The following is a 72,089-nucleotide window of genomic DNA, read 5'->3' as shown; positions in this document are numbered from 1 at the left end:
TTTTGGTTAGATTCTTACAGATATGGAAACTAAGTTGTCTAACCGTGGGTCCTAGAAACTTACATTGTGTACATTAAATGATAGTCGGTCATGAATGCTCATGAAAAGATGTAAAACTATTGCATAATGATTAAATTAAGTTTCTAAGAACAAGTCCTAATTCTGATGCTAGGGTGAGATTTCTAAATAATTTTCATCATAAAAAGGGAAACGAGAATTTGTCACTAAATACGTTTATTTAGATATCAAGTAAACTATATACAACTATGCATGCCTAATTTTTGCGAAAGGTTCCCACCACCACCAAACAGTCGGACGCTGTGTCCTCAAAGTGTTTAGAGGAAGAAAGAGTATACCTGAGAGGCTTTGAGCAAAAATATAGCTAACATCTTCCACAGAAATTTATTATAACACACTATATATATCATAAAAGTAGAAGCACATTGTTAGAGTAGCACAATGTTAGGTTATTTATTTATTTCACATCAAAATGTAAAACAAATATGTACATGCATTAACTCACATTGCCCCAACCTTGAACTGGGGGATAGTCCATCCTTGCCTCGTCCCTGTAGAAATGTCATTCCTTTGCATCCCGCCAATCTATCATAGCTTTCCAGACTTCACTCCACTTCCTCTTCTTTGCATTGTCTAGATGAGCTATCATTTTATCATCATTAGGGAAAGAACAAACTTTCTTAAGATACCTTGCAGGGCGTCGCCATGTCCGAAATCGCAAAAAATGAATTATCTTGTTTGTTGGACACATAGAGTCGACCTTTACCCAGTCCTGAAAGGTGGCCGCAAACTAAGGGAAGTACGCCCCTCACTATCCCGCATTTCAGAATCGGGGTGATATAGTGTTGCCGAAAAGACCGAGCCTTCTTAAGATTCTCAATTACTAGGTCTGTAATGTCGAAGGCGGTATGTTGCTGGGCCAATGCATGGAATGTCTTACACGCTGACTTTGATGCAGTGGAAAAATGCCAATCCCCCATCATGTTTAGAAGAATAAATAACATGGCAGTTCCAACATTCATGGTCATACTGGCTAGTGGAATAGTGAAGTCCGGCCATCGGCCAGCTTTGGCACGAAAAATGCTATCCAATTGTATGAGTCATCCTCAAAGGTCACAAGAGTTTTTGAAAAGAAGGAGGGTGTTTTATTTATAAACCAAGATTTTATTTATATACAAAGGAGATAAACATGAAGAACACTGGATGTCCAAAAGAGTCACCATCTATAATCATAGACAACTGTCATGTCGGCTCGAGCTTAACCCAATTCAGCCGGATCGTGGCTTCGACCCTTTATGTATTATGGGGTTAGGGGCGGATCGGCACTATCCCCGACCGCGGCGCTGCTTCGGTCTAATAAAATTGCCCTTATTACATATGGCTATCCTCAAACCGCCCTAAGGGAACTCAAAGTAACCAATTCTAGGGTTGGTCTGGTGGAATCCATTGCCCGTTTATGTTCCAAGTATGCGACATCCGAGGTTGGACACGAATCTCATGTGCAAAACTTAATGCAAAGGGAAAAGGCAACAATATAAACATATCTACAAGATGAGTCTTTTAACGTCAGATCCTCAAGACGAATCGAAGTCTTTTAACGCCGATCCTCAAGACGAATCCCAACCTCGTGGGAGAAACGGCGCTTAATTTTAAGATTATCCCGCATACCGGTGTGTCATACAAAAGTATACCTTAAACCGGGCTAGTATCGGATAGGAAGTTAGGGCCTAGACGTAAGGGTGTTTGACAATGCATACACCAGCCCGTCATCCTTCCGCGTCGCCGCTTACGAAAAAAAGAACTACGACCATTCCCTATTCGTGATGAGTGAGACTTACACCAAATGATTAGTGAAGTTTGCGAGGCGAGAGTAGAAAAGGAAAGAGAAGGAAGGAGGTGAAATTTTAGGTACCCATCGCTTACGAAAGGCACGCTTTCTCGTGTTGCGAGAAGACATTTATACTCGGTTCTGAAAAGAGTTTTCGTGGACTAAGGTTCCGCACTTGCAACCACACACTTCAAAGAACTTTGGAGATCATAAGATAGAAGATGGCCCGGCTACTAAAATGGTGTACCCTCTATAGAAACAAGATTGAGTACGCCAAACGAAACATCTAGTTTGTGTATACTGGATCCTGAAGAAGAAGAGTCCGCTTTCAACATCGGTGAGCGTAATTCGTGGTAATGTTTTAGGCGTTGTCCATTGACTTGAAATTCGCTGTTATCTTTTGGATTAAGCAAAGAGATTGCCCCATAATGTTTCACAGCTGACACAATGAAAGGACCAGACCATCGTGTTTTCAATTTACCAGGAAAGATGTGTAATCCGAGTTGTACAAGAAAACTTTTTGCCAATTTTGAAATCCTTATGCAAAATGTGCTTGTCGTGCACTCTTTTCATATTAGCTTTGTAGGATTTCGAGAGATCATAAGCATCACTCCGAATCTCCTCCAGCTCATTTAATTGCAGTTTTCGCTTCTCGCCTGCCTCGATGATATTGTAATTGAGGCTATTTGATATTAGCTTTTTCTATGTATTTATAGATTTGATTCTCTAATTTGATGCAAAAGCAAACTCAAAGTTCCTTACTCACGATTTTCGCGTTCGTAAAGTGGAAGTAAGGATCGAACCAACCTAAAGGTTAGGACAACTACAACTTGGTTGCTACTCTTAGGGAACTAGTGAGTAAGTTTATATTAATACTAGGTTTCTTTCCTACACAAACATTAAAGAAAAACATTAAGATTTGAAATCATGCACTTAATACAAAATACAAATTACTAAAGAAAAGGTGGAGAGCTAATCCTCCTCATGTGAAGATAACATTTAGTTGTTGATTTGAAAAGATTTATTTGATTCTTCCTAGACTCATAGACAAGCCCTAATGGAAGAAAACTTGATCCCTAACATGTATGGCTCATTAACGAGCTCATACATGCTAGCAAGTGGAACCTAGTAATAACTTATCTCTAAGCTTATTACTTTGATTCCTAACTAGACACTACACCAACTATCATTTTGGGACATGATGTAGGTCTAGTTGTTCTTCCTAACAACCTACCAAGCCAACAACAAATATTTTCCCTCACATGAGTTGGATTAACTCCCCAAAAGGGAAGTTAGCTCATGATCCTTGGGACAAGGAATTACAAACTAGAAGAACAAAACAAAAGAGAAAGAGGAAGAAGAAAAAACAATTAAACTCACTTGTTTTTTATTTTCTAGAAGAAAACTAAGGTTTCCTCCATTAAAAACTATTACAAGCTTTTCTTAAAAAACTAAAACTAAATAATAAGAATGACTAAGGAACTAAAATAATACAAGGTAAGGAAAAGAAGTCAAGGGAGTAAATGGAGTGTCCCCCCCTTGTTTTGTTTTCTTCTTCATTTGTGAGACATCTCATTTTCTCCCATGTGAAACATCAAACCACATTTACTTTATTTTTATCCACCACATTAAAACAAAGTGACACCTTGCATTTTTTTCACTATTAATACCTAATCTAATTAATTACATGCAAGGTGTCAACTTTGCACCAATAATTTGTCATTTTTGTCTTGACATGCTCCATGATTGATGACTCATCCAATCTTGCGGGCCTGTATAGTGGGTTCTATGTGCAGTCCAGTGGCGGTCCGGTCTTTGGGCAATTTTACAACTTCCCGCCTATGCATATAGTTCATCGCCCTGATTGTTTGAGCAGCTCACTTGTCGCATTCGGAGTCTTGGTTCAAGAGGTAGGAGCTTCGGAAGTTTGATGCTTCTGTGCGGATTTGGAAGAATTCATATACATGTCGTTCCTCGTGCTTTATTGCAGGTTTAAACTATATTTCCATGTTTACTGCGAATACCTGCAAAAGTATAAAAACATATTTATTTCATGATTATTAAACACATAGTTAACCAAATTTATGTCTCAACGGGGGTTTCATAATACACTTTTGGGTGCTTATCACTATTGATGGCCCAAAGGGCACGATGCTCAAGTTCAACTGGCAGATGACAAGGTTTTCCAAAAATAATGCGGTAAGGAGACATCCCTATAGGTGTCTTAAATGCTGTTCGGTATGCCCACAAGGCATCCAATAAGCGGAGAGACCAGTCCTTTCTTGATGGGTTGACAGTTTTCTCCAGAATAGACTTTATCTCTCTGTTGGAGACTTCCACTTGGCCACTCGTTTGTGGGTGGTATGGAGTAGCAACCTTGTGAGTAACTCCATATTTCTTCATTAAAAACCCAAAAATTTTGTTACAAAAATGTGTACCCCCATCACTGATGATAGCTTTGGGAACACCAAAACGAGAGAAAATGTTTTCTTTTACAAATCTCACGGCAGTCTTATGGTCATTTGAGCTTACATGCGAGTGCCTCAATCCATTTGGACACATAGTCTACAAAATGACTAAAAATTTATAGAAAACCTTGAGAAATAGGAAAGGGTCCCATAAAATCAATGCCCCAAACATCAAAAATTTCCACAATCAAGATAGGATTTAGGGGCATCATATTTTGTTTGGTAATTCGACCTAGGTGCTGACAACGAATGCAAGCTATGCAATGTTCATGTGCATCGCGAAAAAAGGGTAGGCCAAGAAAACCACATTGTAACACCTTGGCCGCAGTTTCTTTCCACCGAAATGACCTCCGCAAGATTGTTCATGGCAAAGGATAATACGCCGGTGTGTTCCCGGGAATGCAGCGGCGAAGTTGGTCGAAACAATACTTAAAGAGGTAGGGTTCATCCCGAAAATAATATTTCACGCGATGGATAAGAACTTTTATGATCGGGGCGTGACCAAAAGGAGGGACTTCCTCAAGAACTAGATAGTTAACGATATCCGCACACCATGGAGATGAGAAAATAGAGTACAAGTATTCGTGCGAAGCAATCACCGATAGCTTCCCGGAATCACTATCGATGTCACCAACCAGCCTTGATAAATGGTCGGCTACTTACATTTTCGGTTCCTTTCTTATCTTTGATTTCCGGGTGAATTCTTGTAAGAGAAGGATCCAAATGAACAATCGTTGTTTTAAGTCCCTTTTCACGCAGTAAGTACCAAATCAAGGCATGGTCAAGATATACGATGGTCGATGTTCCAACTAGGTAGGGGCGAAACTTATCCAAAGCATAGACAACAGCTAGAAATTCTTTCTCAGTTGTGGTATAATTACGTTGAGCGTCGTTAAGAGTTTTACTAGCGTAGTAAATGACAATGGGTTTATCGTCACGACGTTGGCCTAGTACGGCGCCAATAGCAAAGTCGCTAGCGTCACACATCAGTTCGAATGGTTGAGACCAATCAGGGGGTTGAATGATAGGAGCGGTAGTCAGAGCGGTTTTTAGAGTATCAAAAGCTTGTTTGCAATTGAAATTGAAGTCGAATACTGCATCCTTAAGCAGAAGATTGGTTAAGGGTTGAGCAACTTTAGAAAAATCCTGAATGAATCTCCTGTAAAACCCAGCGTAGTCTAAAAAGGCACGGATATCACAAACTATACGTGGGAAAGGTAGCGAAGCAATTTTAAATTTTTTAGCTTTATCGACCTCTATCCTATTCTTCGAAACAATATGACCTAGAACAAGTCCCTTGGTAACCATGAAATGACACTTCTCCCAATTGAGTACCAGATTTTTCTCTTCGCAACACGTTAATACTTTAGAAAGGTTGGATAAGCAGTCGTCAAAGGAATTTCCGTAAATGGAAAAGTCGTCCATGAAGACTTCCATATAACGTTCCACCATATCACTAAAAATGTGAAGCATGCAGCGTTGGAAAGTGTCTGGGGCATTACAAAGACCAAAAGGCATTCGTTTGTATGCAAAGGTTCCAAAGGGACATGTGAAAGTTGTCTTTTCTTGATCGGCTGGATTGATGACAATTTGGAAGTATCCGGAATAGCCATCAAGAAAATAGTAGTAAGCATGACCGGCTAAACGTTCTAGCATCTGGTCAATGAATGGGAGAGGGAAGTGATCTTTACGGGTTCTGGCATTAAGTTTGCGATAGTCAATGCAAATTCTCCATTTCAAAGGAATGCGAGTGGAGATGCACTCACCATTTTCATTTTGTACAACTTGAATGCCGGACTTTTTGGGAACAACGTGGACAGGACTAACCCACTCATTATCAGAGATAGGGTATATGATACCCGCATCAAGTAAACGTAAAACTTTCTCTCTCACTACTTCCTTCATGGCGGGATTAAGGCGGCGTTGTGGTTTTCACGATGTCTTTGTGCCGTCATCAAGATGTATACGTTGCGTGCATATGCTAGGGTCTATTCCCTTGATATCATCTAAGGACCATCCGATAGTGGAGTGGTGTTTACGAATGACATGAATCAAACGTGCCTCTTCGTCGGTAGTCAAGTGAGCAGATATTATGATAGAGTGACTACCATCGAGATCGAGATGCACGTACTTCAAATCAGAGGGTAGAGGTTTTAAATCCGGAGTTGGAGGATTGGGGATCAAGGATTCGTGAGGGATCATCTCTTCAATGGAAAAGAGCTTAATCCGGTTCTTCAATCAGTTTACAACGCAAAGATTAGGGTCAAATAGTGGTAATCCGACTCTAATAATGCATGGACATCCTTTATGTACGAAGTCATCGTCAAACTCCGGATTATCAAAAAAGAAATTGGTGTATCTCGCCCGGGGAAAAGAGTTTGTGAAATAATCATGTTCCGACTATCAACCAAGCTAATCTCGCCCCATTATAGGATCGAAACTGTTTTCATTAATTTGAACACGCTCACCGGGACGAAAGGTTCCCGAAAGACAATGTCATTGAACCGTCCCGACAATTTATGAGAGCGTTGGCAGTTGCAAGAAAAGGACGTCCCAAGATGATAGGGATGGAGTCACAGGCTACTTCAGTATCTAGAATGACAAAATCAACTGGGTAGTAAAAATCTTGGACCTTTACTATAACATTCTCTACTATGCCCTTTGGGTACTTGATAGAGCGATCCGCGAGTTGCAGAGTCATATTGGTAGGTTTTAATTCATGAAGACCTAACTGCTTAAATAAGTAGTAGGAAAGTAGGTTAACACTGTAGGTTTAAAAGTGCGGTAGCGGTATACTTGTCGCCCAACGTGCATGGTACAGTTGGTCGACCTAGGTCTTTGTACTTTACCACCCCATTGGTAGTGGTAATAGAGGGAAATTGCTCAGTGAGGAACGCTTGTTGAGGAACATTCGTACGTATTTTGGTGGTGCACATGTCCTTCAAAAACTTGGCATGCTTGGGCAAATGCTTTAGCGCATCTAGGAAAGGTAAGTTTATGGTCAAATTTTTGAAGGTTTCACGGATCTTATCAAAATGTTCGTCATGTTTGTTCTTTACCAAACGGGCAGGGAACAGAGCTTTTGGGCGAATCGCGATAAGGATCGATGGTATCTTTCCTAGGGACGGGGTGTAGATTTGGAAGGTACAACTTCGCCCTGCTATAGGTTGCGGGTAGGAGTTGGAAGGACGTTAGTCGTGGCTTCCGTCGATTCCTCGTCCGCATAATGATATTATTGTCGATGGTTCGCCGAGCGAAGAGTGGTAATGGCATTTACCTCACCCCGGCTTGGATTACTAGATCCCCGTGCATTGTTGAGTTCAAAGGCGTTTTTGTAGGCTTAGGGTTTGGAACCGCTTGCCCGTGGAACACGCCTTTGACTTTTATCCCGAGCTAACAACAAAGAGACCGTTGGATAGAAGCTAGGATTTGATTCTCGTTGATTCATGTATGTCGGGGAAAGTTTCACCGCTTTTATCGGGGTGTGGATTGTACCGAGAGGAGCAAGCAGAACTAGTTCCCGGTTATTATTCACGGGTTGATTTTGGTAGCCATATCCTTGATTAGTGGGAACAAGTTTGCGATTGTTTTGGTACCCTATATTTGCGTTGTTGGGAAAATTACTTTGCCTTTGCTGGAATTGTGGAGGATTTCCTTGACGATAGGAATTGTAGTTCGCGGGTGGTCGTACAGGAACGTTGTTGACACCTGGAGGAGGTTGTTGTTGGACAGGGGGTGCCCAAGCTAAATTTGGATGTTGTCGCCAAGGTGTATTAGGGATGTTGAAAGCACAAGCCTCTTCAGAAGATTGGGGAGGGCACTCGTATACCAAAGGACAATAAGAATCGGCGCTTTCGGGACTTAAGCAAAGAGGGCATGGGGAAGCGTTGGCGGCCATGACCGTTTGGGTTTTTGTTCATTTACTTGTACCGAAAAGAGCATCGACCTTTTGTTTAGGGACTTGATTAGAGTTTTAATTCGGATCGGGTTTGACCTCGAACATAGACGCAACTTTGGCGGAGTGTCTTTAGAAGATCTAGAAGAATCGGAGTTTTCCCAATGGGTGCTTCGGAAGCCCGCTTCTCAAGAAAAGTGTATGCTTCAAGAATGGCGCCTGTCCATAAAACAACCGCCGCTCATGATATCTAATGTTTCCTTTTGATGGTCGAGAGACCATTAAAAAATGAACGGACTAATACAAATGTGTCGAAAGTTGATGATGGGGACATTCGAGAAGCGGTCAAGAATCTGCTCCATGCTTTCGAAAAGGATTCCCGGGGTGTTGGCGAAAGAATTGAATCTTTTGAAGTATTTCAGAAGTTTTTGAGTATAGAACTTTATCATGAATGCTTGTACGAAGTTTGGCCCATGTGTCAATGGATTGCGGGCGCTTGTCCGGCGAGCCAAACCGAAGCTTTATCGCCTAAGGTGAAGGGAAACAACCTAAGCAAGACTTGTTCGTTATAACCGCCGGATGGCGGAAAGTGGTGACTACTTGTTGCATCCGACGAAGATGATTGTATCGGGTTTTCATGGTCTAAACCATGGTAAATAGGTAACAAACCAAAAATGTTTGGCGGAATGCTAAAAATCACCTACAATCGCGATCGAAGTTTAATGCAGAAGCGTGTCCTTCCCAGTAAGGCAAGATAGAAATCCGAAGGGGTTTCTTGATCGTGAGATTTTCCTCGACCATAATTAAAGGAGATAATGGCAATGGAGATGTTTGACGAGGTTGATTTACGGAGGAGGAACTATGTCTAGGAGATAACATAAACAGTTGTTTCTTGTATTTTCGACGACGATATGTAAGTTCTAATTCCTTATGTTTACCAGACCGTAGTCTCATACAAATATAAATTTTAATTTAAGGTTCATAAGGAACGAATAATGACTGGAGGTTTTAGAATTTAGGAAGGAGGGAGGTGAAGCACGTCTTCCTGAGCTGTTGCTAACTCGAGCAGGTAAGCTAGGATAACGTGTGAATATTCCAGCAGCCAGGTCACCTGAGAGGATTGAGGGAGGTTGTCCGTGCTAGCACGTTCCTTAATTAGGCAACCTCAATTTTTTTTTTCAAGTTTCCTAGGCACTGATGGAATATGATGATGATTTATGATGGTGTATTATGCGGGGTGTTATTAAGATGATTTAGATGAAATTAATCACTATGATAATTTTTTAATTTTTTTTAATTTTTAATTTTTAATTTTTTAATTTTTTTAATTTACGTAATTAATGTATTATGGAGACGTGATTACGAAATATGCAATTAAAAACGATAGATGCCCAAATAGAAACTAACTAACATATACTAGTTTACGTAGAAAGTCTACACATGCAATCTATATTACTTATACGTGCAACTATATGTAAGTTATATGTGAGCTAGGGGGATGTCGAGAACGAACTCATGCAATTGAATATCACGTACGTGAATTGATGTAACATACACATACAAAAATATTCTAAGCAAGTGGTTTGAAGCTACGCATATATCCAAATATATTCGAATAATATTAATTGTGTTAACGTGAATATGTAATGACGAACCACCTTTACATGCAAGGAGTTCTCATGCCAACATACAAATATATGAGGTAAAACAGGTTATAGCAAATAATATCCTCGACAAAGTTTGAGGAGTTTAAGAGTTTGAAACCTGGCGTTCCGCGATTCCTCGTATAGCGATCGACTAACTCCCGAGCTTATGCTTACTAGAAAAACAGGACCGAGAGTCCAAAAAGAGAATCGAAAAGGAAAGTGGCCTCAGACTGAAAACCGGTGTTGATACTCCGTGTTAGTTTTATGCTACTAATTCAGCCTCATCCGAGACTCTTTTGTCTCTGCTCAAGATTTCAAATTCCTACGGAATACTTAGATCGTGGCTAATGAAAATAAACAAAACTTGGTTCACAGATATTTGTTAGTAGAAAAAAAAAGTTAGGGTAAAGAGTTAGGGTAAAGAGTTACGTAACTCGTTAGTATTGTAACAGAAATGAAAATTAAAAAGATGAGGAGGTAGGGGAGGGGGTTTTTATGGATGTATTATAGTTATTACGTTAAGTCCAGAGTCCTTCCCCGGCAGCGGCGCCATTTGATTACCACGCATTTTATTTCACGTTTATTGGTTTTCTTGATTAATTAAGTCCGAAGTCCACAAATCAAGTCCAAGTCCAAAGACCAAAGTTCCAAGTCCAAAGTCCGTATAGTCGACGCGTTTTAGTCAAATTACCTTACTCACGTGGGTTTGGTAGGATAGGTCGAAAGGGATCGCCCAAAACCTTAGGGCTCGGAAAAAGGTTCACAACCGAATTACAACTTTTGGTGAGTAGGATTTTTAGGTTTTTTTAGTTGGTTTAATTAATTTTACAAGAATGCAATTAATGTAAATTACTACGCGATTTTGATGTAGGTAAACAAAGATGGAGAAACAGGGAGAGAGTTAATCATGCTCATGCAAGAATCATTTTTCAACAAGATACTACCACATCACTACATCCGTAATTGCCTTGTGTTCGGAGACGACGCCGAAAGTATTGATCCCTAGCGATGCCCACATCTCTAGGTCGCATTGCACTAAGCATAAGGAGTTTAACTAATATCTCATCTCTCGTATATTATTTCAGCTCCCCGCTCGATTTCACATCACCGGACAAATTGGAGAGTCACCGACACTGCAGAGTCGCTACGAGACATTTTGGATCGCAAGACGAGACCGTTTCGAGCATCAACACTCCAAATTGGTACGCCTCGGCCATTTTGGGGACCGGATGTCTAATCTATGCCTAAATCTTAAGTAGTGATTCTAGAATATTAACGAGTCAATCCGATTTTCACAGAGAAAAGAACCCCCCCCGGGGGATTAGCTCATGGTCATAGAAGGAATAATAAAACTTGTCAGATACATTAAGTAAATAAATGCAGGAAAGGAATTAAACTAGAAAAGAAATTATCATTATTAAGGGTAAAATAACTTACAGTATTTAAGCTGCTTTGGAATGAAAATGACAGAATGTAAGTACTGAAAGAAAACGAACTAAAGCTAAGCGGATGCTAAAACATGAAAATGCTGAAGGAAGATATATGAAGGATACCCCCTCATATATATAGGCTGGAGACTGGAGATGGTTTTAATTTAGTTTTGGCCTTTTGTTGAATTGAGAGAATCAAAACCTTGAAATACAAAGTTTTGGTTTTACCCGGTTTAATTTAGCTTTGTCCTTTTCTTTATAAGATTTTGTCTTTTTATGTTTTGTTTTCGTCTTTTAGCCCAATTCAATTCAAACATTGAATTGGTACGTGTCTTTCCTCTTGCAAAGTGGCACCAAATTGAACTCATCACTTGCCACCTGCCTATATGCTGACTCGTCATGCCTTTGGGTCCGCAGAGTGGGTCCACTTAGTGTGTCCAGTGGCGGCGTCGATTTTGGCCTTTTACTTTACTTTCTCGGCCCTTCCTAGAAGTTCGTCAGCCGTAGCTATGGCAGCTTCACTAGCCAACGCCGGCATCTAGATTTATCCGATTTGAGCTTCAAAGTTTGTCGCTTCTTTATATGTGGACCCGCTTCAGACCGGTTTTGTTCTTTTTGAAAACTTCGCTTTAGTCGGGCTTTGTTGGGCTTCACGGGGTTGAGTGGGAAACTTCAAATATTCCAAAGATTCCCGCATTTTGATGCATGTTTTATCATTATATTCATTTTAATTGCGGAAACCCGCAAAAGTACGAAAATATAATTATTACATGATTATTAAACACATAATCGACCAAAATGCTATGTCTCTCGGGGTTTAATATTACAGTTTTGGGTGCTTATCAACACCCCACCCCCAAACAAATTTTATAGAACAGAGTTTAGAAAATTTGTTTAAACGTGGGTCTTTTAAAGTCAGATTCCCCTAGACTTAATATAGGGTCGTTTTAAGTCGATTCCTAGACTCGGTAATACACCCTTAAACAAGCAAAAAACTGGGGTGGCACAAAATAGATGATGCGTGGTCAACTATAAACTAATAGTTGAAAAAGTTGGGGGTCTAGCCATAAAAACATGATACTAAATGCGCCTCCAAACAGAATGAAGTTGTGTAATTGGAAGCAATCATGTAGACGAATGAAAGAAAACTTATGCAACCCATCAAAGAATATATGCAAACCATCATGTTGTAGCTACGTTAAAAGTTGGAATGACCCAAAAGATAAATTAGCGATACTTTAGGTGAGAAAGTAATGAAGTATGGATCCTGATGTCTTTCATGAGGCTCAGATGAGAAAAAATAAGACAAAGTATGTTTCTCACTACACTCGGTCAAAGCTTGGCTCTCAACTATAGGAATGATGCACTCATGGGATTGTGTGCTAGGCAAACACTCTTCACCGTAAGGGTTGAAAAAATTATAGAGTGTCTCTGAGGCAATAGGTTCAAGTGCAAATTCGAGGTTCCTCTAAAATGGTGGGTGAATTGATAGTTTAGTTGTGATAGATGGTTGGATTTTAGGAGGTGGTAACTCAGGTGGATGGTGGGTGGTTGGTGGTTCATTAGTTGGTGGATCCTCACACGCTCTTAAGAAATAATTGAAGTCTTCATCTAGCTTAGTTGAATCTATAAAGTTGTGGTTCGTGGCTTTATCTTTAAGAAATTCATCAATTTTTTCCATTGTTATTTCCTCAGCTGCCAAACTAAATTAAGATTCACATTGCGATAAAGAAGTTACTTCCTTTAATTCCTGCACATGACCTTGTTCATGCCTTATATTAGAATTGTTAATCTCTATTTCCTCACCCTCTTCCTCTAAAACACTTAAAGTATCCTCAATGGTATCATTTGAATGTGTCAAGGAATCATCCAGCCGAGTGCGGTTAGCAACCTCAAAGGCTTGGACATGCTCAACAGGAGGGTCCATATTAAGAGAATGCCAATAGTTATCAACTTCTTCCTCCGTCACATCTTTATAATTATCTTCTAATGTGTCATTCTTATATTCATCTTCAGATGGATCAATGGGAGGTTCCTCGGTGGCATCTCTTAATTTGGAGTGGTCATCCAACACATGTCCTAAAGAGTCGTCTTCAAGAATTTCCTCATCCAGGTGGGGTGTGGAGTCAACATAATGGTTAATGGGAGGGTCATGGGAAGGTAATGATTAATGAAATTCAGGGTATGTCTTAACTAGGTTGAATGGTGTGGTTATGGGAATAGGTTGTTCTAGTTGTGTGTCGATCTCTGGCAAGGTTGAAAGTTCTTTGTTAGGTGAGGAGATCATGGAAATCATCTGGGCTATGTTCTGAAGCATAGTTAGGCTATGAAGCATAGTTTGAGAAATTTGGTTTGGGAAGGGTGACGAACTAGATGGGTGGGTGATTTCTGGCATGGTGGAAGGGTCTGGCTGGTATGGTGTGTGATAGTCATAGTTATTGGTGTTGGAGTGACTCTGGTTGATCTCGTACTGTGATGGGTTATGTTGAGGCTGAATAAATATGGGACATGAATGGGCGGTGTGGTCTAGATCTGAACAAATTGTGCACGGAAAAGTGTTTGGTTCGTTGTACACACTCATCACAGAACTAGAAGTAGACGACACTGGTTGACTCCCTGTATGGTTTGGATGACTAGAAAACTCTTGATTGTATGGGTCACTATAAAAATTTGAAAATTGAGGTTCATAATTATTATTATATCCTATAGTAGGCTTAAACTCTTGATATGATGGGCAATGAGAAGTCCAATGGTCAGGACTACCACAACATGAACATGGTGAAGGGTTTTCATAATAATTACATGATTGCTCTTGATATGATGGGCAATGAGAAGCCCAATGGTAAGGACTACCACAGCATGAACATGGTGAAGGGTTTGCATAAGAATCACATGATTGTTTGTCAACATATTGATATGCCATATTGGTTTTACAAATATATTATAGGACAATTAACATGCAAACAAAACTCTAACTACAAATTTCTAGATAGGCATGTACGTTAACGTTTACGATAAACAAGCCTGATTATACTAGAATTGAAACTCCTCTGACAGAAGAGGCGAGGAGTGGAAGAAGGAGTACCTGAATGCCTCATTGCTACGCGTATGAAGAAGTTAGAAATACCGAATAACTTGAAGAAATGGAAGTTTGGACTGACTTGTGAAAATTGGGCTGCTCCAGAAGAGAGCGTGTGGTGCGCTCAGAATTTGCCTGTGAAGGGCGTAGGTCGCGCTCGTTCCTGAGGCAATTTTCAGTGAGTTGAGCGCAGGGGTGCCTTCGGGATTTGCTCGTGGAAGGGCTGGTCGCGCCGGTGGAACTCGAGAAGTTGATGTTTTGAGCCAAGCAGTCGCGCTCAACCTTTGCTTTGTATGGGCGCGAGTTGCGCTCTCCAAAAAATTTGAAATTTTTACAGTAGTTTGCTAAGACGTCTATCAAGTAGCCTGTAAAATTTTAGATCAATCGGAGCTATGAAAGTTCTTCTACTGCCCTTCAAAGTTTGTGAAACAGTTTTCGGACACAATACAAACAACGGAATGGTTAGCCAATCAAACCAGAGACAAAAATAGCCAAAATTTTATTGGAGACTCCTGACAGATCATGGGTATTCCTGTAAAATATTTAGAGAAATTGGAGTTCTACAAACCCTTCTTATTGGCTGTTGTTCCAGAAATTAAGTGTTTGCAAAACTGCAGAAACATACTGGAAACACTCCACTAGTTAGGAGGTCAAAACAAATAAAAAACTCGTCAAATATTTACTGAAAACTCCTAACTTAGGATAGATACTCCTGTAAAAAGTTTAGAATTTTTGGAACTGTCTAAGTAACCTTACTCATTTGCTTTTCAATAACTTACGGTTTGAAAACTGAAATTTAGCACTGTAAAGATCGTATTTTTTCACAAGGTAAAACAATTAGGAAAATTCTGAAAATATTCCAGTAAATCAATAACACCTTATATATTATATCTGAAAATTTTCAGAATTTTCGGAAATTTAAAAATACCTTTATCACAGTATTCTTCGCTGTGATTCCACAGACATAAGGGAGGGCGGGCGCGCTCTGAACAAGGCAAAAGGGATGGCGGATTAAAACAGTGAATTTCAAGCATGAACAGTAACGAAAATATGAGAAACAAGAAAGAAAAATTAAAAGGGTGGGTGGGTAGAGAATGGGGGATTTCCCCTTGGATTCAAGCAATTGAATTCTTGTCCTGAAAGACTTTAAGATGGCAGCGACGACATTTGATAACCCGTAAAAACTCAATTAGATTGCTCTAACCTTATTCTTATGGAATCAATTATTTATTTCCAATTCTTACATATAGATTTATGCAATATATAGAATACAGAATCGTTCCACTCCTAAACTACTAAGACATAAAGAAATCAATTAATCAACACAAAGGAACAATGGTGAGAGTAATATTTATAGAGGTGAATTTATACTATGAAACTAAATATATGAATTTAACTTAAACTAATTTAACTAAGCAATTGAATATGAATTGAATAAAATACAGAGAAGAATATGGAGAAGAGATTAAGGAGATTTGATTTCACTTAAATAAATTCCTAATATGCTAGTGTAGATTATTGCAATCATAATCAATTAAGATTAATTTTGATCCCTAATTATTCATGACAATCTCTGCCAACTAATAATTAGCATGTGAGGAAGTTCAACTCATTCTTATGGCGAATCAACTAACATACTAGAGTGAACTCTTAAATGCAATAATTCTAACTAACACATCAAGTCTTCATCCAAGCTTCATCAAATCCCTCTAATCGAGGTTTAGCTAGAATTCATTAGACTATCATTAACATATGAATAATAAGACAACATAATGAAGAACAATAACTTGGCTTTTATTAATCTAATGAAAAATTATCAATGATTCAATAACTAAATTAAAAACAGTGTAATAAAACTAATTAATGGAGTCTAAATTAAAACAATGTAATTAAAACTAATAAAACTAATTATCTTTATCATTCACTAATTAAAAACTAACTAAAACTAATTAACTAAGTAAAAACTAAGTTCTAAAGTATATTAATGGAGTCTAACTAATTTATTTTCTAATCTAGGTCTAACTAATGAGTCTGCCTCTTTTCTTCCCTTGAAGAAGAGAAAGAGATCCCCAATTTCGTGCATGGGCCTGGAGCCATGTTTTGGGCCGAAAAATCGAGCCCAAAACCCAATTTGTTGAATTCAAGACTTCCAATTCTGGTCATGTTACTGTAGTATGAGGTTTCATCAACTTATACTACTCTGATCGAGTCAAGGTCTGGACAATTGGAAAGAACTTTCTGAGCCAGTCATTTTGATATAAAATAGGCCCAAATCCGAGGTCTGAGCCCAAAGATATGACCTTTTGAAGTTCTATTGACTTTTCTTCAGCTTCCTAATCCGGTTTGACTTTCACTTAACAGCTTGACTTGGGCTTTTTAAGGGCTTTTTCTCCATGAAACTTGGGCTTTCTTCATAGAACTTTCATAGCAATCACTTTAGCTCCTTTTAGCGCCTAATTAGTAACAAATTTACATTTATTCAACTCCGAAGCCTGAAATACTCAAAAGCACGTAATTAGTGATAAACCTATATTATTAATCACATAATTGGTCTAACAACTATATTGTTAAGGGGGTTAAAACTACAGTTTTGGGCTCTTATCAAACCACCCTCAAACAGTATTTTGCTTGTCCTCAAGCAAATATGAGAAATTAGAATAAGTGACCAAAAATGGAGTTCTAACTAGTCTCGTTTCGCCGAGTGCGATTGCATTGATTATATTCAACAAGGCCTTAAACCACTAAGTTCTAAAGTATATTAATGGAGTCTAACTAATTTATTTCTAATCTAGGTCTAACTAATGAGTCTGCCTCCTTTCTTCCCTTGAAGAAGAGAAAGAGATCCCCAATTTCGTGCATGGGCTTGGAGCCATGTTTTGGGCCAAAAAATCGAGCCCAAAACCCAATTTGTTGAATCCAAGACTTTCAATTCTGGTCATGTTACTGTAGCGCGTGGTTTCATCAACTTATACTGCTCTGATCAAGTCAAGGTCTGGACCTTTGGAAAAAGCTTTCTGAGCCGGTCATTTTGAAATAAAATGGGCCCAAATCCGAGGTCTGAGCCCAAAGATATAGCCTTTTGAAGTTTTGTTGACTTTTCTTCAGCTTTCTAATCCGGTTTAACTTTCACTTAACAGCTTGATTTGGGCTTTTTAAGAGCTTTTTCTCCATGAAACTTGGGCTTTCTTCATAGAATTTTCATAGCAATCACTTTAACTCCTTTTAGCACCTAATTAGTAACAAATTTACATTTATTCAACTCCAAAACCTAAAATACTCAAAAACACGTAATTAGTGATAAACCTATATTATTAATCACATAATTGGTCTAACAGTTATATTGTTAAGGGGTTAAAACTACAGTTTTAGGCTCTTATCAGTTTTTCATTGGTTGAATGTACCGAGAAATTTCACCGAGGTTTATATAGGTAAAAGAAAAACAATTAATCGGCAAAATTAATTGGTATTTGTTACTGACGGACCCAAAAAAATTAATAATTAATTGGTATTGTGTTGGGCAGACCCAAAAAAAATAATTATTACAAGTGTGCCATTGGTCCCAAAAAGTTGAATTCGAAAACCCCAAGCTTAAATGACCTGGCTAGGTCGTTCGTTGTGCAAATCAAACGGTCTGGTCATACCGTCTGGATTAAGTCCAAAACGATGTGGCCATGTCGTTTGGGATTTGGACTTAGAAAAAAACTTATCGGTGTGGTCACATCGTTTGGACTAAGTCCCAAACGACTTTGGGACTTAGTCCAAACGATGTGCCCACACCGGTCAAGAGGCCAAAAAATAGAACTTTATATTTTTCAAAGTTCAAATCCCAAACGGTGTGGCCATATCGTTGGGGACTTAGTCCAAATGGTGTGGCCATATCGTTGGGGATTTTTCTAAGTCTAAATCCCAAACGACATGGCCACATCGTTTTGGACTCAGTCCAGACGATGTGACCAGACCGTTTGGTGTGCACAACGAACGACCTAGCCGGGTCGTTTAAGCTTGGGGTTTTCGAATTTTTTCATTCAGCCACTATACACATGCATATTCAAATTTCTAGTCGCGTGCATATTCAAATTTCTAGTGTTTAATGTTAGTGTTAGAATATAGTTTTCATGGTTTAAGATTTAGGATGGTGGAAGAGAAGAGAAGAGAATAGAAGAAATGGCTGAAAAGGAGAAATTCACGTTGGTTTGGAAAGTGCCCAATACAAAACAACTTTTTGGGACCAATGACACACTTGTAATAATTATTTTTTTTAGACTTTTTGGGACTAATGACACACTTGTGATAATTGTTTTTTTTTTTTTGGGTCTGCCCAACTCAATATGGTCCGTCAGTAGCAAGACTATTTAGTGCCATACTGGTGGGGTAAATAATTGAAATAGAGTAAGAGAGAATCGAATATAGAGAGACATAATTTTTCACAGTGGGCCCGTACGTCCCTGATTCCTATCATTTTGACCGTCAGCTTTGTTCCTAGTCATATGTGCTTCATTTCACAAAAACCACGAATGGGTGGTAAGATTTAGTAGACGTACAATTACAAGCTTAGTTTTTTCCTATGATAAATCTTTCATTCTCTAAGATGGTCTAAAAAAGATAAAATGATTACAATAATACATTCTTTCCTTTTTTCTGCATCCGATGTTTAAGAAATCATACTAAATTCTCCATGTATACTGCCATCAGATGATGGAGATGATCCTATAATGCACGAATTATCTCCCTGCAAGATTGATACCACCTGAGAAACAAAAGAGATTGATATTCAATACAGTGCATAGGCGCTTTCTGTCGTAATTGAGTTAACGTCATATGTAGTGTAACTCAATTTCATTGCTTTAGCATGCAATCGGATGTTCGTTAGTTAGTTGACTTGCCTGACTCATGCTTGGTCTAGACAGAGGTTTTGTCTTTGTGCAGTGGATTGCTACAGAGATAACCTTATAGATCTCATATATATCTTCATCCGCGATATCTTGATCCAGTAGCTCATGAAATGCGCCTTTTACCAGTAATGGTCGTGCCTACACATCAATCAAGACGTGGCAATGCTTTTAGATCCTAAAATATTTTGAATCGAACAACTAACATATATCCCAATGTGGGTTCTCTTTGATATTGTTAGCGTAAGAGATAAAGATCAAAGTGAAGAAATGTCAAGAAACATCAATCAGAATATTGACGACATGTTTACTGGTATAAGCAAATTGTCAAACAAAATATTCATAAACAGGAAAAAGGGAAAGAAGCTATTGAAGTACTGACCAACTCAACCAATTGCTTGTTATCCCGGGGTAACGTTCGCAGGCAGAAAAGTCTGAGAAGCAAAACTCCAAACGAAAAGACATCGGACTTTACTAGCTCCATCGATACAAATCCTGAAGTGGGCTCGCATGTGTACCTTTTCGTGGGAAGTAAACTCTTTTAGGCCAAGAATATGTTGAAAGCTTAGAACCTTACGTATGATGGTTTCTGCAACTTCTTTGTTACTTCTACTCTTTTAAGGCTGAAAATCTTTCGGAATTTGACGTATCATTATAAGATATGACATAATCAAAACTACCAAGAATTAGTGGTTTTAGAAAACCTACTAGACTCTTAGGTTAGACAGCGAGATATTCTATATGTTCATCCAAGTAGAGATTGTAAAAATGCAGACCTGTTGGTACGATCAGTCATCACTTGCTCAAATTGCAGCCAAACTGCTCGCCCAAATCCAGAGACCTGTTACACCATAAGGAAAGGGAAAAATACATCAATGGATATATAAGGTAGAGAAGTGAAGTGTTTGTCCATGAAAGATTTCAGGGTTTTTTAATGTTCTTACTAGTGGTTGGAAGTCATGTGTCAAGAAAATGTTACATGGCTGTAAGTTGCTATGCACAACAGGACCTCTAGGACATTCTTCATGCATGTATCTCAGACATCGACCAATTTCTGTTGCAATCTTCATCCTATTCTTAAATGTCAATCCCACCTGGTCTGCTGTTGAACCTAAATAAGTAACAGAAGGAAATAAGTACATACAAAAGGAAGTTCACTTTTTAAATATGTATATGAATGATATTCTAGGTTTCTAACAGATATACAGTGGGGAAATCTAAAAGAATTGTTGAGAACCACTTGTTCTAAAAGCTCGAACTTATAGAAGGAGGCTTCGACATTGTATATACAAAGGGTCCAACAGATGGTAAGGTACATATGGTTAATACTCCACAATGGGATCGGGGTCACAAACATACGGCAACAAGAATTAATCTTGTAAGAGAACGGTTTAGTAGTTAACCTATATAAATGATACTCTTGACAGATATATAATAGGGAAATCTAAATGAACTAATTTTGTAAGAGAACGAATAAACAATTCAATAGTTGAGCTATAATGGTTGTGTCAGGTTATTCATAACTCATAGCGAATTTTCTGTACATGCTAGATTGGTTGATATTGATGGGTGGGAGATTCTAAACTCACCGTAGAGATATTGATCGAGTGTTCCTTTATCAGCGATTGCATAGACTAAAGCCGTTACATTTGCACTGTCATGATAAGCTGATAGCTCCATGATATTTCGGTGAAACAACGAACATGTTACTCGCTTCTCAGCTTCAATAACGCCAGTTGGATCACCATTCAATCTCTTAACCACAGCATGGAAAGAAGGGTCCCTGAGAAATCCGTCATACAGCTCAAACTGTTCATGTTTACTAATGCAACAGTCTGGATGGAAGCCACCTGTTAATTCTACAATCTCTTCCAAGCTTAGTTCCAAAGGTTGCCTGAGAACAAGCATGGCCTCAGAGAATCTGCCAAATGAGATATTATTATATAAGGACGTTCTGGCTCCTGAAGGTTTGAGCCTTTTGGAGCCACTAGTCCCTTTTCCTCCTTTGAGGATCTCCTTTCGACCACTCTGTTCAGGGTAGTAACTAGGACCACTTCTAGGGGACTCTACTTTTGCTAAATTTAAAGATTCCTCTACTATTGGTTCGATTATCGATGGGGTTTCACTTTCCTCTCCAGACAACTCGAATGATACAGCATCTCCAGTTTCTTCTTTAACTTGATTGATTTTTAATGGATATCCACTTTCATTAGCAAATCGCTTGACGGTTACCTCATTTTCAACTTCAGCACTAGCACTAGTGTTCCCTGGAAAAGATGGATGGAAAAACCGGTTTTTAACCCTGGTAGTCGGCAAAGAATCACGAATATGTGGTTCCTCTTGTGATACTGTCTCCTTCAGAAGCTTAAGAGGTCTTGGATTAGAAACATGAGGCTCCCCTTCTGGCTGTACTGGCTGCCTCAACTGGTCAGATATTCTTGGATTGATCTTTATCCCCTTACCCCTAAAATTTCCTGAAACATCACTTGGAGTACAGGACAACCTATGTTCCTCGGCTTCCTCATTGTCATTAACTACCGCTGTGTTGAAATCACCTCCAAGACGACTCTTATCACCACTAAAACACCTGCAAAGGTCCAGAATTTTTTGCATTTGATATCAGTTTAATCTTAGTAACTATTATCCTTTTTATAAAATTGACTTAGTCACTATCCATACTTAATATACGGACACTTCTTGATTTTTGATTTCTTATGTCTTGTGTTTTCAACCGCTATTGCATTGAATTTCTCGCTCTTATTTCGTATTCTATAATAACAAGTTGAAATTTTAAATTATATCTCTGTTTTTTTTTGCTTTAGAGAGAGAGAGAGACCTGTCCATGATTATCCAGGTGGCCTTGAAACTATTTGCCTCCTCGATCATGATTGCCATCGGCCGGATTCCAACTGCAACCTTTACCTGAAATATCACCTGCATAAAACACATTGTCTTAGATGGAAGCTATTCATACGTGTCTTAAAGGCACAATAGAGCATATAGTTCTCCTAACATCCTTATCACTCTGTGCATTAATTTGCCTAGGAAATCCTAGTATTGCTTCACGAGCAGTACGTGTAGGAAACGGGGATCTCCCATGCATATCCATGCGAGTTTGTTGTGTGCACCGATATAATCGAGTCGATCACACTATCCATGAAGGACTCTTCTGAGTACAATAAGCCTATTTTTGATAGTCGGAGGCTATTCAAAAAAGAAGAAGACATACACCAGTGTTTTTGCATCTGTCATAGTAAGGTCTGAGGATCCTTAAGTATGCTTGTCTTCTTTGATTTATCTGCTCATGAGAGAACTCGATGTATTTATCTCCTTCATAAGGAAGACTACTTTGTTGATCCCCTATACAACAGAAGCCGACACTAGGTGATCCCAAAGCATCCAGCGGATTAAGGATGGTGAGCACCAAAAGTTCATCCTTCGGGTTGACAACTTTGCGCAATGCCCACCGCAGTGGAGCAGCACCCTTTTCACCTGTGGATGCCTTGGTTCCTTCTAACACGACGATCACTCTCTCCTTTCTCTGCCTTTTTCGAATCATTGTTATCTGTATTTCCTCCGATTGGTTGGTGGATGGATAAATATTTTGCTCGAGTGATTTGTTTTATGTACACAAGTGTTTTCCCTGTTTTGCTTACATTGTATCTAGACTATTCCTTTGTCTATGTTTCTTCTTGTTATTATGATCATGAAGACCAAGGTTATTTCATTGTTCTATCCGGTACATTATATGCTTTTGTTTCTTTCTGTTCCGATTCACCACTTCACAGCCTGCTTGACTTTGTTACTTGCTATTATAAAATGACTAATGAGTCTAAAAATATGTTGTCTTTCATAGAAACCTATGGTAACTGAACAAGTTGTGCCAACACATAACATATTTTACTCTCATTTTGAACAAATAAGTTGATGGGATTTTTTCGCAGAAACGATAATGACAAATTTCGCTTTGCAAGAAACTGAGAAACGTACTACATATATGGGCAGATATGGTGGGTGAACAGAAAGTTTGGATCTAGCTCCAGTAAGAAATATACTGCAAACGCATGATGTGGTTTGTTTAATTCAAATAAAACTATCTAGAGATGTTTGGATAGACCTTTTTGTTTTTATTTTTTAAAATGATTATTATGGGGTTAGGCAGACGTCTACCCTGTATTTGTTGGAATCACTCCAAGACCTTGTCCTCCTGGGTAAATCAAACAATCTATACTATGATGAGGTACAAAGCATACATTAACACAAATTCAGGATCAGGAAATTTCTTATTAAGAGAAAGGCATGCACTACCTTAAACCCCCTAAAGAGGAATACTAAATTAAGTTGCAACCACTTGTAAATTAATAAAGGTGAAAACACTTGCATATGATTGTTATCCAGATATCCATGTCGATAACTATATATATCTCATTGGCTATGCCACAACCCACACAAACACTTGTACCTCACCACGCCAATTTTACGAATTAGAAACGCATTAGAATTTTTCTTGCTGACTTTAGGACTGGAATTAAATTGTTCCTGTGGGTTCGCAAAAATCATGTTTAAAACTTTGGCATGTACTAAACTAATTACTTCTGTTGCCAACTACTTGACGTTACTTCCATGACTAGCGGATCGACACGACAACGCATCTCAGCCTGGACGGGAGGTCCTGGCTGTGGAGGAGTTGCTGCGCTTGGCATGCCTTTTTGAAGCACCAGCCACCAGGACGCATTGGGCTAGATATGGTCAACAGATTTATGTGGTGAAAATACTAAACACTCCGTTTTTTGTGTAGGGATATTGTTTCCTTATTTTCCACCAAATTTGAACAAAAAAGGAAATCACTTGACGTGTACGGTTTTGATAAAAAAATTTATTAGAAATTTTAGTTTACGGAAACACTACGACTTGGAAAACGTGGTGCTGATGTGAGTATACTATCGTGTTCATATAAAAAAAAGACTATACTATAATGTATTTTGAGGCTTCCGGCCTTACGTTTTACTCTTGTTAATTGATATATAATTGTCGGAGCTGACCACTGGCTTCAAAGTGGTACTTATGAAGCCGCTATCACAAAATGTAATTTGGATTTGGCATCTGCTTTTGGTGTCAAATGGTTGCGGCTAAAGATGGTATTCTGCTTTAAATTCTAAACCCCTAACAAGTCTGTCGTGAATAAATCAATGCAGAAACAACGTTATCCACTACAAATAGATCAATCCTACATAAAGATTGATCCTTCTCTCTAGACAAGACTTCAATACCCTCCAAATACTATCCCAACTAGGAGCGGACCCACTATATGGGCAAGGTATTCAAGTCGATTTTGCCGAAGAAAAAAAATACTAGTCTTAACTCTTAAGTTTTAATTTGGCCCATGTGGCCATGTGTCCATCCAATGATCCAATTATTTGGCCCATATTACGCCTTAAAAGAAATGGCCCAATAAATCAACAAACTCTTTTTAGCAGCTTCCGCAGGAGAATGGAATTAGCATCCATTAGCTCTGTTCCTTCGCACGACATCTATGTGTTACGACCTCCAATCCCATATTCCCATCGTTTCTGATTTCTCTTTGTTCAGCTGTTCCCCAAATCCCCAATTCACCTTTTTGAGGAATTGAGGTATATTGTAGTTATTATTTTTTTTTCTTTAACCCAAGTTATTCTTCCATTACTCAATATTTGTATTTTTTTTTTAAATTTTTATTGTGGATTTGTCATTTGGTTAAAGACTTAAAGTATTTGACTTCATGTTTGTATTATTGTATCAGTAATGTTGTAATGGAGAAGTATTTTAAAAAGTTATTTGTGCCTATTGAGGCTCCTACATTCAAGAAAGGTGGCTCCAATCAGCACCCTAGTCTCAAAAGAAATCATGAAGAAGTTGAGCTTACTCAATCTCCTTCTACATTGAACATTGTTGATGCCAATTAAGTGGTCTGAAACAAAGACATGTAGATGTCGACTTAGACGCTCTTTTTGCAGACCCTGGCTTACGAACACCAATTTCAGATTACCATCCTAGTGCTCAAGACTCCATTCGAAGAGTATATCTACTTAGAGGTCCATGTCAGCTATGCGAACATGACTTTCCCCAAACAGATGTGAGTGGTTACGCAAGACGGTTTAAGAAGGAATGGTTTGATGAGTTTGGTGATTGGTTGGAGTACATTGTAGAAAAAGATGCAATATTTTGTTTATATTGTTATCTCTTTCGGAATTGTGTACGAGGTGGTAATGACATGTTTATGAGCGAAGGATTTACCACTTGGAATATGAAGAAGAAGTTGCGAATCCATATTGGTGGACCAAGTAGCGCTCACAACCAAGCATACAGAAAAGGTCAAGATCTGCTTAATCAAAACCAACACATAGAGACATTCTTTCAGAAGAAGACGTCGCAAGATTGGATTAATTACCGAATCTGTTTGAATGCGGTACTTCATTGCATACGCTATCTCCTTCGACAAGGATTGGTTTTTCGGGGTCATAATGAGTCATATAAGTCATTTAATAAGGGAAACTTTCTTGAACTTTTAAAGTTCGTGGTAGATCACAATGAAATAATTCATAGTGTTGTTCTTGTCAATGCTCCTAGTAACAATAAGTTGATTTCACCAAAGATTCAGAAACACCTTGTTGGTGCATGTGCAACTGAAACCACTAATATGATACTTAGTGATCTTGGTGGTTCACTATTTTCCATTTTGATTGATGAATCCCGTGGTATTTCGGTCAAGGAGCAAATGGTAGCTGTGATACGTTTTGTGGATAAATCGGGATGTGTGGTAGAACGTTTTCTTGGTATGGTGCATGTGGCTGAAACTTCTGCAATATCACTTAAGCTAGCAATAGAAGCTCTTTTTATCAAACATGGGTTGAGTATGACACATTTACATGGGCAGGGCTATGATGGTGCTAGCAATATGAGAGGGGAGTTCAATGGCCTTAAATCGCTCATAATGAAGGAAAACAAATCTGCATTTTATGTGCACTGTTTTGCACACCAATTACAGTTAGGCTTGGTTGGTCTTGCAAAAAACGAGCCTCAAGTTTCCTTGCTCTTCACCTCAGTTTCTAAAGTTGTCAATATAGCTGGAGCTTTTTGCAAGCGACGTGACATTCTTCGAGAACAAGAAGATGCAAGAGTTGTTGAAGCTCTCAAAAGTGGTGAACTAGTAACTGGTAAAGGTAAGAATCAAGAGACTAGTCTTAAACGACATGGAGATACACGTTGGTGCTCACACTATGAGTCATTGATAAGCTTGATAATACAGTTCTCCTCTGTGATTGATGTGTTGCATGGTGTTATGGAAGATGGATCGAATGCAGAACAAAGGGGTGAAGCATTTGCATTATTAGATTTTATGCAATCATTTGACTTCATCTTACACTTATATTTAATGAAAAGTATACTTGGAATCACCAACAACTTGTTGAAACCATTGCAAAGAAAAGATCAAGATATAGTTAATGCTATGACTCTTGTCAAAGTAACCAAAAGTCGACAACAAACTATGCAAACTATGAGGGCAAGTGGACTGGATGTTTTTTTTTGAAGAAGTTTTTGGCTTTTGTTCTAAACATAGTGTCATAGTTCCTCAAAAGGATGATAATTTTGTAGCACGTGGCCGATCTCGACGCCGGGTTGAAGAAATGACAAATTTGCATAATTATCGTATTGAGTTGTTTACTAAAATAATGGATTGGCAGATCCGAGAGTTGGATGACCATTTTGATGAGGTTAACACTGAATTGCTTCTTTGTCTTTCATGCTTAAATCCTAGTAATTCATTCTCCACTTTTGAAAAGTCCAAATTAATCAGTCTTGGTGAGTTCTATCCAGCTGACTTTTGTGAAGCAAGTCTTATGATGCTTGACAATGAGTTAGAAAATTATATCTTTGATGTCCGCTCCAGCAAAGATTTTTTAGAGTTGGAGGGAATTAGCGATCTTGCAAAGAAGATGGTTGATACTAAAAGGAACATTGTTTATCCGTTAGTGTATTCCCTCTTTACTTTAGCTCTTATCTTACCAGTTGCAATTGCCACCATTGAAAGAGCTTTTTTAGCTATGCATATTATTAAAGCCTGTCTAACTAATCGAATGGGAGATATGTGGCTAAATGATTGTATGATATGGTTACATTCATTGAGAACGACGTTTTTGCAAATGTCGATGATGAAGCAATAATGCAACGCTTTCAAAAAATGAAAAAGCGTCGAGGGTTGTTGTGAGAGATCATTATAGTACTAGCTTTGGAAGATGTTTCACTTATTTTGTATATGAGAGGAATTTATTTTGAGAAGTTGATGTATTTATGTGAATGTGTGGTACATAAAAATACAAAATTTGTATGTTTCTATTGAACTTTCTATTTTTGGTGTCCTTAGGTTCTTTTTCCATTAATGAAGTTCAATTTTATGAAATTTTTTGTTACTTGTTTTTATTTATGTGTTTTTTAAACATAACATTAAAGAAGTTTTTTGGTCGTTGAATACTGAATACCCTCGTCGAAACTCCTGGGTCCGCCCCTGATCCCAACGCTTCTCATTAATAATTTAACAAGCATATAAAGTAAAGATAATAATGCAAAAGAGAACCAACCACAAGACAAGAATATATCGTGGTTCGGCAATGTGCTTACGTCCACCGGCGAGTTCCAAGCTTTACTAGATGTCCAGAGTAACATATTACAAGAGCCCTCAATTCACTCACAAAGAATGAACACTCAACTCACTATGAATTGCTCTCTTACAATCTCTACAATCTCTTTCTTTCTTGGTTTTGGTTAGGTTAAGTTTTTACAGAAAAAACTTATATTTATACTGTTTCTGAAAACTTCCGAAAATAGTCGAATTCGTGTTGAAAAACGGTGGACCGCGGGTGCGCCCTTGGCAAGGCAAAGTCTGAGCCGAAGCCCATTAATGTAATGTTAAGTTTGCCAGAGAGAGGGCTGGCGCCTTTTGTCCAGAGCATACATAAGCGGCGCCTTTTATATGAGAGAAAGAAAAAAAAACTCTTTTTTTCTCTATATTTCTTCGAACTACCCTTCCACAAAGAAGCAAAAGAAAAGACGGCGAGGGTGATGTCGAATGAGATGACTTCCACAAGCAAGTGGAAGGGTAGTTCGAAGAAGCCTTTAAAACATGTACGGTGCTATAATTACAAGGAAAAAGGGTATTATCTATGTGATTGCCCTAGCCCGAAAAAGAGTAACAATATGAGTGGTAAGTTTGAGAATGAGGATGTTAGTGAAGCAAGTCTTGCTTCCGGCTTTGATGGGGATGAAGTAAGTCTTTCGGTGTCTACACAAGATGACCACATGACCGATAAGTGGATTCTTGATTCCGGGTGTTCCTACCACATTTGTCCAAATAGGAAGTGGTTTGCTACCTATGAGAACTTGAGTGGAGGTTCCATTTTGATGGGTAATGATGTTGCTTGTAAGACGGTAGGAATTAGAACTATACGGGTCAAGATGTATGATGGTGTGGTGAGGATTTTAACCGATGTGAGGCATGTTCCTGAATTAAAGAAGAACCTCATTTCTCTTGGTACCTTGGATTTCAAAGGCGACAATTTTGTGAGAAATGGTGGAGTCCTAAAGATCCTTAGTGACTCTTTAGTAATTATGAAGGGTTAAAGACATGAAAACTTGTATACTTTGTTAGGTAGTACAGTGATAGGCGTTGTAGCATTAGGTACATGTGGTGATGATTCTGAGTGCATAAAATTGTGGCATATGCGCCTTGGGCATATGAGCTAAAAGGGATTGTCTGAGTTGTGCAAGCGAGGGCTACTGAAAGACTTGGAGAAACCAAGTATGGAATTCTGCGAGCATTGTGTCTATGGCAAGCAGTGCAAAGTCAAGTTCGGTACAAGCAAGCACAAGACGAGAGGCATCTTGGATTATGTGCATACGGATGTTTGGGGACCCTCTAGAGTGGCTTCTAAGGGAGGTAACCGATATTATGTCTCTTTCATCGATGATTATACACGCTATGTGTGGGTATATATCTTGAAGTCCAAGGATGAAGTTTTCGAGACATTTAAAAAGTGGAAGGCAAGGGTTGAGAAATGCATAGATAGGAAGGTGAAGACTCTACGGTCTGACAATGGTACTGAGTATACCTATGGGCCTTTCCAAGAGTTTTGTGCACAATAGGAAATTGCCAGACACTGGACAGTAAGGGGCACGACACAACAGAATGGGCTAGCAGAAAGAATGAATAGCACGTTGCTTGAGAAAGCTCAGTGTTTGCTTTCCAATGCCAATCTTGGCAAAGAATTCTGGGAAGATGCAGTGGCCATGGCGTGTTACCTATATAATAGATCACCAGTTCCGGCGATAGACTACAAGACACCTTATGAGGTGTGGACAGGGAAACCAGCTGATTATGATACTTTGTGCGTGTTTGGATCTAGTGCTTACTACCACATGAAGGATAGTAAGCTTGATTCTAAAGCTAGGAAAGCAATATTCTTGGGCTATGCAAAGGAAGGAAAGGGATACGGATTGTGGTGTCTTGAGAACCACAAGTTCCTGGTCAGCAATGAAGTTACCTTTGATGAGACTTTGGTGCTATATTTTAGCAAGCCGGAGAAGGCTGGAAATAGTGGTGATTCTATAGAATCTCAGGTGATTGAGATGGAAGCGTCAGAGGATGCTATAGAGAGTGAGATTCTTAATGAAAGAACTATTCAATAAGAAGTAGAGCTACAACAACCTGAGCAACAATCTTTGGTTAGATCAAAGCCAAAGAGAAGTGTGAAACAAGTTATGAAGTATGGGCATGATAAGCCAGTGAAACATTATGGTCAACCGGACTCGGTTGCCTACGCATTGAATATCAAGGGTGATGAACCAAACAACTTCAAAGAAGTTGTTAGATATGGTCATTGCAAAGATTGGTTGGTGGATATGCAGAAAATGGTGGAGGTTCGTGATAAGTTTTGTACTTGGGAATTTGTTTCATTGCCTAAGGGTAATAGGGCTTTGGGTTGTAGAAGGTTCTCTATGGAGTTGAGTTCCAACATTGGTTGGAGGTACTCCACAAATGGTGGAGGCTCATGCATTGTTGATTGATGCCTTTCATAGGCATGGCCCTTCGTGGGCGTGATTGCTCTTTGTGAGCATGACTTTCTATGAAGATAGCTCTTTATGGGCACGACGTGACTCTTCGTGAGAAAGACACTCTTTGTGGGTGGCTCTTCTCGGGCATGGCCCTTTAGGGCAGTTGACGGCGATTTCCGGGAATAGTACTTCTTGTTGGATGTGTTCGGCTCGATTTTATGTGTTAAAACCTCACTGAGGTGGAAAATGTAGAGAACAAAGGAGTTTTTTTTTTCTCTCGTATAAGGTGCGCCCGCGCTTATGTATGCCTGGACAAGGGCGCGCGCGTGCTCCTCTCTTGATGGGAGGTCCTTGTTGTGGAATAGTTGCTGCACTTGGCATGCCTTTTTTAAAGCACTAGGAGCATTGGGTTAACTATGGCCAACAGATTTATGTGGTGAAAATAGTAAACACTCCCTTTTTTTGGAGGATATTGTTTCAAGTATTTTATTTTCCCAAGAAATTGGTCCCAAGCCTATTTTTCACTAACATTTTCTTACCCATCTATTAAATCCCAAAATTAAAATAAACCTATCTATTTGATGAGTATGAGAAATAGGCTGCAGAAAAGTGAAGAGAAAGACTAGTCTGAACAAAAATTAGTTATTTGCTTCAGAAAGAAAAAAATAAATAAAAATAAAATAGAAATAAGTTTCCATAAAAGAAAGAAAAGTCATAGTTAGAACTCCCACAGTTAAATCAAACGGAGTCAAAAAGCCAAGAAGGGCTAAGTGTGAAAACTCATTTTAGAAGTAGGAAAGAACAAATGATTTCTCTAGTTTTAAAATTTTGAAGACCCTGTTTTCTCATACTTAACATATTTTTTATTTCCTACTCCATATTCTTTTACACTACCGCCTAAACCCCATAATATATAATAAAGACCTCTAGCTCAACTAGGAGTAGGGTGGTGTGATATTAAGTAGTAGTTGTGATCTATCGACCCAGGTTCTTCTGAATGTCATTGAGATGTGAGAAAATGTGTGCCCACTGCACACTGGAGTTAGTGAAACTTGAGTAGAAAAATTATGAGAGAATTTGTGTTTTGACACATACTTGTGGGAACCTATTTAAGGACGCTCTCCAAAGGATCTAAAAACGGCCCTGCTTGTACAATTCATTGTAAAAATTCACTGCATGTATGGTCATATGTAGATGTTTTGATTATTGTATATTTATTAACATAAGTGTCAAATGAATTAGTTCTCGTTCCCCGCTAGTGAGATATACAGATATATGAGAATAACTAAGGGAACACGTCTTTGTAACTGAGTCGTTGTAGTATATATATAGATGAAATTTATGAGTATCTTCTCTGGAAAACTCTCACGAGGCTAAATCTCGTCCACTAGGGAATTTCTAATGATTTAAGGCCTTATTGCATACAGTCAATGCAATCGCACTCTGCGAAACGAGAATTAGCTTAGATTACACATTTTTTTGCCATTTATCTGTTTTATTGTCACTTCTTTGCTTGAGGACAAACAAAATGCTGTTTGGGGGTAGTGTAATAAGCACCCAAAACTGTGTTATAAATCCTGTAGAGACATAACATTTAGGTTAAATATGTGTTTAGTAAATATAAATTAATTATATTTTCGTGCTTTTACAGGATTCAGCAATTAACGACAAAGTACAAACAAAACCTGCATTTAGCATGAAAAAGTGGTACAGAATATTGCTTGAACGTGAAACCTTCTTTCTTTGCCCATTTGAAGCTAAAAAAAGCCAGACTAAAGCCCGTGGACTCAACACCGACCATTTCTAGGTCAAATCAAGACAACGGTGTAGAAAAGCCGTGGAACTTTTCAAGATCATATCTCCTGATTCTGGACTCTGAATTCGGCACGGGAACTGTCACACCCTGAAATTAAAAACAGGAAATTATCCAAGATATAATTATCTCAATCGTCACCCTATTCAATCATCTGAAAACCCAGGATGAAACGAAATCCTAATAACCCATTCTCTTACATGACAATAAAAATTTGAGATCAATTTAAAACCCGGAATAACAACTCGATCTTCATTCACGAATTCAAAAATAACTAACTAATTCTATTACATTTGTTTCAAATCAAAACTTTACACTTCAAAAAATTTAAACCAGTAAGGCTCCAAGAGCGAATCTAAATGAGGCGTCTGATAGAATGTAATTTAATACTTTTGCTCCTACTTAGGTAATTATAATAGGAAGAAGTAAACTATAATTTGCAAACTTTTTATCAAAGTTCTACTCTCAATTATCATACAATAAAACTAGAGTAAGAATTCGTTCCACTCCTAGTTGCTTAGAAAATACTAATTTCACTAATGATTAACAATTGAACAGCATGAGAGTAATGATTCTAATATGGTGAAAACTAATATTGAATATATTCTAAACTAAACTATGAAAATTAAATAATAAGATGTGAATATGAAGAAGGAATTAGGGAGATTTGAAATCCACTTAGATTAATCCTTAACATGCTAGTATAGAGTTCGTTGCAACCTTAATCTTTATGTTTTCACACAAGGTTCAACATAAAGGTTAGGTCTTTTATCCCTAATTATTCATGGTATCTCTAGCCAACTAATAATTAGCATGAGAGGAAGTTGAAAACTATTCTCATGGTGAATGAACTACCCCTTAGACTTGAAACTCTTTAATACAATTATTCTATACTAACACATCAAGTCTTCATCAAAGCTTCAATCAAACCCCTCTAATGGAGGTATAGCTATGGTTCATTAGACTATCATAAAATAAATAATGAGAAGAAGAAGACATAATTAAGAGAATACTTGTATTAAAATAACTTGAATTGTATTAATGGTGGCTAGGCTAATAAAACATAAACTAGGTTTAGATTAAAGAGAAGAGGTATGAGAGAGTTAGAGTTTTGCCTTAGTCCTCTTTATATAGAAGAGGGCTAGGTTTACAATTTCATGCATGGGCTTTGGATCTATGTTTTGGGCCACTAAATCAAACCCAAAACCTAATTACTTAAGTCCAAAAAAGGTTTTTCTGTTGGAAATTACTGCAATAACCTTTTCGTCTACTTTTACTCCTCTAATTGGATCACAACTTAAACAATTAGAAAGCCTTTTCCTAGCCGGTCATTTTGACATATAATAGGCCCAATTCCGAGGTTTGAGTCCAAAGATACGGCCTACGGAAGTTCTATTGACTTTTATGCTCTATTTATGCCCGCGTTAACTTTGACTTTTCAGCTTTGATTGGGCTTTAAAAAGGCTTTTTCTTCTTGAAACTTGGGCTTTAACCATATAACTTCTTAGCAACCAACCTTTGCTCCTTTCTCTTGCAAAAGTGACATATTTCTTCACATAGTTGACTCAAAGACCTGAAATACACAAAAGTACGTAAACAGTACTAACTCTTATTTATTATAAACATAATTGGTCTAAATGTAATATTATTAAGGGGTTAAAACTATAGTTTTGGGCTCTTATCAAACCACCCCCAAATAGCATTTTGCTTATCCTCAAGCAAAGATGACAAATTAAAATAAGTGACAAAAAAATGGAGTTCTAATTAATCTCGTTTCGTCGAGTATGATTGCATTGACTATATGCAATAAGGCCTTAAACCACTAGAAATTCCCTAGTGGATGAGTTATAATCTCATGAGAGTTTTACAGAGAAGATACTCACAAACTTCATTTAAACTACAACGACTAAGAAATAGAATTAGTGTTTTCTTATTTATTCTCAGATATCTATACATCTCACTAGCAATGAATAAAGAATAATCAATTCGAAACATAAGCTAATACGTGCATAATAATCAATCATCTACGGATAAACATATATATAATGAACTATGCTATGAAATGCAATAACAGATCCGTTTCTGAAACTTTGGAATAGCGTCCTTATGTAGGTCCTCACAAATATGTCAAGACAAAAATACTCTGATTTTCCCACTCAAGTTTCACTCACTCCAGTGTGTAGTGGGCACACTTTTCCTCACATTCTCAATGACATACAAGGGAGCTAAGGTCGATCAAACACATATATTTGCCACTTGCTATCACACCAACCTATTCCTAATTGAGCTAGAGGTCTTTATTAGGTGTTGTAGGGATTAGGTGATGGTTTAAGAAGTAAGGAAATCGATATTCAAAACACTACACCAGATTTAAAAACAAAAGACAAAGCTACCGACACTTTTGTTTTGTCTTTTTGTGAGCACGCCCACCACGTGTCGTTGAACTCCCCCTAAGCGTCGGATCACATTATAAGAAAATAAGAAAATAAGAACCTGTTTCTTCACTCTTTCGTTCTCTCACCAAAATAAGAAAATTACAGCAAATCACTCTCAAAATCTTCATAATATTTGATCAATCCTCAAATCGCTATCTTCAGCAAATCACTATCTTTATCAAATCTACAATCTCTTCAGGTAATTTCAATTATTTCTTTATCAAATCTACAATCTCTTTATCAAATCTAAGCGATTTCGTCAATGATTAATTCATATAATCTTTAAACATGTAATCAGATTCGAAATTAGTTAAACAAAGTAGTATTGTAATCAGGTTCGAAATTAGTGATTCATTGATTTGTCAGCTGGTTTTGCATTTGGTAATGAAACCTAGAAATCTCTGAATCAACATTGTGATGATATTGCTGAGTATTATTTGTTTTAGTTTTCATGCCATACTCAGTTTTCTATTTTAATAGTTACTTAAATTGAAATTGATATTCTTCTATTTCAGATAGCGAATCTCTCTCATCACCGAAGAACTCCATTGGGCCCCCTGAAGCATCATTTGTTTAAGATCTACTTCCGGAGATACTGAAAACATACAAACTATTTTGTATATAGACTGCAGCCGAGAACCTGGAACCGTTTCTAGGTACATATCAATTTAACTTCTTGTCACATTCGGATCGAAGTTTACGTGTTTTACATTCCTCTTAAGGATCAGTGCAGATATCTGTTCTTCTCCGTGTGTGGTAAAAGTTTAAGTTTAAGGACGTGCTACAAAAATTATGCACCAGTCACAATAATGCCAAAGGCTTAATATACAAGAGAGTAAAATCAGTAACCATTTGTTAAGCTGTATATTTCTCCAGCTCTGTTCTCTCATCAAGCTGACTGTTAAACATTATCTTATTTAATTATGTTTCATTGTTAGGTTAGCAAACAGTGAGACCTCACGTTATTTTGAAATGACTTTAGTTAGATTTATCAGACACTTGAACATTCTGTTGTCTGCAACGCATCAATAGTTTCGAGGACCATTGGCTGGCAGGACTCTCTGCAATCTTTTCTCTCAATTGGTTGATCCAACTGAAAAAAAAAAACAGATTATGTTATAGTATACATTATATTAGAAATAATGAACTAGTAATGGAGTTATTAAAGTGGTGGTGTCTACAGAGTATAGAATATGATTATGATGTATTTAGTTTGATGTGGTTTGCTAAAGATTTTCTAGCTAAAGAGTTCATGCATCAGAACCAGTAGTACCACATGTAACGCATAGGATCCAAGAGTATATATATATGATTTGCTAAGAGCATCGATGCCTTCTCTTAATTCTTCATTCCCACCCAAATGATTCTCATTTCCACCTGAATGAGCTTGGCAGTGATCAGTGGAAGCGGGGACTTTGTCTAGACAGGAGAGACTCTCCCGTTTTTCATCATGTTCGACCACTCTATCCACCTCTTGAGAATCTTCAACTATGCAATTATCTAACCCCTCACTGCAGCAGCCTGAAGCTTTTCTTTTCAGAAACATACACATTATTTTCTGGTGAGACCAATCTACGCCCCTCTCGCTTCTTGTCTATTTGGCTGCGAGTCCCCTATCGGGGAGTTTCTCATCTACTATTACTTCGGATGAACTCGGGAACCACAACTAGAAGTTTCAAGACAAGTCAACATCATCTTCATTCTCGTCTCGTTAAAACTTCTCGAGCTTGAAAATCCATTGTATATTTCAAAATCGTTAGAGATATACGAGGTTGTACATGCATCAACAACACCATATCCAGTAAGCTGTCGACAACCTGCACTACCAGATGGAGAGAATGCAAATTGCTTGCCTATTGCTTCATCTTCCTGCATTTTGCAAAAAAGAATACGACTACATCAATTTACTGTAAAACCCTTCTAAAACATAGAAATAAAGTTGGTAGAAATGCATAAAGAACAAAGTAACATGGACAATCCATTTTCTTAAAGAAAATGTTGTTTGACACAGATACACGTACAGTCATACACTCGTGTATGACACGGACACGTGCATATGATTTCTAACTAGGGTTTCTTCTATACCCTAAAATATAATGCACCAACATATTTACAACTCCATAATATGTCACTTTAATAGTTATTTATTTGTAAGGAGGCGCTTTGTAAGGTCTTGAACCCAACATTTGCTGTGTAGTTCAAGAATAATAACAATATTTTTCTTTTTAATTAGCTGCGTCCCTGTGTCCTAATTATATAGGTCATCGTGTCGGTCCGTATCCGTGTCACACACCAACACGCGTATTAGTGTCAATGTGACTTACATAAAGAGATGTCCAGAGAGCAAGAGAAGAATTAACCACAAAATAGAATTTTTAAGCATATCCAAACTATTAGATTATTGTATTCATTTTGTTTTGAAGTAATATTTGCTTACTTAAACATTAGTGCTTTTTGCAACTACAAAATGATGTTCTGATCAAAAAGTGAATATAGAATGTAAGATCTAAAAACTTCCACAAAATACACAGCTTCTGCTTTCTTCTTTTACGTTCATTTCATTGGCTATATTCTTCTTTTATATATATATATGAATTATATATATATATATATATATATATATATATATATATATATATATATATATATATAAAATGAACACTTTCCTAAGCATTAAGATATTGGCTATACATATGAATATTCAAAAAACAATTGACTGATTACAAACCTTAATGGGCGACATAACGGTCTTGAGCTTGTTAAAAGATGTATGGTCAAAAGCTCGAAATTGACAATTAGAAACTAATTCTGCAAAAGTTCCAGGCTCAAACAACTCCTTCAAAACCAACCCAGATTCTCTAAGATATTGAATCCCACCGGGTGTTTCCAAAAGTTTGATTTCTATCCCTTGGTTATCATTGGAGCAAGATGAAAAACCATTGCAAGCCTTCGCTGGAATCTGCCCCTCTAAAAATGACTCTAAATCATTTTCTTTCTCACTATTGTTTCTCATGGATCGGCGGGAATGGCACTCCTTGTCGCAAGTAGCAGTAGGTATTTCTTGTGAATGTTCAGTTTGGTTACATTTCAGCCATAATTCTTTTCCAAGTGGGTCACTTATTCTTTAGACCAGTTAAGGATACGAGATAACCAAGTATGAATAGATTAATGGATGAGGTTGTATCAAGAAGGCCAACATGAATTGAGAGAGAGAGAGAGAGAGAGAGACTTTGGAGTATTATTTGAACGTAAGTACATTTATTTGAACTCCAATGTATACATAGTGATCTTATTATACATTTCCATTTCTTTATTGTTGTTTACTTGTTTATATCAAAGCCAGGGTTCAGATTTTGCTGCTAGCTGACTTGGGTTTACTTTATTTTGATGTTTTGACATGTTTTATTAGTTTCGATGCACTTAAATGAGGATTTTTGAATGAGCATGCAAAAATTTCATGAGATGTGCTGTTTAATTTTGCCTGGGGTCTTTGTTCTTTAGTTCTAGCTTTCCTTTAGATGCTGGGTATGTCAATTTAGCTCCAACTCGCAATCTTGTCTCGTTAGGTGTAATGTGACGATTCACTGACTGAATGATGATTTGGAAATCATGTGTAACACCTACGACTTGAGGAAGGTCTGGTCTTAAATTGCTAGGAGAGTCTAGGAGAAGGGAGAAGGAAGGGTTGTCCTTGATACCTCTGCCTACCTCTATTGCATCGACAACAGGTGAAATGTTGAAGTGCTTCAGATGTTCTTGAGGTCCAATGCCACTTAACCTAAGGATCTGGGGACTACCTAATGTCCCTGCAGATAAAATCATGTCACCCCATGATTCTGTATCCTTTGGCTGATTGAGGTAAGCTTCATAGGTTTCATCGTCATTTGCATTGACTGTTTCAAATGTCTTTTATTAATATTAGATTCTTATACAGAAAGAATACAATGTGGATGATGCATACAAAAAGATAAATCCGAAGAAAGTTGCCAAAAGCTTTAGGGAGTTTAAGCATCGTCTTCGCGTGAAGTACTATGACAAGTATGACAATGACGTCGATAGGAAAAGGAACTGCCCAATAGGAGTGAAATTGGAAGAATGGGAAAAATTCGTGGATAATGAATCTAAACCTTCGAGAAAACTCATGCGGACAAAGGGCAAAGCGGCTAGAGAAGCTGTGAAGGCTTTACATACATCAGGTAGAAGGGGAGCAGCAAGGACAGTCCATGATATGGTACTAATCTACCTTGTCAATTGTTAATTTTATTCGTAACACCATATTTACTTCTAACCTAGTTGGTAATGTTTTGTAGAAATCGAAAAATCCGAATGTTAAAGTGACTAGAACGGATTCATATATGGCTATCCATACTCACAAAGATGGCTCTTTTATTGCGCCAGAAAGGATGGTGAGTTTGACTGCCTATTTTCATTAATGATGAATCTGACCACCGCCTATTTTCTGTTCTCTTTTATATACTGCTTCTGAAATTTATTAAATGTCTAATATGTTGTCATGATAGGAAAGAATCAAGGCTATAATTGAGGATGACCCTGCTAGCGTAAACTTGGACCTAGACCATGATCCAGTTGCTCAAGTGTCGCGCCCGATAAATTTGGTCGAAAGGCCGGTATGAGTGTTGGCATATCAAAGACATCCCTTGCATCATCAGCTCCTGCTAAAGAGCAACTTTGCCAACAAAAGCAACAACACTCGATGCTTGAAGAGAGGTTTGAAAGTTTGGAGCGACAAATGGTCACCATCACTAAGATCTTGCTGGAGACAAGAGAAGAAGTGGCAGGTCAGCAATCACATAGAAGGATCGTTGCAGATTCATCAGCGACGTCAAATGTATGATTTGAATGTGAGACATTGTGCCTAGGGGCTTGAGCTAATTTAGGAGATAACTAAATCGTGGTTTTGTCTTTGTTAACTTATTGCTTGTAGGCGAGGGATCCAACACGCTCACAATCACATGGTGATTCTTCTAGAGGGATGGAATTATGTGAATTGATTAACATGCATCGAGAAGTTGTTGCCAAGGGAAGGGCAACAAGAGCAAATATCATTCTTGATGCAACTCCGGATACCCCAATGGACATTTACAACGTCCGTGTATGCCTTGTCATTGACCGCACTGAGCGCTTATTTGGATCCAAAAGAACATTCGGGGAGCTACACCTTCCTACAGCAGTCAAATGGCCGAAGGATTTTACTCGTCTTCTTTAGGTACGGTATTCTATTTGTTTGTGTTATCATTTCTTTACTTCTTGTCTTTACTTCTTGTGTTTGTGTGTGTATGACTTGTCTTTATTTCTTGCAATTTTAGGATAAGTGTGATTTTCGGCCAAGTATATATACTGCTTAGAATGACTAGTTATGGCCAAGTATATATACTGCTTCTAGTTTAGCTTGTTTTTAAAATTTGAATATAATAACATACAGTTTTTATGGTACGGAAGAGTTGTTGCACATGCATGATTCATTGCCCAATACCAACTATTGTATCTTATCAGAGGTCAAAGGATGCTTGTGCCTCATAAGTGTCTCTGATGTTGAACTAGATATATGGTGTTTGGAGGACAAAGTTGACAATTTATGGACCCAATTGTATAACACTCATCTGCACTGCTTGTCAAACTTACCTACTCACATAAAGAGTTATTCATTTTCAACTATTATTAAACCAATGCGGATTTGATCTTTTAACTGGAGATTCCCCTCTCGTGTAAAAATCACCTGAATAACTCTGAGAGTACTTCTTTTAACTGGGTGCTGTGGTTTCTGAGAGTACTTCTTTTACACTTTCTTCTTGATCAAGTTGTGGTAGTAGTACTGATTGATCTCAAGTAGTTTCTTTGATATGTTGAACAGTACAATCTGTGGCTAATTATGAACTGCAAATGAGCTGCATTCAATTCTTTCCATCCTTGTCTGGTCTACCAATTGCTTGACCATAATAAAAAGTACTAGTAACATTTATGGGCTTCCTTGTTGCATGTTAACTATTTTGATTCTTATGGACTTTTTGGTTCAGTGGAAAATTTTATTGGATGAAAATTGTGATAGGACTTAATTCTTACTAGAATATTGTTTGTTAAGTGCAAAAAGACTTAAATAAAGCAATTGGGGGGTTGAGGTTGGTTTGTATCTATCATGTTTTGTATGTTGATAGTATTTGTTGTGACTAGTGTTTTGTTCTTTTAGTCTCAGGCATTTAAAGAGTTCTATTTTTAAAGAAACATCTTATTATCTATTTCAGGTTCTACTGAGTTTCCATTAATGAATACACAACAAGAGGCGGGAAGTCGAGGATGGAGAATTCCACCAAGATCTGATGTATCTTAAAAGCAATTGGTACTAGAAGAATACACTATTTTCTGTTTTGTTTCTATGGATGGATATCCTGAACTTTTTAGGAACTTAGTACCATTTAACGACTAAATGTTTTGGTTGAGTTTTCTGTTTTGAGTTTTGGTTGAGTTTCTATGGATGGAATATCCTCAACTTGAATATGTTATGAGAATCAGTGGTAGTGTTAGTGGGTTGTAAAAGTACTAAAAGAAACTGCGATGGTTTGTTAGTAGGAGCTGAGTAACTTCTTGATGGGAACCTTTAACTGTTGCTATTATTAGAGTCATTTGAGTAGGCTATAAAATTGTTTCTATTAGCCATTTGAGGATGGATGAGGACTGGGCTTTGTCTATTACTGCACACTTCAAAAGGCACAAGTATCTGTTTATTACTGATGCTATTAATGCTGTTACAACCTATTCCCTTATGAGCCTATTCCCTAACCCTTACACACTATTCCCTCTTTCAACTTTCTCACTCACCCCCCTCTCTTAGGTCTCTCTCACTCTTTAGGTTAATGAATCCGCCTCCTTCTTCTCTCTCACCCACTATTACCCTTTATACCTTTCTTTCCATCCATCATGGCCCTCCACCTGTCCCTCCATCTCGCTGTCCTCTTAGCTCCATGTGTAGGGTTTCCGTACCGCGACCCCATGCTGTCAGCCCGATCTGGTGGATCGCGGACTTCGAAGTTACGCTTCTTCGGCCCAACTCTCTACTCCTATTCCTTTGATACATACTGCCACTACAGATGCCCCCTATCGAGTCCGCGATAGGGTGTCGGTCGGGGAGTCGAGAGTCCTCCACATTCATCTTTTCAACCGTAGCCTTCCGTCTTCCTTTCACCGCTGGATTCACGAGTTTGCATGTGACTACAGCTGACGCCCCCTCGATTCTTGTGCATCCACGCGTCCTTCATTGGCTGGTTCCTTTTGGTGTCCCCTCGATTTCAGCTCCCCTCAAATTACCTTTTTACCCCCTCTTCTTATAAAAAGCCCGCTCGATTTTTCCTCTCTCACTTAGCCTTTCTCTTGCCTTTCAGTTTCTCTCAACCTCTCCTTCTACCTTTCTTCTTGTTTTCCAGCACCGGTTGCTCTTCGTGGTCGTCTTCTCCGGTTTCCTCTGTGGGAATTCTTACTCCGGCTGCTTTCCTCTTACCTCAGGTTGGTTTTCTCTTCTCTTTAGCTCCCTTTACTTGCTATATTGCGCATTTCTCCTTTGTTCTTGGCGTTAGAGTCTGTTCATTTTCCCTTCCTTCTCCGCCTTGTTGTGACTGATTGTCTTCCACTCCGGCCACGATGTCGGCAGCGAGATCCGCCACCTCTTCCTCTTCCCAGTCCCGTAGCCGTGCTTCCACCCCTCTCCCCGACCAGACCGAGGCCCCTTCAACCTTTGGACAAGCTTTTGCCCTCCCGCCGCCTCCACCGCGCGGCCGTAGACCTAACCTTGAGGCTGTTAAAGCGGCTTATGGAATACCCGCTGACGTCATCCTAGAACATGTACCTGACCTAACTCACTTCCCCCACCTAGTTCCCTACAGGCCGGGGTGCCTTGTGGCCACGGTAGGACAAATCGTTGCTGGCCTGCGTTTGCCAGTCACCCGTCTCGATGTCGAGGTGTGCAATCACTTTAATATCCCCCCTTGCCAGGGCATCGGCAACTTCTGGAGGGTCATGTATGCCGCGAACCACTACAACCGTTCTGAAGTACCCAAGATAACGGTTCACGACATGACCGCTCACTTCTTCATCAAAAAGAGCACCAAGGAGGTTGGTGTCGGCTATCACTCCTTCTGTGTCCGTCTTAGAAAGCGCCACTTTATTCTTCGTATCACTTCCTCCGACAAACTGTGGCACCACTACCCTATTTATATCGCAGGCAACTTCCTCTCCGCAGATCTTCCATGTAAATTGAACCTTAACCACTTGGCTTTTCTTCCTAGTGGTGAGTCTCTCTCTTTATCTTCCCCCTTGATGCATATCTTTTGTTTTCTCAACTGACTTGACGGCTCTCTTTTTCAGGTTGGCGCCCCGACTCAAAGTCGCGACCTTACGACCACATTTCCTCCACCACCTTTCAGAAGCTTCGTGACCTGGGACCTGCTCAGGCCGTGATACTTGGGATTGACCCTGCCACCGCCACTCCCCTATTGTCCAATCCTGAACTGAAATCCATAGGGAAATACTGCGCCCCATTATTCCGTCCTCCTCCTCCCAAAGAAAGAAAACCACGTGACAATCCACCCACTAAGGGAAAACGCCGTACCACGAAACCCCCACTCCGTCCCAAGTCTGCTCGTAAGAACCCTTCTCCCTCCACTGCCCCTACTCCTTACCGATCCCTGACCACCTGGGAGGACCAATACTCATCCTCTCATTCCCCTTCCACCGCCTCTCAAGACTCAGACATGGGTGCCCACAAACGCAAACTCTTCGACAGCGACTCGGATGAGGATGTCGCCCCCATTACCGCCCCTGCTGCTTTCCTCCCTCTCCTCCCCCCGCCTCCCAAACGTTCACGGCCCTCGGCTCTGAAGAGGGTCCCCAGCTAAAACGCCTCTCCACCTACCGCTTCCTCGCAAGCGATCTGGCGTTCGGAAAGAAAAGCGCCTGGATCGCCGAAGGGGGGGGGCAGGGGGCCCGTTCCTCCATTCGCCCGCTTTTCAAACCGTGAACCGCCATCTAACCATCAACGACTCTGCCTTGGAAAACCCAGCTGTGGCTTCCTCCCTATTCTTTGGGTCTCACCTCCCCAAAGACATGGCATATGCTGAGGGTGGCACCTTCGAGTCTCACCGGACTTCGTTCTACACTGGCTGGGAGAAGGTAAACCTCTCTTTTCATTCAAGTATCTCCCTTCCCTTTCTCGGAGTATTCTAACTTCTATTCTCTTCCACAGATGAGTTTGGATATCTCCTTCATGATCCGCGGCCTCTTCGGTGCCCGGGCGCGGATCGATGAACTGGACAAGGAGGTCGCCCAGCTGGAAAAGGATAAGTCTGCCGCGGACATGGACAAGCTGAGGGCCCAGGATGAGCTTAAAGTTGCAGAAGCCGCCCACCTTGCTTACATGGACAAGGTTAATGACCGCTTGAGTAATCAGCGCGAGACCCTCCAAGCGAAGCACGCCGCCGCTCTGGACGCCCTCTCCCAGAAGCATCAAGAGGAGGTATCGGCTCTTCTGAATCAACACGAAGCTGATATGGACGAGCTCCGGGACAGCTTTCGGGCCCAGGCCGAAAAGAGGGTGGCCAAGAAGGTCAAGGAGGAATTTGACCGGCTCACCAAAGAGGGTCGTCTCCTTCTCGAAGCCCCTGCCGCGACTCCCCTACCCGAGGTCTCTGTGCCCATCCCGGACTCCCCTCTTGCCATACAAGATGCCGCTGAGCTGGTCTCTGAGGCGATAAATGAGGCGGTGGATGAAATTATAGCCGAGGCCGCCGAGTCCGTGATCCGGGAAAGCACTGCAGCTTGAAATTAGCTTGTTTTTGGCCCTGGCTAGGCTTCCCTTGATGCTACTTTGTAACACTATTTTTGCTTCAGTTTTTTGTCTTTCCACCCCCTCTTGTTGGGATGTTTATGTTATGTTATGTTTGATTGTCTGGAGTGTTTCTGTTGATACTCTTACTCGTGTATGAACAATAACAGGACCCTATTAGTGTATTCGCCCCCATTGGTGGGGAATGTTTGATTTGCTTGCCCCACGCCCAGACCAGGCCTCCGCCACTCTCTCTAACTCTGGCAGGCACTCTGCGTGTGGCGTGCGGAAGCCTCTTTGCTTCCGTTCGCCTTTCTCCCCCATAGGTCCGGGGCAACTCCTCTCACCCCGGCACTGCGGGGAACTCATCTTCGCGAGGCAACTAGTTGTGCCTCACTAAAGTTTGGACCTCTCGTCCTTGGAGGGCTCACCCCCTCCCTTCCCTTCACTCTGAGGGGCAATGAAAACTCAAGCAATAATATTTAACTCAAAAGTGCTATGGTTTTATATATGTACAGATAGCTCACACCATTCCCCATTTCTCCCATTACATCTACTCGTGAAATTTTTTCAGCAACCTTACATTTCACGGCCTATCCACAGCCGTGCCCTCCACAGTTTGTAACCGGTAGGTGCCTGTTCCCCCCACCTCGACCACCCGCGTATGGCCCCTTCCTGTGTCGGACCCAATTTTCCTTCACCGCCTTCTTGGTGGTCTGCGGGTGTCACTTTCGCTAAGCACCTTGTCTCCCACCACAAATTTCCTCACTTTCAATTTCTTGTTGTAATCGCTTTGCAGACGACGGCCGGCGATATTCTTCCAGGTTTGTCGTTTGTGCGGATGTCTCTCCTCTCTTCCCGCTAGATTCATGTCTCGGCGGGGATGCCCCAGTTTGATCCATCATTTACAGCCGCGGTCCTAGTGGTTCTTTGCTACCATTTTCGTTCGGTATCCGCGGCCTCCTACTCCATCGCCAATGCAAAAGGGGTCTCCTTGGTCGAGGTCCAGCGGGGGTTGTCCGATCGCCAAAGCACCCGATTTAGTTAAATCGCCCGGGCCCCCTTCTTGCCTTCCAGTTTCCTCTTAAGATTGTTGAGTATGGTTTTGTTAGAGGACTCCGCTTTTGCCCGTTCCCCGGGGTTGTAGGGGGCCGAGAACCCTTGTTTGATATGATATGTTTGCAGAAAATTCTTAACCCTTGATCCCGTGAACTGGGTTCCATTATCCGCAATGATAGTGTAGGGCACCCCGAAACGGCATATGATGTTTTCCCACAACAACTTGATCACTTGCACCTCTTTTACCTGCTGCAATGGCACCGCTTCGATCCACTTTGTAAAATAGTCCGTCGCGCGCCAACAAGAATCTCCTTTTACCGCGAGCCATGGGCGTGGTCCCACTATGTCAAGGGCCCACATCGCTGACGGCCACGGGCTGAACCGCGGCGGCTCTGCTTGGGCCAATATCAACCGAAAAACCTCGGCATTTCTCACATTTTTGGCGAATTCTACGGCGTCTCTTTTCATGTGAGGCCGGTAGCCTTGTGTTAACAACACGTGTATGCCGTTGTCCCGCTCGCCGAAAGTGGCTCCCACGGTCCCTTCCGTGCAACTCATCGAGCACCTCTTGAGCCCGTTTGCCCCAAAGCATCTTAACAAAGGTCCATTGAAATTCCTCCGATATAATTCCCCACCCGCTATATGTATCTTCGTGATGTCTGTTCCAGCTTTCGTCTTTCTCTGGGGCAAATTCCCTCTCCCCCTGTCAAAATCCGCTTGATTGGCATTATCCATCCATCGTCACCCTCCGCGGTGTTCATCACTCCCCATGCTTCCTCGACACTCGGCCTGTCCAACTTCTTCACTTGGAGGGTCCTTTCCTCGGACCCCGGCATGGCTGCCGCTACATACGCCAGAGCGTCTGCGTGGCGATTCTCCCCTCGATTCAAATGTACAAAGCGGATTTTTGTGAACCTCGACGCCCAGCTTCGCAAGACTCCCAAATATCTCGCCATCCTGGGGCACCTCGCCGTGAACCCTCCATTCGCCTGGCATACTACCAAATTGGAGTCGAGTTATACAATGAGTTCCTTCACCCCCGTGCCCTCGCCATTCTCATGCTCGGCGATTACGCCTCATACTCTGCCGTTGTTGGATGTTCGCGAAACCCAATTTCATTGTCGACTCTAGCTTTGTTGTTGTGTCGGCGCGTGACCAATACTACCCCATTCCGTTGCCGATCCGTCATCGACCCATCCGCAAACACTCTCCAACCGTTTTAGTTCGTCCCATGGGTTCAAGCTATCCAAATCCTTTCCGCTTTCGGTTCCAAAACCATCTCCTCCCCCATGTAGGATCCTCTGCGGAAACTTCTACCAAGAACTCCGCCCTTGCTGAGCCTTCTCATTTGTTCTCACGATCTTTGGATGTCATACGAACTTAGCATCCGCGGCCCGTTTCAAAGATTCTTCCCGACTTCTCGCTTTCTCAAAGCCCGCTTGAAGGCAAGTTAAGTGACCAAGATCAGCTGGGGGCTTCAAAGTAGGGCTTCCACGGGTGAAAATATCAAAATATCAAGCGAGTATGCTTCTCCACCGATCAGATTCGGTTTTCGCGATCCAACAACGTCTTTACTCGGAAGTATCTTCGCCTTTCTATCTTATCCACTACTTTCGAGCGAGGACCGAAATGATTGCATAATCTGTGACCCCCGTGTAAATATAATTTTTCTCCCTCTTGGTTTGTGACAACGGCATATCTTCTAAATACCTTTTAAGACCACGAAATGCACTCCACACTCTGTTGTCCATCATCGAAATCGTGGTGTTTCTCAATAGTCCGTACATCGGCCTACATTTGTCGAATGATTTTGATATGAACTGTTGTTGAGAGCGACCGCCCTTCCGATGACCACGCGCACCTCCTTCACTGTCTTGGGTGATGGCATCTCCACCAACGATCTTATCTGCTCTGGGTTGGCCTCTATACCTCTCTGTGTCACAATATACCCCAGAAATTTCCCTGTGGTGACTCCAAATGTACACTTCTCGGGGTTGAGTTTCAAGTTGTGCGTTCGTAGTATCTGAAATGTCTCCTCCAGCCCTTCCAAGTGCTCCTGTTCGGACATACTCTTCTCCACCATATCATCAATGTATACCTCAATACCCTTTCGGATCTTGCCCTCAAACATCTTCTCCCCCAAGCGCTGGAAGGTGGCCCCCGCATTTTTTAATCCAAATGGCATTCTGGTATAGCAGTATGTGCCCCCCTCTACTATGAAGGCCGTTTTTTCCTGATCAGGCCCATTATAACACCCCGTATTTTATTTCGTTTATTTTCCTAATAATAATAATAATGGATAATAGAAAAAAATAAAAATAGGATAAGTGTTAGTGGAAATAGGAGACGTGGGTTTATGGGATAAACCTTCTTCCCTATTTCGGGGGTTTTGTTTTTTCAAAAAAAAAAGAAAACAGAATAGGGTCGGTCAAAAACACAGCGAGAGTTTTACACAGAAAAACGGGATCTTGCTGAAAGAAGAAAAGGAAGAGTTTTATTCTGAGATCTAGCTAGTTCGAAGCGCGCTAAAGGTGAGTAGTCTGAAGTTTTTGGTTATATTTGTTTAAGCTATTCCTCCCAGTAATACTGTTTTCCAGAATTGAGATAGTGTAAACCCCGTTAATGGTGTCGGCTGATAAATACGAATGTCGCAGTACCACAGTATGTAAAACTCTGGTAAAGTTGAAAAAGTTAAACTGTCGAAGCATTGACATCTTGACACCGGTGGTTAATGGCGTCGCCATCAACACCAAACCGTCCTTTTTGTTTTGTGTTCGAAGTTTTTTTTTTTTTTTTGAATTGTGGTGATGTTAGAACTGTTCGTGTTATTATTGGTGTTAGATAGATTATGGGTAGGTCGCGAGTTGGTGGAAGCTTATGCGCGGTTCATGGCGGCTAAAGCCCCACCAATAGAACCGTCTGTAAACTGTTTGAACTGGGGTATATTTTTTGTTGATTCATGATGCTGGGTGGTTGTTGTGAAGTGTTGGGCATGAAATAGATGTTTGGTTTGGGTGATTGAGTGTTGGAGAGGAGTGGGGCTGTTCAAGCTCGGTTGAAGCTCTGTAAATACGGTAATGGAGGCGCGAACTCGAAATTTGTACTGGGTAATTGTGTTGTTTGTTTGGAGGGGTTAGGCAATGGTTCTAATATGGAACTGTGCTAGTGATTGGAAGGTTGATTTCGTAGTAAGTTGGGGCTGTTGAAGCTCCGGAGAAGTATTAATGGAGTCGGATCGATTTTCATCATAAGATTAGAAATCGTGTTTTGTGGTATCATTGTGTAGGGGTTTTTACAGGGAACCAAACCGCTGGGTTCTTTTTGTGTAGAGGTGGCCGGTGGTGGCTGTTGTGGTGGTCGGTGGTGGCTGGTGAAAGTTTTGGAAGTTTTGGTGAGGAAGGAGATGAACAGTGCATTCCGATTTGGGCTTGGGCCAAATGGGGGTGGGCTTTTATGTTTTTAACTTTTGGATTTTCAAATTTGACTTTTAAGTTAGACTTTGGGCCTTTGACTTTGGGCTTTTGGGTTAGAGGAGTTTGGGGTTGGTTGACTGCTGTTGACCCTTGGCAGGTCGACTTTGACTTTGACCAGAGTTGACTTTGACCAGAGTTGACTTTTGACCAGAGTTGACTTTGGACCAGGGTTGACTTTGACCAGTTGACCCAATTTGACTTTCAACTCGGAATTGTAATTTGGGCTATTAAGATAGAGTGCAGACTATTAACATCTTGGCTTTAGGCTTTAAGACCTATATATATCGTGTGTATGTGTGTATTAACTACTATGTGATTTTGCGATTTTTTTATGATATCTGGCGTTATGACACTTTGGCATCCACGAAATTAATAACGCCGTAAACCAAAAATACAGATTATCAAGATATCTTCGTTCGTTACGAAATGATACATCTGATAAAGTTGATAATCGTAAATAAATTTACGCTCTTTTAAAACTCTCCACGCGTCTCGATTTTTAGAATTAAGTTTTATATTTGTTGATGTCGTATGTTAGGTGGGCATTTATTGAATGTCTTATATAGGCGCGGATTAAGCGTTATCTATGGGTATTCATGAATGTCTTGTGAATGACCCGAGTATTCATTGAATGTCTTGTGAATGACCAGATTGTTTGGACTACCTGCTAGAGGAACTAAGGTATTAAGCGCTTGCGGAGTTAGTTGTATTCTTTTGAGTGTAATGCGGGAATGTGAGGTTGGGTATTCCTTGAATGTGGCGGGGAATGACCCTAAGGTACATGGGTTGTGAATTATGTGTATAAGAAAAAAGTAATTGATTAGTTGTATTCTTTGATTATGTGAGTGTTTGGGTTACTTTTTGAATACATAGGGTATCTACATATGTTATATCTGCAAGTTAAACTTTCTTTTTGATAGGGAGGGTAAGACTTAATAACATTTTGTCTGCGGGGGGCCATGGTCCTACCCTTATACAAAGATGGATATCGGTAAGTTTTAATTACGGTATTTAGATATTAAAAGCGAGGTATTAGAATGAGTTAAGATAATATAAGTTTTGCTTAGGAAGAACTATCTTGGGTTGAGATAATGGAACTACCCTGCCTTCGGTGAGAATGATTAGGTTATGATAGATTTAAAGTGTTAGTTGGATAAGATTAATTTGAAATGTTTATATGTATTTAGTCTACTTCATACCAAAGAAATTCAATTTGTTGACCCATGTTTGTTGTTTGGCAACGTGGGTGTGTTCTTGGGAACATAGGTGGAAGCGCGATGGAATTGCGGTGTGTGATTTGGATTCTTGCGGGCGGTCAGGGAGTTTAATTTTTTTTAGTCCCGTTCTTTTTTGGAAGTATGTAATAGTGTAGTTTCATATTCATATGGAATGAGAATCTGATGTTGAGGACCATTATTCTTAAAATTTTATATTGATGATTTTTGAATGGAAGAGAGACTTTTTGGAGTTTTGTTGTTAAGATTATTTATGATGTGGGTTTTAGGTTTTGACATGTGTAGTATCCATCCGGCCATAAAAGCTGGTTTTAAACAATTGAATATAGTGATGTTTGAGATATTTATATTTCAAATATTCATTTTAATTGTTTAGAAATTCGGCCGTGACACCCATATTGCCACTGGTTGTACCCCATAGATGCATCCATAAACGAAGAAAAACTAAACCCCGCCGTCCCGTCTACCAACTCATCCACTCGCGGCATTGGATAAGCGTCGCCGGACATTCTGAATTCGTCAGGTGAAGTCCACACACATCCGTACCTTTCCATTTTTCTTCTGTGATTACTACGACCACATTGGACAACCAGTCGTGAACTCCACCTCCCCTTATTATCCCCGCGCCGCTTTAGCCTCGCCCTCTTCTTCCAGTTCATACGCATATTTGGGCCTCATGCTTCTCATCTTACCTCACCGGCTTCACATCCTCCCTCATTATTACCCAGCGATGACCACGAAACTCCGGATCTAACCCGGTGACATTCTCTATCCCCACGCAAAGACGCGTCTCGTTCCTCCTCAAGCATTGGACCAACTTATCCTTCCATTCTTACGTAAGACTTCGACCCTATCGATGTGAACTTTTCCTCCTCGCCTCTCCCCAAGTTTACTATCTCTATCTCATCTAAAGTCTTGGGATCCTCCTCGACCTCCCCTCCCTCCTCCACGGCCCTCGATTTGTAATTGCTATCTTTGGCCTCTTTCTAGAGCTTCGTCGACTCCTCTTATGGTCCGCGGGCCATCCTCTTGATTAATATTCCGGTGGATTGTTCTTGGATGCCACCCGATCTTCAAGGACCTCATATGTTCCGTTTGGGTGGGGAATCGGATAACTTGATAGTAAGTCGACGCGACCGCCTCATCTTGTGTATCCATCTCCTTCCCAAGATTGCGTTGTATTGGGAATTGGAGTCGACCACCATGAACCTTGAGAATCTTGTCCGCGGGCCCGTTGTCACCGCGGCGAAAGTTCTCCCATAGGCTCTGTCTACACTCCCATTGAATCCATATAAATTTGTCCGCGGGGGCCGGTTGCCGGGTTGATCCCCATCTCCTCGAGAGCTCCTCCGAATAAGCGGATCCACGGCGCTACCGCCCGTCTATCGGAACCCTTTTTGACCACATAATTGCCCATATTGTAATGACCAACGCATCCTCGTGTGGCGATCCACGCCTCGAGGTCTGCCTTGAGAACGTGATTTTCTCCTCCCCGCTCATTGAATCGCTCAGATCTCGCCCGTATGGGTCTCCGTTGACTTTCTTTGGATACTCGCCCTTCCTTAACCTTATCCCGTGGGCATTGTGACTCGGCCATTTCCTGGCGAAGATAACATTTATGGTCCCCGAATATCCGTCCCCGCGGTAGGCGGGCTCCCGGTTGGGTTTTCCCCACGAATTCCCAAGATCCCTTTCTCTATTAACCTCGGACTAACCATTTCAAGGCATAACAATCATTGGTTTCGTGATTGCGCGCTTGGTGATATTCCGCGGTATGGCTTGTTGGGCATTTCGCGAGGAATGGTTCATGACCGCTTCATATCCTCGCACATTCTTAATCGGTAGTAGTATCTCACTCAATGGTTTCACCAACGGGGCGTGCTCCACCTCATGATATGGCTTCCGCTCCCTTTTGCTCTCTCCGCTATCTCCGCTTCCTCTTTCGGCCTCGAGGATCGTCTCGGTACCTCTCTCCCGCCTCGGCTATTTCCCTCGGCCTTTCTGCGTTCACCCCCGCTTTCTCTACCGCCGATCTTGTCTTGGCTCCTTTCTTGACTCCTTCATGATGGTGTCTTCATATCTTATATACTTCTCTACCCCGGATATAACTTCGTCGCGGTGTTGTTATCTCGTTCTTTGCCACGGATCGGTGAATCTTGCCTGTCAGTCGCGACCCTTTCGAATGCTATTATTGCCCGTCCTCTTATCCGGATTCTCTACCTTTAGGGTCTCTGCCTTGAAACGACACAGGTACTCTCTGACCAATTCAGCGGATCTTTGTCTGACGTTGAATAGGGCCGTGATGTCCACAACCCTCCTTTTCTGATGTATAAAGTGGTCAACAAACGCTTGCTCTAACTCTTGGAAATTGGTTATGCTCTTCGAAGGCAACCGGTAGTACCAGTCGGAAGCTCCACCCTTAAGACTGGCCGGGAACATCATGCACCGTAGACCATCATACCTCGCCTCTTGCCAAAGAGGCATCTACTGTCTGAAATGATGAATGTGATCCGCCGGGTCCCCCGTTCCATCATATCTCTCGAATCTCGGCTGGTTAAAGCGTTTTGGTACCTCCGAAGTCCATATCGCATCTACAAGTGGGTTGTGGTTCAGCCCCGCCACCAGTTGGCTGGCCGCACCTATTTGGACCCTTGTCTGATGAAGATTCGCCACTCGGTCACTGTTGATCATTTGTTGCACTTGTTCAGCCGTTAACCCGGTCACCGGATTATCCACCAAGGTTGGTCCTTGTTCCCCTTCGTCTTCCACCTTTTCATTCTCTCGTTTCTTCCCCGTTTCTTCCTCGGTCCCTCCTCCACCCTCTCATTCTCTCTTCTCCGACTCCTCGTTTTCCTCCTCGACCTTTCAATCTCTTCCGTAAAGCCGCGCCTCCTCTTCTGCTCTTCCCTCCTCTTGTCCTTCCCCTTCTTCTACCTCCGCTTCCGGCATCTGTTCTGGGACCCTTATCTTTCATGGCCTACCCGCCGCCTTCTTTGGTGCCATTTCTACTATCCCCACAGACGGTGCCAAATGTTACAACCTATTCCCTTATGAGCCTATTCCCTAACCCTTACACACTATTCCCTCTTTCAGCTTTCTCACTCACCCACTATTACCCTTTATACCTTTCTTTCCATCCATCATGGCCCTCCACCTGTCTCTCCATCTCGCGGTCCTCTTAGCTCCATGTGTAGGGGGTTCCGTCTGCATCCCACCCCATCTTTGTCGGCCGATCTCGGTGGATCGCGGACTTCGAAGTTACGCTGCTTCGGTCCAACTCTCTACTCCTATTCCGTTGATACATACTGCCACTACAAATGCTACAGAACTGTAGGGGCATTTTTTGGCCCTAATTCATCCTTTTTTAAAAAATAAATGAAAAAAAAGACACTTGTCAAGTGTTGTAGAAAAAAAAAGACTGCAAAAAAAACGGGTCACCATACGACACCCAAAAGTGTCTTTTTTTTGGAAAAACGACATCCAAAAGTGTCTTTTTTCAACAGATATGGTGTAGTGAAAGGACAAGTTTGAGTAATATGATCTTCAAAATATGTAACTAGAGAAAACCTTGTTCTTACTTTGCTTCTACACTTTGTTTCCATCCTTAGCCTTATTTTTTATTTTTCTTTTGGCTTTTGACTAATTTGATTATGTTTTTGGAGTTCTAACTTTTTATTTTATTTATTTATTATTATTATTAATTTTCTTTTCTTTGGATGGAAACTTTATTTTCTTATTTGAAGCAACTAACAAATTCTTAGTTTTGCACAGGTCTTTCTCTTTTCTTTTCTCCATTTCATCCTACTCCTTAGACTCATTAAAAAATGGGTAGGCTGATTTTTTATTTATTTATTTATATAAAAGGGTAAATGTATTGTGGTCTATGAAAAGGCTAAAGAAAGGCTCAGAGGGGCTACTAGCGAAAAATAATTTTATATAGGTTTGAATTTCTGGCTATATCGATCTAAAAAGGGCATAAATTCTCGCTTAGGATATGGTATAATGATCAAGCAAGTGGATGTGTGATTTGACTATTTGGAATTTACTTCTCTCTTGTGTCATTACTAAGATATTTCACTTATATAAGGCTTTTAGGCTATATTCTCACATGATTTGTAGAATAAGTATTTTAGCCTAGATTTCAGAAACTTACTGCCAATACAAACATAGATGCTCATGCAATATATTTATGGAAAGATGCAATGACTATTACCTACATATTAACCTAAGTTTCTAAAAACTATTCTAATTTAAGAGCTAAAGTGAAACTTCTAGACTACGATCATCACAGAAAAAGAAACAATACCAATATTCCTAAGTGCATAGTATAAATACTTTTTATTTATATTTTTATTATTTTTTATTTATTTATTTTTACTAGAAAGCAAAGTGCACATTATACATATACATATATCCTAATAGGTGCCTTAAATTCTGCGTGTTTCTATGCCACCCCCAAACAAAAACATGCTTTGTCCTCAAAGTATAGAAATAAGAAGGATAGAAAATACCATGGAAACAGGTGAAAATTTTAGAGAACCTGCAAAACAAATTTAGAACATACTAATATAGATAAAGAAAAACATATGCAACTCCTATATGAGTTCCACCCATTATGGGAATAACAAGAATTAAATTTCTTGGAACATAAGCAGATACTAACAGAAAGTAAAACTTACCTTATATCCAGTACTAAGCGTTGTCCTCCCCTCCTATAAATAAGTGAGGTTCCTTTGCGTCCTGCTAAGCCATGATAATCTGCCAGGCCTCACACCATTTATCATCTACCTTTTCTAACCTGTTAAGCGTCACTTGGTTTGATGGGGTGTAAGGGGCAACCCAATGAGGTTGTAGCCGCCACCCTGGCCAAATCATAGCACGAAAAGAGCGTATAATGCAATTGGTGGGTCGCATAACGTCAACCCTAACCGAATCCGTGAAACGGGTACAGAACTCAGGAAAGAAACATAGCATTATGCTGCAAACCAAGACAAGCATAAGAAGGTACTTATGCTTCAAACTATGGGCTCGTGCTAAATTGGACACTAAGGTTTGGGGAAGGTCACACATCATACGTCCTTCAGCTAGAGCAAGGAAGACGTCACAAGTGGCGTTATTCACAGAAGAAAAACGCCATTCCCCTAAAATATTCAGCATAATAAAGAACATAATAGTTCCTAAATTAAGGGATAGGCTACCAAGGGCTACGTTATATTGCCCTTGGTCCTCTACATGAAAAATCCCCACCCCATAGGTCTCATAGAAATTCTTATAATTGTAGATGTACACATTGTTAGACATATAGCCCATGAGTCTTGGGCAGCAGGCATAGAAAGTCCAATAGCATAGGCTAACAAAAACTTGCTTAAATCCATTGTTCCATCATCAATGGTGACAGAGAACACTTGTTCCCTATCTGGTCGATAAAAGAACCTACAATTATCATAGAAATAAGCAGTAAGTGTAGGAGAATAAGATTCAGCAGCACTTACCATTAGAAGCTGCCATCCTAACTACACAATCATGTTGTGTAACCAGAACCTATAAGTGTCACACTCGAGCAATTCTTCAAAGGACTGCTCCGGTATGATTTGAGGATATTTCAAAGCAAACAAACACACTTATGAACTCTTGGAAATGACTGCAGAAAACCCCAGAAAAAAGAACTGGAGGTATGTTGAAGTAAGGGTGCGGGCGCGCTTAGAATGGCCTATGTCAGAGGGCGGTCACGCTTTGTTCTGACAAAAGAAAATTCTGTGATACTGGAATTACAGCGCGGAAGCGCTTTATGTTAATGCAATATAAGGGCGTGCATGCTTTGAGTAAGACGTGTGATATGAATTTGAGAGGTGCAGAGTGAAGTACATGGCGTGCTATGTATTTATAGAACACTAGTTTCTTAAACAAAGGTCCCCAAGGTTCCCAAATTGATAAGGAAAGAGATGGAATAAGAAAAGGGCTTCTAAAACCAAAATAGAAACAGCCGAGAGCAGACTCCAGTACCAAACCTATATGATTTTAAGCATGAAATCAAAATAGCAATCTTAATGCTTCTAACCCTTGAGGTTGCACCAAACAACAATAGCTAATTCTAGCTACACCATATTATCAGGATGCTCATATAAACTATATTCCTTAATTATTGCAATATTAATTCCAAAAACATGTGGATATGGTAAAATACAGTGCTAAGCAAATATGCCACCCCCAAACAGGTCGGAAGGATGGGATTCATGAAAAATAGATAGCATGCGTAGACAAAAATTAAACCAACTTGAAATTCAAATAACAACCAACTTACATAATCTAATATTACTTAAACTAACAACTGGGAATACTAATTCTACTGAACAGGGAAATAATCAAGAAATAATAAATAGCGCTTGGACATAAGCAGACACTAACGGAAATAAAATAAAACCATATGTTCACAATTCAAGCATGCGCATATCGTGGCTCCTATAGGATTAGCTTATGAAATTCCGCGAAATAGGGAAATTTTACGAAATCAAGGTACCTAATTATATTATGCATCCCAATTAAATCAACAAGGTCCATGGGTTCTATCTTTCGATATTTATACATGCAATTTTAATACGTGAACGTACAATGTGCTAAAATATACCACCCCCAAACAAGTTGGGAGAAGGGGGTTCATGAAATAATTTAATAGTACAATTAAATTACGTAACTAACTTACCAAGATTCTACTGGAGTAAATAGGATAGGCAAAAGGTGGCAAAAAGTTTTGAAATGAAAGACCAAAATACGCTACCGCCAAACAAATTTTTGAAAATAGGGTTCAGAAAATTTGTTTTAAAACATGGGTCTTTTAAAGTTAGATTCCTGAGACTTACTAGACTAATGTTTATCGGATTTAAATATTTTTTTACTTTTTATGAATAAGGTTTAATTTAACAGCTAGAAAACAATAAAGCAATAAGGAAGTAATTCACTCTATAGAGAAGCACGACTCAAAAATGAGAAAACATGCAAGAGTGGAAAACGTGAATTAAGTTGGGTTTGGACTTAGGATCCGGTACTTACAACCACACACTCCAAAAAGAGGGTCCGGTTATCTTAATGGTGCACTCCCATAATATAAGATTGGAATGGAGTACACCGAAGAATAAAATGAGTTTTTTATAGTCAGATACTCGAGACTTTATCTAAAACATGTATTAACATGCAGTTTACCATATATTAACAATCTAAAGAGTTGCGGGTCTGTTCATAAATAATTAACACGGACTGCAAACCCAAACATAATTAGGCACCAAGATTTCCTATGATGTGGCGTAGCAGAATGAGAGTGAATACTGATGGATCTAGAACATAACCTAGCATGCAATTTCTTCTTTTTTCTCCAACGAAAGGGTATCCAAGTGAATGATCGTGAAAAAATGGATGGTTGTGGAAGATATGTGGGATATGGATAAGTTTTAGAATGAAAGAATGGAGAAAATAAGAATATGGGTTTAGCACAAAACTCATTGGTGGCATGGGTTGGTATAATCACACATCTGAAAATGAAAGGGTCGGGTGGCTTGTCCTGGGGTAGTATTTTCTTACTAGGAGGGTTTATAAAATCATGAAACATAGGAGAAGCAAGAGCGTAAAGTGCAAACTCAAGGTTCCTTTGAAAAGGTGGAGGGCAGAGAACATTGATGGAAGGTGAATGAGTGACAAGATAATGTGAGGTGGGTAAATAGTGCTCAGCTAGTGCTCTCAGTTCTAGATCATCAGAAACTTTGAGATATGCAAGACATTCCTCAATAGGTAGGTTAAAAGAATCACTGGGGTAGCGGGTGAAAAATTCTTCTTCTGTCATGGTGTCAAGAGATGAATGAATGTTGATAGGGGGAGACTCGGGAGGTGGCAAAGAAGAGTTACAAAAGAGTCGAAGGAAATCTTCCTCGATTTCATCTACGTCCAGGGAGTCATCGTCGAAGTCGGAACTTTTGAAGGAAAGGAATTGGTGCATCTGATTCTCAGGAAATGTGTTGTTGAAATAATCTTGAGATAAACTCTCGATCATGGTAACTTCTCTATCGATAGTCGTATCGGGTAACTGTTACATCATTTTGAAAACATTCACCTCAACAGAAAGGTGTCCAAAAGACATGGACATCGAACCATCGCGGCAATTTATGAGCGCGTTGGCAGTTGCTGATAAACGGTAATTTGTGGTTTGATTTACTTAAAGTCCAAAAGTCCACAGTCCGAAGTCCGAAGTCCACAGTCCAAACTCTGTAAACGTCTGTTTAGTGAAGTTATCTTACTCACGTGGATTTGTAGGATAGGTCGAGTAAGGGATCGTCCATTCCTTAGGGCTAGGCAAAGTTCACAACTAGATTACAACTTTTAGTAAGTAGGATTTTAGGTTATTTAGTTAGTTTAAGTAAATTAACTGTAATGCAAGTAACGTAAAATAATAGCGATTGATTTCTACGTAATAAACAGAGATAGAGAAACAGGGAAATGGTTAACCTTACTCATGCAAGATCAGTTTCAACAGTTATAATACCACATCACTATAGCTCTAATCCGTCTCGAGTTTATAGACAAACCCGAGACGGCGTCGAGTATCGATCCCTAGTGAGATGCACGCATCTCTGAGCTCATCTCACTAGCATAAGGAGTTGAACTAATATTCCATATCTGGAATATCATTTCAGCTCCTGGTTCGATTCTACATCAGCCGCATAATTCCAGGAGGAAGGTCATCGACACCATAGAGTCGCGCCGACGAGACATTTTGGGTCTCTCATGAGATCGCTTCCGAGCATCGGCCTCAAACTTGGACAGTCTCAATCATTTTGGGACCGGATGTATAATCTACACTTAATTACTAAGTAGTGATTCTGGAACATTAAAGTGTCAATCCAGATCCTCACACGAGCGTCATTAACCTTCCCCCCCGGGGGGTTTTAGCTTATGGTCATTGGATGATTAATTGAACTTGCTGTATATAATAAATAAGTAAATGAAGAATAGGAATTAAACTTGAAAAGAAATGACTTTTAATAAGTAAAGGACTTACATTACTTGAAGCTTGGAAAGCTATTGGAAAGGAAAGCTACGTATTGGAATGAAACTAAATGCCAGAATATGAAAGCTAAAGACTATAGTCTAAACTAAAAACTAAAAATTGAAGCTCCCAAAGGTAAGGTCCCCCTCTCATATATATAGCCTGGTCTCCTTTCGTGAAGCCCGCCTCATTTATGTTTTGTCCTTTTCTCATTTCCAACAATCCAAACCTTGTTTTAAAGGTTTTTGTCCTTTTGTCCATAATAATCCAAACTTTATGTTTTTTGTTGTTGTTTTCTTCAAATTAATTCAAACATTGAATTGATCCGTCCCTTTCTTCTTGCAAGGTGGCACACAATTGTGACCATCACTTACCACCTGGTTATGTTGACTTGTCATGTTTTTTGGGCCCGCAGAGTGGGTCCACGTGGTGTGTCTAGTGGCGACGCCGATTTTGGTGTTTTTACAACTTTCTGTCTTTGCGTAGAGTTCGTTGCCCTGGTTGCTCTAACAGTTCACTAGCCGAAGTCGGCGTCCAGGTTTGAAAGATGTGAGCTTCGGAAGTTTGCTACTTCTTTACATGTGGACTCGTTCTGCACTGGTTTTGTCCCTTTGGAATCTTTGGCTCTAGTCAGGCTTTGTTGGGCTTCACTGGGCTGAGTGGGAAGACTTCAAGTATTCCAGTATTCCTGTACTTCGATGCATATTTTATCATTATATTCACGTTAACTACGAAAACCTGCAAAAGTACGAAAATATAATTATTTCATGATTGTTAAATACATAATTAACCAAAACGCTATGTCTCTACAGGATTTAATATTATAGTTTTGGGTGCTTATCAGTTGCCAAGAAGGGACGCCCTAAGATGATAGGAACAGAGTCGTTAGCGACTTCTGTGTTGAGGATAATGAAGTCGGCTGGGTAGTAAAAATCTTGAACTTTAACAAGCACATTTTCAACAACACCCTTATGATACTTAATAGAACGGTCAGCTAATTGCAACGTCATTTTAGTTGGTTGCATCTCTTGTAGACCTATTTGTTTATATAGATAATAATGGAGTAAGTTAACACTTGCCCCCAGGTCTAATAGAGCAGTTGTCGTGTAGGTATCCCCTAAGGCGCATTGTATAGTAGGACGACCAGGGTCCTTGTACTTAACAATTCCATTATATTCAGATAGAGTGGGAAACTGTTCAGTTAAAAAGGCATATTTTGGAATGTTTATTTTCCGCCTAGTAGTGCACAACTATTTTAGAAACTTAGCATGTTGTGGTAATTTTTTAATAGCTTCAAGAAAAGGTAGGTTTATCATTAGATTTTTAAAAACTTCCTTAATCTCATCAAAATTTGTATTCTTTTTAAGGGTTTTTTAGACATTGGTCCTACGATTACTATGGTAATTAAACTTTGGTCCAACAATGCTTAAATATTAGGTTTTGGTCCTACTTTTGTTACTTGACCGTCAGTGAACTTAGTTGACTGTGGTCATGCCGTTTGCTCTTTTGAGCGTGCATCACACGTGCTTACAAGTAGGACTAAACTCTAATATCTAACTTATAATAAGTAGACCATAGCAAAAATCCCCCACTGGGTCTGTAAGAATGATGCATGACTTAGGGCCATCGTTTAGGGCTTTATAAAAATCAAAGAGATGAGTCTCTGCTTCTTCTGCCATTGATGCAGGTATAGTGTGTGATATTCTAGATAGGCGTGTGCGTTGATGTTTATGATAGATAACGTTAGATGGTTTTCTCTTACCAGACCTTAATCTCATGCAAGGCTAAGTCCAATATGAAAGAAACACTAACATCAGTCAAACAACAACATGATATACTAGAATTTAAACTCCAACGACAGAAGAGACGAGGAGTGAAAGAAGGAGAACCTAAATGCCTCCTTGCTATGCTTATGAATAACGTCTTTAATACGAACCTCAGTGTCCTGTAGAAGCTTGGAACATTGAATAAACAATTATTTCCAATGAAAAGATGGCCTGTAACTAACCTATGTAAATCAGGCTTTCTTCAGAGGGTGCGGGCACGCTCAATTATAACGTAACAAGGGCGTGTGCGCGCCCTGTTAATTTCTTTAGAAACATGCTTTCATGCGGCTTCTTAATGGGCTGGGCCTTAAAATTGGAAAGAAAACACAAAATTAGCTTACTGGAAGGAAGGGCGCGTGTGCGCTCAGATATAATGTAAATAGGGCGCGTGCACGCTCCGAGTACAAATTTGAAAAATTCCAGTAAACTTCCAAGAGCAAAATCCTATTTTCAAGAAACAGAAAACACATTCAGAACACAACACTTTCGAACAATAGGGTGGGTGGGTGAATTGACTATTTGTAGAATTGAAAAAAACTAGGAGAATTAAATTCTAAAGACAACTAAAATGGTAGTGGCGCCATTTGATAGAATGAAAATTAGCTTTTACTCTATCTTATCTAATTATACTAGGAAGAAGTAAACCATACTTTCATTCTTTTGATCAAAGTTCTACTCTCAATTATCATACTTAGGTAATTATAATAGGAAGAAGTAAACTATAATTTGCAATCTTTTTATCAAAGTTCTACTCTCAATTATCATACAATAAGACTAGAGTAAGAATTCGTTCCACTCCTAGTTGCTTAGAAAATACTAATTCCACTAATGATTAATAATCAAACAGTATGAGAGTAATGATTCTAATATGGTGAAAACTAATATTAAATATATTCTAAACTAAACTATGATAATTAAAAAATAAGATGTGAATATGATGAATGAATTAGGGAGATTTGAAATCCACCTAGATTAATCCCTAACATGCTAGTATAGAGTTTGTTGCAACCCTAATCTTTATGTTTTCACACAAGGTTCAACATAAAGGTTATGTTTTTTTTTATCCTTAATTATTTATAGTATCTCTAGCCAACTAATAATTAGTATGAGAGGAAGTTGAAACCCATTCTCATGGTGAATGACCTACCCTATAGACTTGGAGCTCTTTAATATAACTATTCTATACTAACACATCAAGTCTTTATCAAAGCTTCAATCAAACCCATCTAATAGAGGTTTAGCTATGGCTCATTAGACTATTATGAAATAAATAATGAGAAGAAGAAGACATAATTAAGAGAATACTTGTATTAAAATAACTTGAATTGTATTAATGGTGGCTAGGCTAATAAAGCATAAACTAGGTTTAGACTAAAGAGAATAGGTAGGTGAAAGTTAGAGTTTTTGGGATTGAATTAAAGATTAGGAAAGTAATGAAAACTTTGTATTGAAGATAAGATTGAAAACTAGTATTGAAGATAATAAGAACTTGATTTAACTACTAAAGCTTGAAGAACATAAAAATGAAAAACAAGTAAATAACAAATTACACTATTAATTTAAAACATATTATCTACTCATAATGACCAAAGATTAATTCTAAGGTATAAAAAATAAAGCTATAAACCAAATGGTTTGGACCCTAAAAACATTGGATAACCTAATTCTCTACATCTCTTTGGTTTATATAGGAAACCAATTACATATTTGCCTTTCTTCTAGAAACACCTTGAGGATAAGATTAAGCTTTGTGGGCTTTTGACTTAAGTCCATATAATTGAATTCTTGATTTGGCTTTAAGTCCCTGAGTCCATAGCTTTTAGCTTTGAGTCCTTGAGTCTTCAACTTTTAGTCCTAAGTCCTTGAGAGTTGACTTTGACTTTTCAACACTTTTGCTCTTAAATTGGAATCTTCCCAAGCAGCATTAATAGCAATCCTTTTTGCGCTAAAATGCACATTTTAGGAATATACGTCCTAAATGGCATGTATCCTGCAAAAGATAACAAAAGCTATAAGTTGTCTGTTCATTAAGCATAAGAAGCGCATAATTGAAGCATTGTATAGGTAATAAAATGCACATTTGGGGGTTGATTAACTACCACTAAATAGCATTTTGCTTGTCCTCAAGCAAAGATGAGAGAGAGAAAACTAAGATCACAAATGTGTGATTTATTATACTAGTCTCGTTTGGCAGAGTGCGATTGCAATGACCATATCCAACAAGGCTTTAAACCACTAGAAATTCCCTAGTGGATGAGCTTAAGCCTCATGAGAGTTTTCCATAGAAGGTACTCACAAACTTCCTCTATCTAGTACAAAGGGTCTTGTTTCCTTGTTTATTCTCAGAGGTCTATACATCTCATTAGTAGGGGAATAAGGAAAAGCTCCTTTGAACTCAGAATAACATACACAGTAATTTAATCATCTAAAGATAAACGTGCAAAACCTGAGCGGTGAAATGCAAAAGCGGAGTCATTTTCTAAACTTTTAGAGAGCGTCCTTAAGGTGGGTTCTCACAAGGGTGTGTTACAATCACAACTTTCTGATAGATTCACTCAAGTTTCGTTTTCTCAAGTGCAAAGGACACTTATATTCCTCAGATACACGAATGACATCTAAAGAAACTAGGGTCGATTGATCACAATATCCACTTACTATCACACCATCCTTTTCCTAGTTGAGCTAGAGGTCTTTTATTAGGAATTACGGGACTAAGGTAGTAGTTTAGAAATAAAGGGAAGGGAAAACAAACTCTGATAAGTTGAGAAACCCCTCTTTAGGATATTTGTAACTAGAGAAGAACCTCGTTTTGTTCTTTTGCTTCCGAATTTGTGATTCATTCTTGAGCCCTTTGGCTTTGTGACTCCATATGATTTTGATTTTTGGAAGTTCTAATTTTGCTTTTGTTTATTTTGAAATTGACTCCTTTTGATTTTGAACTTTTGGGAGATTTCAATTTTTGAATCTTTTCTTTCTTTTCTTTTTGAAGCTTCTAACTATTTTGTTTTTGTACAAGACCTTCTCTTCTCTTTTTACTGTTTATCCAATTCTCAACTTATTAGCTGGATATGCTTTTTATTGTGTGTAGTAACGGTTCAGGGATTGATGGCGAAGAAATAAAATAGTTTTTATAAATTGGTGAAGGCTCAAGGGGGGTAACTAGAGGAAACACTACCTTTTTGAGTTTTTAACGTTTATTTGGCTATATCGATCCAAAAAAGGCCTAAATTATCTCATAGGATATGGTGTGGTGATCAAGCAAATGGACGTGTTATCTTTCTATCCGGACATCCTTTATGTCATCACTCAATAATCATTCAAATGAGGCTTCTGGCTAGATTCTCAAAGGATATGAAACTTAATTGTTCTAACCTTGGTCTCAGAAACTTATTGCTATAAACAATCAAATGATGATGCATGCCATTCATGAAAAGATGCAGAAACTATTATATGTATATTAGTCTGAGTTTGAAGAACGATTCTTTATTCTATTGCTATAATGAGACTTCTAAACTATTTGTTCATCATAGAAAAAGGAAAACAAGACTTTTAGTACTAAACAGAAAAATAGTTTTGGTCTTTTCGATTTTTTTTTACTAAACAGAAAGAAAGAAAGAAATATAGAAATATACTTACTATATCTAATATAAGAATTGATATATAATAAATGCCTAGTTTTTGTAGAATGTTACTATACCACCCCCAAACAGAAATATGCTTTGTCCTCAAAGTATGAAGAAAAGGAAAGAGATTACTATAGGAACATGAGCAAAAATGGCAATACACTTGTATTCTGTCCTTCGTGATGAAAATATACCAACCCCAAACAGTTTGGAGCGTGGGTTGCTGGATGTAGAACAAGATGTACATGGGTTAATTATACTAGGGATTTATGTAATTATTGTACTATGAAATACTTAACATGAATGCAGAATTATACTTAGAAGTTAAGAAATTAAAAGATGGGAAATGAAAGTATGTAAACAACTATCTATATGAAATGTGTGTGTGTGTGTGTGAATTTTCGGGTTGTTTTTATCCATCTAAATGTATCTCTAACCATATAGAGGGTTTATACAAGAGAATAAAATCATACGTTTATCCAGTATCGTTTTGGTTATTCTGGGACGTAAGATTTAATTTTTTTATATCCTCAAGTTTTTGAAAAACTATGTAGAGATGTTTTAAAGATAACTCGTACAAAAGCTGTGATTTATAAGCTAAGTTTGAAAACAAACCATAACAGGTGATCTTAGGCAACTTTTGTGTCGGTTCTGTATTGAACCCATTCCAGTCAGACTGTGACTTCAGTTATGCGTGTTGGAGGATTTACTATGCAAGACGTAAGATGTCTTGTACGAATATTATGGTGATATGGGCAGCCCTTAGTAACACACAACTAATCCTCAAACCACCCTTAAAAGAATGGAGATTGCGTACTTCTAAGGGTTGGTCTAGGTGGAATCAATTGCCTATATTTTAGAAAATCACATAACTATTGATGTATCGAGAAACTCTATTATAAGCATAGGAAAAACAACAACTTTTATGAAAGGGGAGAGAAGGGTTTTTCTTTTTGGTTTTTTGGGTTTTTGTTCCTAAATTACTTAAAACAATAACAGAACAAAAGAAAACTACTAAGAAAAGTGACTATGAGGAGAGTGATCCACCCAATAGAAAGAAAATATTTTTGAATTTAGGTGACTCAAATTGCGAACCATCTTATGGTTTGGCCTCCCTAGATCTTCCACCTCATGTTTTGCAAGTAGGCAAATCTAGTGAAGAGGACTAGCTTTATTTCTAGATAATCTAGTCTCTCCTCTCCTACTCTCTAGTTAGCCCTTATTAAAACCATTCCAACTAGATTGTAAGACGAAACTCAAAACAACTAGAAATTGCCCACAGAAGGAAAAAGTTTTCGAAAATAAAGGGCTATAGTTGCCAACCATCCCATGGTTTGGCATGCCTATATAAGACGAAACATGCTAAACAACCACGAAAAACAACCATAAGTCACCTTCACACAATCACCATCTCACATTTGCTTTGTTTCACATCTCTTCTTTATAGAGGAAAGACTACTCAAACGTCAAAAATGAAGATTGAATGAAAGAACTTATGTAAGACAGAAAACTGGGAAATAACATAAAGCATGAAATGTAAAGTAAATTACAGGAAAAGAAAACTATTTTAAAAAGAAGTGTAAAACAAAGAAAAAAGAAAAATGTATACTTGCTCCATAGAGGTACACTACTCAAACTACGAGTAAAAGTGCTAACAAGGAATGTGCAAGGTATACATGGACTCAAGGCTCCGACACTTACAACCACACACTCCAAGTAGAGTGGTCCGGTTACCTTTTCTGATGTATTCCATAGAAACAGATGTAAGGGAATGAATGGATTGGAAATACATCACAGAACAGAGGATTTAATCCTCATAGATAGGATCGTCAAGAATGGTTTCTTCTACATCCGTAGACCGTAAGTCATGATAGTGCTCTAGGCACTTGTAGCTTCCAAAGCTGAGTTCACTTGTTTAGGATTAGGAACTGCTTGTCCTGGGAACACACATTTCTTGGCTTTCTTTTGAGTTAGGTGCCTTAGAGATTGTTGTATGAACACCAAAATTTGAGATTGTTGATGCATCAAAGATAGCATCATCTCGGATGTTTTGTTTAATGGGACATTAGTAGGTTGGGCAACTAGAACTAGGTCTCTTTGGTTGTTGATTGGTGGATTTTGATAGTTCTGGTTAAAGTTAGATGGAACCATCGCTCTATTCTGATTGTTGTAGGTACCTTGTCCTTATCTGAATTGATTTAGTGTATTTTATAGTTTAACATGATTTGTGAACCCTGGAGGTGGTTGGGTTTGTGGATTAATATTCCATTGAAAATTTGGGTGTTGCCTCCATGGTGCATTTGATACATTGAAAGCACAAACTTCTTCTGGTTGAAGTGATGCTATGTTGTTAAGCAAGGGACAATGGGTAGATACGTGATTTAGACTGAGACAGAAACTACATGGTGCTATATCAATGTTCATGACTGGTTGGGGAGTATGGTCTTTTTGTTTGGTTGCAAGGGCATCTATCTTTCTTATCAGGGTTTTAATTAGTGTTTTCATCTCTGGATCGGATTTTACCTCAAAGATACCATTGGCTTTAGAAGTACTGGGCTGGAATGTTCTGGAATTGTTTGTATCGTCCCAATGAGTACTATTTTTTGCTTGGTCTTCAAGAAAGGTTAGAGCTTTTGTAGCACCTTTATCTAAAAAGTTTCCATTACTCATGATATCTAATGTGACTTTGTGTTTTTGGAGAAGACCTTTGAAAAAACATTGGACAAGAGTGGATTTTTATAGTTTATGGTGAGGATGTGAATGGAGCAGGTCAGAGAATCTATCCCATGCTTTGGAGAATGTCTCATTCAAACTCTGCTTGAAGAACTGTATCTTGCTTACTATCTCCTATATTTTCTTTAGTGTAAAGTACTTCTTCATGAAGGAGATCACTACCTTTTCCCATGTATCGGAAGAATCAGGCTTCTACAATAGAAGCCATGCGTGGCTCTTGCCAGCTAGAGTGAAGGGAAACACTCTTAGTTTAACCTGAACATCATAAACGCTTGAATGATTGAACGTACTGCATACCTCATGTATCCGGCGTAGGTGTTCGTACGGTAACTCGTGTTCGAAACCATGAAAAATGGGTAAGAGATTGAACACATTTGGTGGGATGCGGAAATTGCTATTGAGCTGTGTGAGTCATATACAAGATGGAGAGCCATCTTGTAATGGTGTGTAGAAACTTGAGAGAGGCTCTTCAGCTTGAACTACTTCATCCGCCATCCTAGTAGCTGGGGGATGAGAATTAGGAGTATGTCGAGACCGGCGTGCTCTCCTACGTGGGTAAGTTTTAAATGTGCTAAGCTTTGTATAGCCTGAGCGTAGTCTCATGTACAATTGCGAGACTATTTAGAATCTACTTATATCGCACATAAATGTATTGGATGCTCAAACAACAAAATTTGTTTGTAGCTTTGAAGTTTTTGAAAAGTTTGCATGCAATGTCTATAGATTAGAAACTATGCCCTGTTTGAATTTAACAGTGGGCACGAAACTGGGCTTTGGGAAATACACACGTCAAGGGAGAAGATTGCTACTTCACCAGATGGTGTGCCACTAAGAATCTCACCCACGGTATTTCTGAGGGAGGGGAGTGAGGAAAGTGGTTGGTCCACTGGAATCTAGTAGTTCACCACTCTCTTTGTTCGTGCTAAATGTTTGTCCTGATAGACGTGACTAGATTGTCTCTACTTGATTGATTTTATCTTTTCAGTTTGGTCTATGTGACAAACAGTTCACGCAACATCTGTTCTAAAGTGGAGCTTAATCCCACTTTTTGTTCTTTTAGGGCTCAGGTTTAGCCTTAACATTAATGTAAAGATGAGACTAAAACGTAAGTCACATAATCATCCAAGCATGCTTAGTAACACACAAGTATCCTCTTACACTTTGTAGTGAGGAGGTTTAGAAATTATCGCCCAAGGTGTGCGTACACAACCCTTGGGGTGAAGGTGACGTGGTGGGGTTGACGAAGTGTTTTGTGTCTTGCTTGTCAACCCACCATTCGAGCTTTTCCTTACGGTTACAAGTTTAATCTATCTAAGACCCACAAGTTGGGTCGAAATGTGGCAAAGCCAATAAGATACAATTGGTTGCCTTCGTGGACCTAAAACAAAGTTGTCTTCATGGGCTTAAAACTATGAAAGCCGTAAACACGAAAAGTAACTACGTTTACCTAATTAATTATTCACTAATGATTACTAAAACAAAATATGTAAAAGCTTGGAAAGTGTTCGTCAAAGATTGGAACTCCGACCCCCAAGTTGGGTTGAGATGCGTGAGCGTGATATTACACTACTTGCCTCGCACATCTAACTGGTCCAAGTTGGTTGAATCCCCAACTCTTGGTAGGTAAACTTAAACCAAAAGACTAAACTTTCAAACTTAAACTATTATGTATTTATCCTAATTAATTTTTTTGTATTTTGACTTAACTATATGATATTATCTTAATCTAATCATGCATAAACAACAATTAATAGAAAATAAAACCTAAACATGCTACTAAACTAATTTTAATGTTTAACTTTACTGATGGATTACTAATTCATTTTAATTAATAAAATTTGTAATTATTAATTCCTTTTTTAATTGAATTTTCGGTTTTGAAAACTCAAAAGTTTGCAAATCTATCTACTTTTTATCTAATAATAGTTGAATTAAAAAGACTAGGGGGGAATTAGAGGTGACTGACACACGCTCAGAATCTTCGTTTGCGGCGTGAGTGAACGAAGTGTGGGCGATGTCTGACAGGTGCGGGCGCGTGGGTTACAGTAGCGGCGAGAGTTAATTTTCTCCGTTTGCACTCGTTTTTCTCTAGCAGTCTCCGGTGAATCGTCTCGTGCTATTCTCGGGCTCTGTTTGCTCAGAAGTGTACTGGAAATACCCGAAAAAGAAACATCAGTAACAAAATAAAAGAAAAAAAACTTGAAAATTTTGAAAACAAGATTGAGAAGAAAAGTTCAAAGAGTGATTTTTTTTCTTCATCTTCCTATTTCCATTTGGATCCATGACGGCGGCGCCATTTAATTTTGTAAGAATAGTGGTGATTTGGGTTGTGTTGTTCATCTTAAATCCTTTGTTTGGAGGAATGGTTTGATAGTTGAAAAATCTCTTCTAAATTTTCTAGTCTTTCTTTACTCTTGTTCTTAAGGTTTTAATGGTGCAAACACTAGTTCTTTATCTAGAATGGTTTGAAATCTTAATTAAACTATTGATTTGATAGAGAACATGTTGAAAAATGGTCAAATGAGTATGACTAGTGTTTTTGGGATTGAATCAAATATTAGGAGAGTAATGAAAACTTTGTATTGAAGACAAGATTGAAAACTAGTATTGAAGTTAATAAGAACTTGATTTAACCACTAAAGCTTGAAGAACATAAAAATGGAAAACAAGTAAATAAAAAATTACACTATTAATTTAAAACATATTATCTACTCCTAATGACCAAAGATTAATTCTAGGGTATGAAAAATAAAGCTACAAACCAAATGGTTTAGAGCCTAAAAACATTGGATAACCTAATTCTCTACATCTCTTTGGTTTATATAGGACACCAATTACATATTTGCCCTTTCTTCTAGAAACACCTTGAGGATAAGATTAAGCTTTGTGGGCTTTTGACTTAAGTCCATATAATTGAATTCTTGATTTGGCTTTAAGTCCCTGAGTCCATAGCTTTTAGCTTTGAGTCCTTGCGTTTTCAGCTTTTAGTCCTGAGTCCTTGAGAGTTGACTTTGACTTTTCGGTACTTTTGCTCCTAAACTGGAATCTTCCCAAGCAGCGTTAATAGCAATCCCTTTTGTGCTAAAATGCACGTTTTAGGAATATACGTCTTAAATGGCTTGTATCCTGCAAAAGGTAACAAAAGCTATAAGTTGTCTGTTCATTAAGCATAAGAAAGGCATAATTGAAGCATTGTAAATGTAATAAAATACACATTTGGGGGCTGATCACAAGCTAGGACTTGTTAGGTTCTCCTAGAGATAGAGTTCTTTAACAAGTCCTCATGTTAGTTGGTTCTCTTAGAGGAAGGAAATCTACTATGGATATGATCAAACTCTAGTCCTCTCCTTGGTTTGTCTATAAACCTAGGAGAAGATGAAGAGATGCAAGAAAGTGCTACATTAATAGAGGATAAATCCTTACTCATAGTGGCTTTAGCCCTCCACAACTCTCATTAATTTCTTTTGTAATATTTTAAATCCATCTTTAAGTTAGAATTTTAACCCACGTTTTCCTGTCAAGTTAACAAACCAAAAACCACAAAAATCATTATCTTTCCCTTAAGCATTTGAGTCTAAATTGATTTCTTTTCTACTTGTTTGAGCGTGTTCGACATCCCTCACCAAATTCTAAACATCAGCTATCTTAATAACCCTTTCTCAGTTCTATGAGAGTCGAATCTCCCACTGAAATTAATTATGCCATGGGCTTATCTAAGCTTTGATAAACACCACATAATATCTCTCAGGTACACACAATGAGTACAACACAAATAGAGCCAATAAAGCAAGTACGCAATCATCCTTACTGAGTACTGATGTAGAAAAGCCAGTCATCAAAACCTTCCAATCTCCTTCCATAAAAAATCTACAATTATCGAAAACATATCAAGTTAGAATCATTGCCAACGAATACAATTGAAGCTTTGAATCATTGAAATTGACACACATGTGATGGCAATAACAAAGTAGATGACAAGAATTCTAAAATCTAATGCACCTCTCTTGCTAAGAATTGCAAAAGTAGAGCAAGAACAAATTCGTTACCCGTTTGGCTTTCCCCACCAAAATTTCCCTGTATTATAACTTTTTAATTAATCATATAATGGTTGGCGTTTTAAACGATTTTGGTAGAGACAACGATTGGGTTTTAAACGTAAAATCAGTAATTAAAACTAAAAATTTATTTTTGATAGATTTTATAACGTCTCAATGAAGAGTTGAAGGCTCTCAAAGCATGGCGAGGAGTGTAATGGACGGGCCTCTTTCTACACTAAAATGAAAGAGATGAGGCGAATGCGAGGAGTATGGCACTTGGGCAATTAAAGCATAAGAAAGAGAAGACAATTAATAAACAAAGCCGAAGAAGAAGGGGATTGTTCTCCATTATTACCATTTCAGTTTACTTTTTTTTTTAATGTAATTATTATTTGTTTCTAGCTGATGGTGAGTCTTGGGGATTAATTAAGCCCACACCAGAAGCCCAATAACTATTAATAAAAGTGCAATTAAACCATTTAATTTAAGAGCCAAGTAGGAAATATATTAATTGAAATAAACATTAAACTTAGGCATCCAATGCATAACCGTAGAATTAATTTTATTTACCATCAAGCTTATAGGAAATACAATAATTGAAATTAGGCATCCTATGCATAATAAAAACCCTCTCATTAAATGCTATGACATATTGAT

At 39.1% G+C, this 72,089-nt stretch overlaps 2 protein-coding genes and 2 long non-coding RNA genes across 6 annotated transcripts; 3 read left to right on the top strand and 1 right to left on the bottom strand.

The window, feature by feature from the left end:
• Positions 1-18,861: 18,861 nt before the first annotated feature.
• LOC147516528 (uncharacterized) lies at positions 18,862-22,973 on the bottom strand. 3 transcript variants are annotated; one of them, XM_086589076.1, is made up of 8 exons: positions 22,483-22,973; positions 22,090-22,187; positions 20,843-21,840; positions 20,198-20,364; positions 20,030-20,094; positions 19,636-19,771; positions 19,248-19,394; positions 18,862-19,111 (listed from the first exon to the last, which is right to left on the bottom strand). In XM_086589076.1, exons 1-8 carry the CDS (start codon positions 22,810-22,812, stop codon positions 19,016-19,018), a joined length of 2,037 nt encoding a protein of 678 aa, XP_086445202.1. In that variant the 5' UTR covers positions 22,813-22,973; the 3' UTR covers positions 18,862-19,015. The 3 variants fall into 3 exon arrangements, with proteins under 3 accessions (XP_086445202.1, XP_086445204.1, XP_086445203.1); XM_086589078.1 differs by lacking the exons at positions 18,862-19,111; positions 19,248-19,394 and having other exon boundaries at positions 19,749-19,884; positions 22,483-22,954; XM_086589077.1 differs by lacking the exons at positions 18,862-19,111; positions 19,248-19,394; positions 19,636-19,771 and adding an exon at positions 19,786-19,876 and having other exon boundaries at positions 22,483-22,955.
• Positions 22,974-24,733: 1,760 nt separating this feature from the next.
• On the top strand, positions 24,734-27,454 carry LOC147516527 (uncharacterized). The gene is made up of 3 exons (XM_086593307.1): positions 24,734-24,883; positions 25,033-26,754; positions 26,975-27,454. The coding sequence occupies exons 2-3, from the start codon at positions 25,504-25,506 to the stop codon at positions 27,452-27,454; spliced, it is 1,731 nt and encodes a 576-aa protein (XP_086449433.1). The 5' UTR covers positions 24,734-24,883; positions 25,033-25,503.
• Positions 27,455-37,319: 9,865 nt separating this feature from the next.
• Positions 37,320-39,220, top strand: LOC147516526 (uncharacterized). The gene is made up of 5 exons (XR_015213034.1): positions 37,320-37,834; positions 38,153-38,444; positions 38,521-38,817; positions 38,897-38,992; positions 39,107-39,220. It is a non-coding gene; the product is annotated as an uncharacterized LOC147516526 (long non-coding RNA).
• A 1-nt stretch (position 39,221) lies between these two features.
• Positions 39,222-41,170, top strand: LOC147516525 (uncharacterized). The gene is made up of 3 exons (XR_015213695.1): positions 39,222-39,435; positions 39,532-39,813; positions 40,847-41,170. It is a non-coding gene; the product is annotated as an uncharacterized LOC147516525 (long non-coding RNA).
• Positions 41,171-72,089: the final 30,919 nt, after the last annotated feature.

The sequence above is a fragment of the Coptis chinensis genome, chromosome 2, assembly GCF_015680905.1.
Source record: "Coptis chinensis isolate HL-2020 chromosome 2, ASM1568090v1, whole genome shotgun sequence".
Classification (NCBI taxonomy): Eukaryota; Viridiplantae; Streptophyta; class Magnoliopsida; order Ranunculales; family Ranunculaceae; genus Coptis; species Coptis chinensis.
The sequence above is the reverse complement of the archived record's forward strand: the minus strand, read 5'-3'. Positions and strand labels throughout refer to the sequence as shown.

Bases quoted from the DNA above. Each gene is read 5' to 3' on its own strand.
- LOC147516528 (XM_086589076.1), bottom strand. From the start codon at position 22,812: ATGATTCGAAAAAGGCAGAGAAAGGAGAGAGTGATCGTCGTGTTAGAA. The intron at 22,188-22,482 runs GTATGTCTTCTT...TGTTTTATGCAG, and splicing joins ACAGATGCAAAAACACTGGT to GTGATATTTCAGGTAAAGGT. The intron at 19,772-20,029 runs GTCTGCATTTTT...TCCCACGAAAAG, and splicing joins ATGACTGATCGTACCAACAG to GTACACATGCGAGCCCACTT.
- LOC147516527 (XM_086593307.1), top strand. From the start codon at position 25,504: ATGTTTATGAGCGAAGGATTTACCACTTGGAATATGAAGAAGAAGTTG. The intron at 26,755-26,974 runs GTAACCAAAAGT...ATGGATTGGCAG, and splicing joins ATGCTATGACTCTTGTCAAA to ATCCGAGAGTTGGATGACCA.